The following is a 65,850-nucleotide window of genomic DNA, read 5'->3' as shown; positions in this document are numbered from 1 at the left end:
TGTATAATATTGAGCCATACAGACCAGGAAAATTGCTCATTTGTAAACAAAGACTGACTGCTTGCCTCTTTTTAATTAACCCATTAGGAGACACTGGGTTGCCCCAGTATCATCAACCCAAATAAAAGAAAAAGAAATTGAACAAAAATGCCTGAGGGGCACAACTAATAAGTACCCAAATCGTACAAAAGACAAAGGAAACTTAGCAAATTAAATCATAACATTATTGGCAGTGTCTACTATGCACTCCAGTCCCTGCGATGCCCACCTGTTGACTGCTTGCAGATTACAAATACTAACACACTTGCTGTGATTTTCCAGCATTTTCTATTTTTATTTTGGATCCCTCGTTGTGTTGACCTAGTTGCCTTAGCTTCCCCCCATGGCTCAGCTCATTAAAGGAATGAGTAGCTGAGCTATAGACAGGAAGGCTGTGGGTTCAATCCTCAATCAGCTTATAATAGTCTCAGTGCCTCTCAATTAGCAAGCAGAACATTTCTGAGGATTCCAGCTGGAAGTATGGATATGTGGACATTGGGTGAGGACAAAATCAGATTTAGTATCTTTGAATGAACCCGTAGAATAACACCGGGTTGCGCCAGTGTTATGAACCCTGAAAAACTAACAAAGTGCCACCATAAAAAACATTTTATGACACAAATGATAAACACCCAATCATACTAATTAAATCAGAGTGCAATTATCCTCATCAACTATGTACTCCAGTCCCTGTTGTCGCGGAAAGCCTCAAGCGTACTGGCAGATACCGCGTGCTCCCTCTCCAGGACTATACAGGTGCGGAGAATGCCGCAGACAGACTATCGGAACAACCGCCTTCACAAGCCGAGTCTAGCCTGGATCTGTAGATGGTCACCTTGGCCAGGCCCAGGAGCACAGGTTTAGCTGCGAGGCTCCCCCGCACCTGTTTGAGTAATTTGCCAACACTGTTTAGGTTCACACTTGAATAATGGCTGCCTGTGTTAGGTACTGAGGGCAAAGGAACAATACGTCAGGAAAGAGTCAACACCTTCAGTACAGCAGGAAGGAAGGAAGGAAGGAAGGAAAGAAAGTTAGCAGAAAAAAGGGTTAGTTGATCTCATCATGATGACAGTATGGATGTTACAAGAAGCTTTATTGTCCACAGACTACAGAAGGGAAAAAAACGGTCTTTGTTTTGCTGGTTGTTATGCAATGACTTCTGCTGGGTTTGCCATTTCATTCAACTCCCTTTTGGATTTACCTAAATAACTTTTATAGTCTTTTGTGAGGATTTCACAATATTCAAGCTAATATGTTTTCATGTTTGAACAACAAACCAATATAGTAGTGTCCTCTTTCATAATTGAACTTTATCAATGTGGAAACAGCAATACTATCAAAGTCCATTTAAGACTGGGCTCTTTATAAACAGCAGTAAAAGTACAGGTATGTCTAATACTTTAATTAGAAGTATATATCCTGACATAAAATTTAACTTGTGTCAATTTTAAGTCATTTATACCACAGTAATAGTGCAGCAACCAATGCAGCATTGATTGCATTTTTAACAGTGACCCAATCTGGGAACTACGGTTTCACTTAATATTTGGCCTTTTGTAAAAAAAGATTTAATTTCAGACATGTCTCAATGATGGAATGACCAGTTTGTAAACAGTTTTCGCATGTCTCTCTTCTTAACCAACTCTTTATCAAGCACAGACTTTAAGTACAGCAACATTATCTCTCCATTTCTTAAGTTTTTTTTTATTCAACCAAGCCATTCTTTAGTATCATTTAAATATTTTCCTTACTGTTTGGTATGATTTCTGCCACGTCAAAATGTGAAGCCTTGGTTTCACCTATAGCACTAAGGAAAAATTTCATGTGTCTACACCATAATAACTTCCTGTGTTGAGCTAGATATAGCAGTAAGTTTAGTTTGTACAGAAAATTCAACAGACAAAACGTGTCATAATTTGTCACTTTATTAAATATAATTGTAAACAATTTTACAACACCAAGTTATAGTCCAGCAATTTTATTTTAAATTCACAAGCTTTCGGAGATTTTCTCCTTCCTCAGGCAAAACATTTGCCTGAGGAAGGAGAAAATCTCCGAAAGCTTGTGAATTTAAAATAAAATTGCTGGACTATAACTTGGTGTTGTAAAATTGTTTACAATTGTCAACCCCAGTCCATCACCGGCATCTCCACATCATTATTAAATATAGTTGAACAAAACAGCAATCACTTACAAACTTTTAAACATTTTTATTGGCTTTCATGTTGAAAAGTACATATATTCAATAGAATAAACAATGTGCAAAGAATACATAATACATCAGAGATAACACGCTGAGAATGATTGACTAGATAAAGGGCATGTAAGCTAGCATTGCACCTTTACAGCCAGTTAACCAGCCACTCTGCTTATTCTCTACTTCCTGCTGGTGAGAATACAACATGATTATCGTACTTTTCATTCATGCTGAACCAGAATTGTTGTAGTAAATGATGGGCACTTGGTTGTATTGAATAGTACATATTAGAATATCTCAGGCTTGAATCCGGATATGTTTGGTTAGGTGGTTTAATCAGGACAATATTTGAGACACTATGCGCATGATTTTCACTTGGAGCCGGGTACCCTGAGCGTTCACAGATATTCGCGTGGGGAAGTCGGAAGCTAATTGAGTGCGTCGCAATCTGCGATCCCAACTCAATTGAAGGTGAGTTTTTGAGCTTTTGGGTTTCCCACATGCCAGGCAGCCAGATTGACAGCTAGCAGTCTGTCAGGAGAGAAAGGAGCTGCAAATCAGAGAGAGGGGCGGGAAGGAAAGAGAGATCATAGGGCTTGGAAAAAAAATCAGAGGAAGCGGGGTGGGGGGGGATGTGGATGACATCGGAGTTGGTGGGGGAGGTCAGCCAGCGATGACATTGGGTGGGGTCTAGCTAGCAACGGAGATTATGTTGGGGGGGTCCAGCGTCGGGGAATATCGGCCAATTGTGGGGACCTTGGGCCTGGATGAAGCACTCCTGCTCCTCCTGGCTCACAGACCGTGCAATAAAGGCACTCACCTCATGGATTCGGCCCTTCCCACCTGCTTTCATCTGACATGAATTGGAAGTAATGGGAAACCCGAACATGTAAGGTTAAATTCATTTAAGTTTTCCAATACACAAAATATTAAGTATCTCAATGAGGTGTATTGCCCCTTTAAGTATCAGCCCGCCGGCTTTAAGTGGGGTCAGGACTTCCTGGTGTCTGCTGTCCACACGCAGACGAACCTGCCTGGATTAAACCCAGAAGTGGAAGCCGGGATGTAGTCCCACTCCAAATAATTACTATTTTGACTGCTCACCCACCTGTTCTTTGGGGTTAAAATTACCCTCTACAATTGGCCTACATGTCCCTGGGCTAAGGAGGGGAAAAACAATCCAAAATTACCATTCATTACTCTACAGGTGTCCCTGTCAGAAGGTGTGTGTGTAGACAGCAGGTGAAGCCATCATTGTGCTTGGCTGTGAAACACTTACTGTCGAGGCTCATATAGAAAGAATGATCACTTGGGGGATATACTGGAGAGTTGTTGGTACATATGACACTTTACTCCGTCATGAATTACCACCTTTGGGATTACAGGAGAGGGAAGCAGAGAAAATTAGCAAAAAGGGTAACCGCTGACCTGTAACTACATTTGTTTTAAGTAAACTCATTTTGCAGGCAAAGGGAGCATGATACCTGCTCCAACGACATTGTGTGCCACACTTGATTCAGCTAATATTTTTAGATTGCAGAACAGCTTCAAAAAGTTGGTTCTGCAATATCTTTTTGAGGGCCCTGGTGCTGTAACAAAAACCATTCCATTTAGATTGTTGGGAAAATTCCCCAACAGTTGGGACAATAAAAAAACAATTATGTGTGCACAAGCTCTTGCAGTGTACAGTTGTTTTAAAGTTGCAGTTCAATACATCATTTCTGGCTGAGGCATATAAGTGCAGGGTAATAAGCTGGTAGGATCAGAAAAGATGGTTGCCTGTGCCTTCAACAACATTTTTATTGTCACTGGGGATGTCACTGCCAATAGAGGTGCTGACAAAAACAACTTCTTTGGGTTAATGCTATAAGCTTCCTTAGAGACCAGGTGTTGAAGTCAAGGTTATTGCAGCATAAATCTAAATAAGTAGGGGAGGGATTTTGTATTTAACCCATTCAATGCAATGTTCCAGGTTGGTACCAACATAATACCATTTTTGATGCATCTTTGGAGTCTCTCAGTTTACAATTTCCTTCATTAACTTTTGCAATCTCTTAACTGGGGAAACCAAAGTTTTAACTTCCAATTAGATAGATATTTTAATTATCCACTGAATGTAGCAGTTGGAAAACTATAATTCAGTTTTTTTTGGTCTCATCAAGGTGAGATGTGTCTGTGCTGAGGAACAGAATGCTTTACTAGTGTTGGTGTCAGATAATTCTTCAAAGGTTTCACAGCAGGCATTATTATACAAAATAAACATTAGAAATGGGTTATATATCAACAGTTACAGACTAATTTATAATGGGGAAATAAAAATTCAAACAAATAAAAATATTAAAAAGAGGATGAAAAGGTACAACTCAATTATTCTTGCAGGTGCTGTCTTCAGAAAAGACAAATTAAAAACCCTTTTACATCGCAGCAAAAACAGGCCAGATAGAGCATGGCCAGCTGCAGAGTAATGCTACCTCTGCTTTGTTGTTCAGAATGTGCTCTAACCCTAACATCTCTACTGTAGTGGTGTGAATTTTCCTACTTCATTCACCAGCCATCCTTATGAGTGAGATTGTGAATTTAGTGAAAATTTATGCCAAATTATGGGGTGCTTTGTGCTGTGGAGCTAAATACACCGGGAGCTGGAGTGAGACTACCTCCATTATTTCACATGGGATCTTTACACTCAGCAGAGAGATGAGAAACTTTCATCCCATCTAAATTTTGTCTGTCTTTGTTCTGTCTACTTACATATTTTATCTAACTCATTCTGTAATTTCTGAACTGCCCCCTCCAATTCCACTGCCCATGCTAGGTTGGTATCATCTGTGACTTTGACCACTTAACATTCATTATCTGAATCTAGGTCATTCATGTAAATTAGAAACAGTGGTTGTCCCAGCACTAAGCCAGATGGACCTCACTTGATACTTTCCTCCACCTGAACATAACTTCCCCGACAACTACTTGTTTTCCACCCTTCAGTCAATTTCTCATCCATTCCCAGAGTTTACCCTGAATCCCCTATAGCTTTGAGTTTAACTATTAGTCTTTCCTGTGGAACTTTGTCAAATATCTTTTAGAAGTCCAGATACACCATGTCAAAGGACCTACCATAGTCTGCTTGGACTGTCACTTCCTTGAAGAAGGAGGTTGGTCAGGCAGGATCTTTCCCTTCTGAATCTATGTTGACTGCTGTTTACTAGGTTATTATTGTAGATAATCCTCAAATTTACACCTGATAATTGATTCCATTATTTTATACGGAGTGGAAGTAAGACTAATGGGTCTTCAATTGTCTGTCTCTGTTATGTTCACCTTTTTGAATATGGGCACCATATTAGCCTGTCTCCAATCTTCTGGTACCTCTCCGTGTCCAGTGATTCTCTCGTAGTGATTTTTTTTTCAAAAAATATACTTTATTCATAAAATTTGCAGCAATACAGTTGTCATATCACATTCCAAACGTACACAATATAGATTATGCAATTTTCAGGTTACATCAAGTGCAGTTCAATGAACACATTGGACATAATTACAGTTCATGACACTCTAGGGTGCCTCATTGCATTACACTCAATACAGATTATTGATAACATGTACGTTACAGATTGTTTACAGTTACATTACAGCAATTAGAATTTTACATTCTGCCCGAGGGTTTTTTTCCCTGATTGCAGCCCCTTGGTATACAATGGTGGGAAGGCTCTAAATGGTTGCCTTTCCCCACAGAGCCTTTGCGGCGGCCGCACCCATCCTCAGTGCGTCCCTCAGCACGTAGTCCTGGACCTTGGAATGTGCCAGTCTGCAACACTCGGTCAAGGACAGCTCCTTGCACTGGAAGACCACCAAGTTTCGGGCAGACCAAAGGGCGTCTTTCACCGAGTTGATGGTCTTCCAGCAGCAGTTGATGTCCGTCTCAGTGTGTGTCCCCGGGAACAGCCCGTAGAGCACAGAATCCTGTGTTACGGAACTGCTCAGGATGAACCTGGACAGATACCACTGCATCTCTCTCCAGACCTTCTTTGCAAAGGCACATTCCAGAAGGAGGTGGCTGACAGTCTTGTCTCCAGTGCAGCCTCCTCTAGGACAGCGCGTGGTGGCGCTGAGAGTCCGGGAGTACATGAAGGATCTGACGGGAAGGGCCCTTCTCTCCACCAGCCAAGCTAGATCTTGGTGCTTGTTTGAAAGTTCTGGCGATGAGGCATTCTGCCAAATGACATTGACAGTTTGCTCGGGGAACCAACCGACAGGATCCACCATTTCCTTTTCCCTCAGGGTCTCGAGGACGTTACATGCGGACCACTTGTTGATCGCCTTGTGGTCAAAGGTGTTTTTCTGCACAAACTGTTCCACCAAGGACAGGTGGGGCGGAACGGTCCAACTGGATGGAGCGTTCCGTGGCAGCGTGGCCAGGCCCATCCTTCTCAACACCGGGGACAGGTAGAACCTCAGCACGTAGTGACACTTTGTGTTTGCGTACCGAGGGTCTATGCACAGCTTGATGCAGCCGCACACAAAGGTGGCCATCAGGATGAGGGCCACGTTGGGCACGCCTTTCCCCCCTTTCTCTGGAGATTTGTACATCGTGTCCCTGCGGACACGGTCCATTTTTGATCTCCAGACAAAGCGGTAGATGGCTCAGGTAACTGTCGCGGCGCACGAGCGAGGTATGGGCCAGACCTGCGCCACGTACAGCAACACCGAGAGCACCTCACACCTGATGACCAGGTTCTTTTTTTTTATTCGTTCACGGGATGTGGGCGTCGCTGGCAAGGCCGGCATTTATTGCCCAGCCCTAATTGCCCTCGAGAAGGTGGTGGTGAGCCACCTTCTTGAACCGCTGCAGTCCGTGTGGTGACGGTTCTCCCACAGTGCTGTTAGGAAGGGTGTTCCAGGATTTTGACCCAGCGACAATGAAGGAACGGCGATGTATTTCCAAGTCGGGATGGTGTGTGACTTGGAGGGGAACGTGCAGGTGGTGTTGTTCCCATGCGCCTGCTGCCCTTGTCCTTCTAGGTGGTAGAGGTCGCGGGTTTGGGAGGTGCTGTCGAAGAAGCCTTGGCGAGTTGCTGCAGTGCATCCTGTGGATGGTGCACACTGCAGCCACAGTGCGCCGGTGGTGAAGGGAGTGAATGTTTAGGGTGGTGGATGGGGTGCCAATCAAGCGGGCTGCTTTATCTTGGATGGTGTCGAGCTTCTTGAGTGTTGTTGGAGCTGCACTCATCCAGGCAAGTGGAGAGTATTCCATCACACTCCTGACTTGTGCCTTGTAGATGGTGGAAAGGCTTTGGGGAGTCAGGAGGTGAGTCACTCGCCGCAGAATACCCAGCCTCTGACTTGCTCTCGTAGCCACAGTATTTATACGGCTGGTCCAGTTAAGTTTCTGGTCAATGGTGACCCCCAGGATGTTGTTGGTGGGGGATTCGGCGATGGTAATGCCGTTGAATGTCAAGGGGAGGTGGTTAGACTCTCTCTTGTTGGAGATGGTCATTGCCCGGCACTTATCTGGCGCGAATGTTACTTGCCACTTATCAGCCCAAGCCTGGATGTTGTCCAGGTCTTGCTGCATGCAGGCTCGGACTGCTTCATTATCTGAGGGGTTGCGAATGGAACTGAACACTGTGCAGTCATCAGCGAACATCCCCATTTCTGACCTTATGATGGAGGGAAGGTCATTGATGAAGCAGCTGAAGATGGTTGGGCCTAGGACACTGCCCTGAGGAACTCCTGCAGCAATGCCCTGGGGCTGAGATGATTGGCCTCCAACAAACACTACCATCTTCCTTTGTGCTAGGTATGACTACAGCCACTGGAAAGTTTTCCCCCTGATTCCCATTGACTTCAATTTTACTAGGGCTCCTTGGTGCCACACTCGGTCAAATGCTGCCTTGATGTCAAGGGCAGTCACTCTCACCTCACCTCTGGAATTCAGCTCTTTTGTCCATGTTTGGACCAAGGCTGTAATGAGGTCTGGAGCCGAGTGGTCCTGGCGGAACCCAAACTGAGCATCGGTGAGCAGGTTATTGGTGAGTAAGTGCCGCTTGATAGCACTGTCGACGACACCTTCCATCACTTTGCTGATGATTGAGAGTAGACTGATGGGGCGGTAATTGTCCGGATTGGATTTGTCCTGCTTTTTGTGGACAGGACATACCTGGGCAATTTTCCACATTGTCGGGTGGATGCCAGTGTTGTAGCTGTACTGGAACAGCTTGGCTAGAGGCGCAGCTAGTTCTGGAGCACAAGTCTTCAGCACTACAGCTGGGATGTTGTCAGGGCCCATAGCCTTTGCTGTATCCAGTGCACTCAGCCTTTTCTTGATATCACGTGGAGTGAATTGAATTGGTCGAAGACTGGCTTCCGTGATGGTGGGGATATCGGGAGGAGGCTGAGATGGATTATCCACTCGGCACTTCTGGCTGAAGATGGTTGCAAACGCTTCAGCCTTGTCTTTTGCACTCACGTGCTGGACTCCGCCATCATTGAGAATGGGGATGTTTGCAGAGCCTCCTCCTCCCGTTAGTTGTTTAATTGTCCACCACCATTCACGACTGGATGTGGTAGGACTGCAGAGCTTTGATCTGATCCGTTGGTTGTGGAATCGCTTAGCTCTGTCTATTGCATGTTGCTTCCGCTGTTTAGCATGCATGTAGTCCTGAGTTGTAGCTTCACCAGGTTGGCACCTCATTTTTAGGTACGCCTGGTGCTGCTCCTGGCATGCTCTTCTACACTCCTCATTGAACCAGGGTTGATCCCCTGGCTTGTTGGTAATGGTAGAGTGAGGAATATGCCGGGCCATGAGGTTACAGATTGTGCTGAAATACAATTCTGCTGCTGCTGATGGCCCACAGCGCCTCATGGATGCCCAGTTTTGAGCTGCTAGATCTGTTCTGAATCTATCCCATTTAGCACGGTGGTAGTGCCACACAACACGTTGGATGGTGTCCTCAGTGCGAAGACGGGATTTCATCTCCACGAGGACTGTGCGGTGGTCACTCCTACCAATACTGTCATGGACAGATGCATTTGCGACAGGTAGATTGGTGAGGACGAGGTCAAGTAAGTTTTTCCCTCGTGTTGGTTCGCTCACCACCTGCCGCAGGCCCAGTCTAGCAGCTATGTCCTTCAGGACACGGCCAGCTCGGTCAGTAGTGGTGCTACCAAGCCACTCTTGTTGATGGACATTGAAGTCCCCCACCCAGAGTACATTTTGTGCCCTTGCTACCCTCAGTGCTTCCTCCAAGTGGTGCTCAACATGGAGGAGGACTGATTCATCAGCTGAGGGAGGACGGTAGGTGGTAATCAGCAGGAGGTTTCCTTGCCCATGTTTGACCTGATGCCATGAGATTTCATGGGGTCCAGAGTCAATGTTGAGGACTCCCAGGGCCACTCCCTCCTGACTGTATATCACTGTACCGCCACCTCTGGTGGGTCTGTCCTGCCGGTGGGACAGGACATACCCAGGGATGGTGATGGAAGAGTCTGGGACGTTGGCTGAAAGATATGATTCTGTGAGTATGGCTATGTCAGGCTGTTGCTTGACTAGTCTGTGGGACAGCTCTCCCAATTTTGGCACAAGTCCCCAGATGTTAGTAAGGAGGACCTTGCAGGGTCGACTGGGCTTGGTGTTTTGCCGTTTTCGTGTCCGGTGCCTAGTGGTCCGATGCCGGGTGTTCCGTTCGGTTTTATTCTTATTATGACTTTTCGTAGCGAGATTTTACAACTGAGTGGCTTGCAAGGCCATTTCAGAGGGCAATTAAGAATCAACCACATTGCTGTGGGTCTGGAGTCACATTTAGGCCAGACCGGGTAAGGGCGGCAGGCTTCCTTCCCTAAAGGACATTAGTGAACCAGATGGGTTTTTACAACAATCCGGTAGTTTTATGGCCATCATTACTGATACTAGTATTTTAATTCCAGATTTTTTATTTAATTAATTGAATTTAATTAATTAATTGAATTTAAATTCTCCAGCTGCCGTGGCGGGATTTGAACTCATGACTCTGGATTTTAGTCCAGGCCTCTGGATTACTAGCCCAGTAACATAACCACTATGCTACCGTACCCAACCAATCTTGCCCACGATTGAGAGGGATCGTCGATCCCACAGTCCCAGTTTCTGCTTAACGTTGGAAATACGCTCCTCCCAGTTTTTGGTGCACGCCCCGGCCCCACCGAACCAGATCCCCAGCACCTTCAGGTAATCCGACCTGATGGTGAAGGGGACAAAGGAATCGGTCGGTCCAGTTCCCAAAGAACATGGCCTCGCTCTTGCTACGATTTACCCTGGCCCCCGAGGCCAGTTCAAACTGGTCGCAGATGCTCATCAATCTGCGGACCGACAGCTGATCCGAGCAAAAGACGGCGATGTCGTCCATGTACAGGGAGGCCTTGACCTGAGTGCCTCCGCTGCCTGGGATCGTCACCCCTCTTATGCCCGCATCCCTCCTGATGGACTCGGCAAAGGGCTCGATGCAACACACGAACAAGACGGAGGAGAGAGGACAGCCCTGCCTGACTCCAGATTTGATCAGAAAGCTTTCTGATTCGCACCCGTTGATTGAAACTGCGCTACTGATATTTGTGTAGAGCAGTTGGATCCAATTGCGGATTCCCTCCCCAAACCCTATTTTGGAGAGCATGTCCATCATGTACGTGTGGGATATTCGGTCAAAGGCCTTCTCCTGGTCCAGGCTGATCAGGCAGGTGTTCACCCCCCTATCCTGTACGTAGGCGATTGTATCTCTGAGTAGCGCCAGGCTATCAGAGATCTTCCTGCCGGGTACGGCGCAGGTCTGATCGGGGTGGATCACCACCTCCAGGGCTGACTTGACCCGATTGGCGATGACCTTGAACAGAATTTTGTAGTCCACGTTAAGTAGTGAGATGGGTCGCCAATTTTTGATTTCTTCCCTCTCCCCCTTCCGCTTGTAGATGACGGTGATGATGCCTTTCCTCATGGAGTCTGACATGCTGCCTACCAGGAGCATACCCCCGTACACTTCCAGCAGGTCTGGGCCTATCCAGTCCCACAGAGCCGAGTACAACTCCACCGGTAAGCCGTCGCTTCCAGGAGTCTTACTCTTCTCGAAGGAACGGACGGCCTTTGTCAGTTCGTCCAGAGTTAGCGGGTGATCCAGACTCTCCTGCTTGCTGTCATCTAGAACCTCCGTGATAGACGACAAGAAGGACTGGGAGGCCGCGCTGTCTGTGGGCTTCGCGTCGTACAGTCCGGCATAAAAGGATTCTCTCGTAGTGATTGGCAGTGCTTCGTAAATGTCCCTTCTAGCCCGTCTCAGGACTCTGGGATAAATACCATCTATCCCTAGCTTTGACCCCTTTTAACCGGTTTAGAATTTTCATCTCTATATTGAAATCATTGATTTTGCTTAGGTTATCTCTGGTTGGAGAGGAATGTTGACCATGCCTTCCCTTGTAAATACTTGGAAGAAATAATTATTCAGAATATTTACTATTTTGTGTTCATCCTTAGCTTCAAATCCATTTGCATCTTTTAGGGTTTTCACCTCTTCTCTGACTGCCCTCTTTTTCACATCGTTCACCTGACGAAGGAGGTAGTCTCCGAAAGCTTGTGAATTTAAAATAAAATTGCTGGACTATAACTTGGTGTTGTAAAATTGTTTACAATTGTCAACCCCAGTCCATCACCGGCATCTCCACATCATGCCCTCTTACTGTTATAGCACTGAAATAATTTTTTTTACTGCTGCGTTTGGCCCCTGCTGTTATTACTTTTTCCAAGTTTCCTCTTTACTCTTCTGATCACCCTTTTAACCATGATTCTGCATTCTCTTATATTCATCCGAGTGAACCCCTTCCCCTTTCTCCCTGAAGGATTTGTGGAGGTTATTTTACTTTTAATTTGTTTATTAATCTATTTAGGGTCACTTTCGTTTAGTCTGAACTTGTTGGTTTTAGGAATTTATTTATCCCTCATGTTCAGCATTATTTCTTTAAAGGCATTCCACTTGTCATGTAAGAAAGAAATTGAATTTTATAGTGCCTTTCACAACCTCAGGATATCCCAAAGCACTTATCAGCAATGAATTACTTTTCAAGTATAGTCACTGTTGTGATGTAGGTAAACTGAAGTGTTGCTGAACAACCTACCCGAATCCATTTGCTTTAGTTGTTACATAACTGACTCCTGGGGCCCGATATTAGGAGGAGGGGCGGGTGGGTAACGCGCCCAGTGAAATCGGTGGGTTTGGCACACGATCGTAAGTAAATTGAAGCCACTTACCTTGGCTTCTGGGTTTCACGCTGGAAAGCTGTGCATCGGGCGGGCTGCGCACCCGCATCATAAGCTGTCAGCTGGAGGAGCCCGATTTAAAGGGGCAGTCCTCCACTGACTGATGCTGCAGAAAATAGGCAAAATTACAGCATGGAGCAGCCCAGGGGGAAGGCTGCTCCCAGGTTTAATGATGCCTCACTCCAGGTCTTACTGGATGGGGTGAGGAGGAGGAGGGAGATCTTCCACCCGGCGGACGGGAGGAATTGGCCTGCCTCTGCCACCATGAAGGCCTGGTTCGAGGTGGCAGAGGAGGTCACCTGCACCAACATATCACGCACCTGCATACAGTGCAGGAGGCGCTTCAATGACCTAACGAAGTCAGCCGAAGTGAGTACTCTTACTCATTCCCTTACACTCCATTTGCCACATCACCGCCCCCACCCCACATCTCCTTCTGCACTGCCAACACTACTCTATCACATCACACCTCACACCCAATGAACCCTCATCCTCATCTTACCTGCACTTCCTCACCTCGCCAGTACTCATCCCACCACTACCACTCAACCCAATCCTCATACAATCTCATGGCTCTGTCTCATACTCACCCACTCATGCATCTCTTTCAGTCAGCCTCACCCAACCTGCCACTACTTGTGCTGCAGCCACAGGGCATGCATCACGTATGTGTAGTAGGAAGCCTAAGGCAAACGTGTCGTGAGCATGAAGGGGATGCACAAGGGTGTTTGAGGGTTTGTCATGGCTTTTACTTATATTTGATTTCTGATCAATTCACATTACATATTATATTATCACCACTACTGCCACGTCTTGGCCATTCTTGACTGGCTTGTGCAATAAGGCCCTTTCATGAGGTTCTCCATGAACACCCTTGATGCCATCCATTGGGTCACCCTACAGTGGGTGTATGCGACTACTTTGTGCAGGTGCCCGTTGCGCAGCACTGTGTTGTGTAGCTCCATGTGGCGGAGGTGGACGACATGCCTGGCGAGGCTGGTGATGTTGCTCATCCTCCAATGGAGTGATGAATGCAGCAATGGAACCCCTCCCCACCCATCCTGACAGTGTGAGTGTGAGGAGGTCCGCAAAGTAGGTAAGTGTGTTTGGACAGCAGAGTTTAGAGTATGATGTAATAATTTTGAGTGTGGAGACAATGGTGTCTGAGGTGACAGAGTGCCCTGCTGCAATGAATGAGGTATTCCCCCCAACAGTCAAGGAATCCTCTGCATCTCCCAATGGCTGCTGACTGAAACACGTCTGCAACAACAGGGAGTGTTTCCCACAGCATGGGAAACACGCTGAGGACAGTCCAAAATCACATCCCTGCTAAAATCTCATCCCAATGAGGTCTGTCAACGACCTCAAGTACCTCCCTAACTATCTAAACTGTCATCCCGCCGGCTTTAATTGCCGGTGGGAGTCCCGCTGCGGGGGCTTCGCGCGCACTGATTCGCGTCATTGGGGAACCCGGAAGTGGGTGGGTTGGAGCCGGGCTCCGGACCTGCTCCAGGATTCCCCAATTTTAGGAACCCCCCCCCCCCGCCACGAACGCACCCGCTCCGCCATCCTAAAATTGACCCCCTGATCTTAAATACTTTTGACTCCCAGATCATCTTGAACTTGATCATTCCGTGGTCACTATCCCCCAAGCATGCTATGACCGCCAGTTCCTGTAAGCGGTTTACCAGGCTAAGATCAGTACAGCCTCTTGGGCTTCCTTGATGCTCGGTCATGAAGCGATCATTCATTACACTTACTAATTATGACTCTAAACCACATGGCTTTTTCCAGTTTATATATGGCTGATTTGAAGTTTCCCCTTAAAATAGCCTTCCTATCTCTTCAGAGAAAAAAACTGTCCTTATGCTGCCCCGGAGGTCTGTAGCATACCCCTAGTGTAAGCTTGAGTTTTTGTACATTTGAGATGCTAGCCATAGTCAGTCATTATGTAGCTTTCCCTTGCCATAGGAGCAACTTCATATACTTCCCAGGTGTCTCTAACATATAGGACTACACCACCTCCTTTTCTGTCCGCTCTTTCTTTGTAAAGACTCTATACCCTTAAATGTTAAATTTCTTTCCATCCTCTGGATTTAGCCATGTTTCTGTTATTCCCACTACATTGTAGTTCCCTACTGTCACCATAGCCTCCAGTTCTGGCATCTTATTTTTAATGCTTCTAGCATGTGTGTACATCCTATAGATTTACCATCTTTCATGTCCACCAGTATTTGCCTATTCCTGGTCTCCAGTTCATGTATATCCCTCTGGGTATTATTTTCTATACCCACCTGTTGACTATCTTTTACCCTGCAATTTGTGTTTCCTGGAATTTGGCTGTTTGCTCTCTCCACCACACCCCTACCTAGTTTAAATGATTTTTGATTGCTGTTCCAAAGTTCTTTACAAGTCTCTTTTAGTTCCTACTTGGGTTGGATCACTGAACAGTAATCAGAATGGAAAATCCTAGTCAATTTTTAACCCTACAACAACAACAACTTGCATTTATATAGCACCTTTAGCATAGTAAAATATCCCCAAGGCAATTCACAGGAGCGATTTTAAACTAAATTTGACACCTAGCCAACTCCCCTACCCATATTCACGGCCACCCCTTTGACCTTACCATCTCACGTCTCTCTCCCATTGTTTCTGGAAGTCTCTGATCACTTCCTCGTGTCCCTCTCCACCCACATCTCCCTTCCCCCTCCCAACCTCGCTTCCTTCTGTGTCCGTCCCTGGAAATAACTCTCCCCCAAGTCACTTACAACTGCATTTTCAAATTTCCAACTGTCTAGTCTTTGGCCCTCCATTCACCATGACATTTCTGCAGTTACCGATCTTCTCAATCACACCCTCACCTCCACCTTTAATGCTCTTGTCCCCATTAAAACCATTACTCTCTCTCATCCTGCACGGCCCTCATCTCACTCCCTTAAGTCCAAGGAATGCAGACTTGAATGTTTATGGCAGACAGCTGGTTTAGCCATTCATTGCCAGATCTGGCTGGACTACATAAATCACTATCGGGTCATACTCTCCTCTGCCAAAACTGTTCACTATTCCAGGATCACCTCTGGCTTCTCTTCTCCACTACAAACTGTCTTCTTAAACCCCTCACTTCCAACAAGTGCGAGGAGCTCATGGACTTCTTTATCACTAAGATGCAGACCATCCCTTCAGCTGCCTCTGCTGCTTCCCACCCTTTCTCTAGCCCACTAAGCCAAACTTCCCCTAAGATTCCCCCCTGCCCTAGCCCTGAACTCGCATCTTTCTCAAGTTTCTCTCCTATCTCCCCTCATGCCCTCTCTTAGCTCATCTTGACCTTGAGATCCATCTCTTGCTCCCTCAACCCTATTCCCACCAAACTGCTGACCACCCAACTTCCCTTCCTGGCCCCCATTTTAGCTGATATTGTTAACTGTTCCCTCTCCTCAAGTACTGTCCCTGCCGTTTCAAATCTGCCGTCATCACCCCCTTCTTCAAAAACCCCACCCTTGACCCCTCTGTCCTTGCAAACTACCGCCTCATCTCCAACCTCCCTTTCCTCTCCGAAGTCCTTGAACGCCTCCCAAATCCGTGCCCATCTATCTTGCAACTCCATGTTTGAATCCCTCCAATCAGGTTTCTGCCCCTGCTACAGTACTGAAACGGCCCTTATCAAAGTCACAAATGACATCCTATATGACTGTGACCGCGGTAAACTATCCCTCCTCATTCTTCTTGACCTGTCTGCAGCCTTTGACATGGTTGACCACACCATCCTCCTTCAGCCCCTCTCTGTCGTCGTCCATCTGGGTGGGACTGCGCTCGAATGGTTCCATTCTTATCTATCCAGTCGTAGCCAGAGAATCACCTGCAATGGTTTCTCTTCCCGCTCCTGCATAATTACCTCTGGAGTCCCCCAAGGATCTATCCTTGGCCCCCTCCTATTCCTCATCTACATGCTGCCTCTCAGTGACATCATCCGAAAGCACATCAGGTTCCACATGTACGCAGACGACATCCAGCTCTACTTCCCTCAAACCCTCCACAGTCTCATTTGTCACACAGCTTGTCTGACTGGATGAGCAAAAATTTCCTCCAACTAAATATCGGGAAGACCGAAACTATTGTCTCTGGTCCCCACCACAAACTCTGTTCCATAGCCACCAACTCCAACCCTCTCCCTGGCCACTGTCTTCAGGCTGAAACAGACCCTTCACAACCTTGGCTTCCTATATGACCCTGAGATGAGCTTCCGACCACATATCTGCTCCATCACTAAGACCGCCTATTTCCACCTCCGTAACATCATGCGTCTCCGTCCCTGCCTCAGCTCATCTGCTGCTGAAACCCTTATCCATGTCTTTGTTACCTCTAGGCTTGATTATTCCAATGCTTTCCTGGCCAACCTCCCATCTTCCACCCTCCATAAACTTGAGCTCATCCAAAACTCAGCTGCCCATATCCTAACTCACACCAAGTCCCGTTCACCCATCACCCCTAGCTCGCTGACCTACATTGGCTCCTGATCCGGCAATGCCTTGATTTTAAAATTCTCATCCTTGCTTTCAAATTCCTCTATGGCCTTGCCACTCCCCATATCTGTAAGCTCCTACAGACCGATAACCCTCCGAGATCCCTACGCTCCTCCAATTCTGGCCTCTTGCGCAGCTCCGATTTTAATCGCACCACCATTGGTGGCCATACCTTCAACTGCCTAGGCCATTAGCTCTGGAATTCTCTCTCTAAACCTCTGTACTGCTCTTTCCTTCTTTAGGACACTGCTTAAACCTACCTCTTTGACCAAGCTTTTGGTCACCTGTCCTAATATCTCCTTATGTGGCTTGGTGTCAAATTTTGTCTGATAAGCGCTTCACAGGAGCGTTTGGGACGTTTTACTACGTTAAAGGCACTATATAAATACAAGTTGTTGTTGTCAATCGTCTCTAGTAATCTCCCATATGGAACCTTGTTAAAGGCTTGTCTGAAGTCCATGTACACTACATTCAGTGCATTTCCCCCATCTACCTTGAAGTCAATCTCTTTTTAAATCATGTCTGTGGCCATAAAATAATTACTTGATTATGGATAGTGATCAGGCGTGGTAACAGACTGATTTTCTCCTCCATAACCCAGGCTTGCTGAGGCTAATTGAATCAGCTATTCAACACCAAGCCAGAGTCCTTCCTAGTTTGTATTGGTCAACAATTTCCTGGATTGACCAAATGAGCTTTTAACAAGTTCTTAAATGCAAAATTGTAATACAGGTACTGTAATAATACAAATGGCACTTACAATGTCACTATAATTAACAGGTGTTCCTTGGTGTAGGCAGAATTATTTTACTGTGCTTCTAACTTTCACCCAAAACCATACAGGGTTAACCGTAGTAAAATTAAAGGCTGCATGTTGTAGAAAAATACTTTCTACAACATACATTCTGCAAAATTACAGTCCTACGAAAAAATAAGTGCCTAATCTTATAAAATTAATAATCAACTGAAACAGTAATGACATGCCAAATGTCAAAAACGTGAGCAACAGTACCATTCCTATCAGTTAAATCCAGCACCACTTCTTGAAATCAATAACCCAAAGAAACAAAGCATGCTGAAGAATTTCGCGGAAAAAAAAACAGATTGGTATACTCAGTGCAGTAAGTTTTCCTCGGTGTGTGCAGAGAATACTTTTGTTAAACTGTCATTATAAAATACAAGGCTGTGCAAAAACAGAGTATGTGCTGTTAGCAGCACAGCGCGCGCGCGCGCATGACGTCACAGACACCGCGCGCTCCTGCCGGCTGCCCGCAGGTTGCATTCTGGGAATCGTAGTTCTCTTTCGCTGATTTTCTAACGTCACAAAGGAAGTGCGCGTCGGCCTGTCACTCCTGGGTCGCGTGCACTTCCTGGTGCTGAGTCGAGGGGGAGGGGGGGAGATGACCCTGTTCTTTGGCCTAATGGCACAGCCAGGCACTGGAAGATCTAAGGAGAATACACAAGTCCTCATTTTGAGGCTGCAACCAGAGGATTAGCTCAGATAAACTGTACGTGAGGTCCATCTGCTGCCAACCTATCCGAGGTCTGTAATCCTATCGATTGTTAACACTGGAATAAGTTTTTATCAGCAAGAATTACAATTGCTCTCTTAGTTTTCCAGTAAATAATGTGACGGATCCATCCCCGTAGCACAGTACATGGGGGTTAATATTTTGTGTTGCCATGATTACTGATGGTTTTCCTGATGTTTTACTTCTATTATCGTTCTATACACGGGGCAGCTGTTGGGGGACTACTGTTAACACACGTATAAATGTCATGTATGACTGAAATTACAGCACAGGCCAGTGCAAAATGTTTATGAGTTAAGAAAAATATTGGCACTGGAGGCCAGGCTTTCCAGTAAAGGTCATAGAACATTTTCAGAAAACCCATCAGACCTAGTAGTGCAGTGGAACACTTTTGGCAAAGGCCCAGTCTCTTTGCGAAGGAGTCCTGTTAGATGTTTGAAAGTTCACATGATGCATGGTGGAGTTAGGATTTTAAGAGGAAGGGCAAAATATTTGACTCTGAGAAATTACTTAACGAAGGTGGCTTGATGGCTGAAGTATTGTTTCAGTTTTAACTCTCAAAACAGTTTTTTTCCTGTTCCGTATGTTTCCTGTCATTTGTTAAAAATGTTATAGTTAGTAAATGGTCCGCTTCCTTGCCCACAGCAAAATGGATGGGACTGTAATAAGAGATGTGGTGACATTATAAATTGAGATGGGAAATTTATTAATTAGTAATAACAACAACAGTTTGCATTTATATAGCGCTTTTAACATAGTAAAATGTTCTAAGGCGCTTCACAGGAGCATAATCAGACAAAATTTGACACCGAGCCACATAAGGAGATACCAGGACAGGCAACAAGAGGAAGGTTTTAAGGAGCATCTTAAAAGGAGGAGAGAGGGCTTGAGAGGGAATTCCAGAGCTTAGGGCCCAGGCAGCTGACAGCATAGCTGCCAATGTTGGAGCGATTAAAACCAGGGATGCACAAGAGGCCAGAATTGGAGGAGTGCAGAGATCTCGGAGGGTTGTAGGTCTGGAGGGTGTTAGAGATAGGGAGGGGTGATGCCATGGAGGGATTTGAAAACAAGGATGAGAATTTTAAAGTCGAGGCGTTGCCGGACCGGGAGTTTTGGATGAGCTCAAGTTCATGGAGCGTGGAAGATGGGAAGCCGGCCGGGAGAACTTTGGAATAGTCAAGTCTAGAGGTAACAAAGGCATGGATGAGGGTTTCAGCAGCAGATGAGCTGAGGCTGGGCTGAGATGGGCAATGTTACAGAGGTAACAAAGTAACGGAGAGAGCTGATGAGGGTAGTGCAGTTGATGTGTATATGGACTTTCCAAAGGCATTTGATAAAGTACCACATAGTAGTCTGGTTAGCAAAATTGAAGTCCATGGGATTAAAGGGGCAGTGGCTACATGGATATGGAATTGGTTATGGGACAGAAAGCAGAGAGTAGTGGTGAATGGTTGTTGTTCAGACTGGAGGGAAGTATACAGTGGTGTCCCCCAGGGGTCGGTGTTGGAACCACTGTTTATTTTGATACATAATAATGATTTAGGTACACAGGACATAATTTCAAAGTTTGCAGAAGACACGAAACTCGGAAATGTAGTAAACAATGAGGAGGATAGTAACAGATTTAAGGAGGACATAAACGGATTCGTGAAATGGGCAGACGTGGCAAATAAAATTTAACGCAGAGAATTGTGAAGGATGCATTTTGGTGGGAAGAATGAGGAGAGACAATACAAACTAAATGGTACAATTTTAAAGGGGGTGTAGGAAGAGAGAGACCTGGGAGTGTACGTACACAAGTCTTTGAAGGTGGCAGGACAAGTTGAGAAGGCTGTTAAAAAGGCATTTGGGATCCTTGGCTTTATAAATAGAGGCATAGAGTACAAAAGCAAGAAGTTAATGCTAAATCTTAATAAGACACTGGTTTGGCCCCAGCTGGAGTATTGTGTTCAATTCTGGGCACCATACTTCAGGAAGGATGTCCAGGCCTTAGAGAGGGTGCAGAGGAGATTTACTAGAATGGTGCCAGGGATGAGGGACTTCAGTTACGTGGAGAAACTAGAGAAACTGGGATTGTTTTCCTTAGAGCAGAGAAAGTTAAGGGGAGATTTAATAGAAGTGTTCAAAATCATGAAGGGTCTTGATAGAGTAAATAAGGAGAAACTGTTTCCAGTGGCAGAAAGGTCGGTAACCAGAGGACACAGATTTAAGGTAATTGGTAAGGAACCAGAGGAGACATAAATAGGAGCAGGAGTAGGCCATATGGCCCCTCGACCCTGCTCCGCCATTCAACCAGATCATGGCTGATCTTCAACCTCAACTCTACTTTCCTGCCTGATCCCCATATCCCTTGATTCCCCTAGTGTCTAATAATCTGTCTATAGCAGCCTTGAACATACTCAACGACGCAGCATCCACAGCCCTCTGGGGTAAAGAATTCCAAAGATTCACAACCCTCTGTGAAGAAATTCCTCCTCATCCCAGTCTTAAATGGCTGACCCCTTATCCTGAGACTATGCCCCCTAGTTCTGGACTTTCTAGCCAGGGGAAACAACCTCTCAGCATCTACCCTGTCAAGCCCCCTCTGAATCTTGTATGTTTCAATGAGATCACCTCTCATTCTTCTAAACTCCAGAGGGTATAGGCCCATTCTACTAAATCCCTCCTCATTGGACAATCATAGAGTCATAGAGTCATACAGCACGGATAGAGGCCCTTCGGCCCATCGTGTCCACGCCGGCCATCAGCCCTCAACCCAGGAATCAATCTAGTGAACCTTCATTGCACCACCTCTAAGGCAAGTATATCCTTCCTTAGATAGGAGACCAAAACTGTACACAGTACTCTAGGTGAGGTTTCACCAAAACCCTGTACAATTGTAGTAAGAATTCCTTACTGTTGTAGTCCAACCCCCTTGCAATAAAGGCCAACATGTTAATTGCTTGCTGTACCTGCATGCTAACTTTTTGTGTTTCCAACATTTAATCGTTTCTCACCATTTAAAAAATATTCTGTTTTTCCTACCGAAGTGAATAACCTCACGTTTCCCTACATTATACTCCATCTGCCACCTTCTTGCCCACTCACTTAACCGGTCTATATCCCTTTGCAGACTCTGTCCTCCTCACAGCTTACTTTCCCACCTAGCTTTGTATCTTCAGCAAACTTGGATAGATTACACTCGGTCCCTTCATCTAAGCCATTAATATAGATTGTAAATAGCTGTGGCTCCAGCACTGATCCTTGCAGCACTCCACTCGTTACAGCCTGCCAACCTGAAAATGATCCTTTTATCCCTACTCTCTGCTTTCTGTCCATTAACCAATCCTCTATCCATGCTAATATATTACCCCCAACCCCATGAGCCCTTATCTTGCATAACAACCTTTTATGTGGCACCTTATTGAATGCCTTTTGAAAATCCAAATATACTACATCCACTGGTTCTCCTTTATCTACCCTGCTAGTTACATCCTCAAAAAACTCTAAATAAATTTGTCAAACACTATTTCCCTTTCATAAAACCATGTTGGCTCTGCTTAATCATATTATGATGTTCTAAGTGCCCTGTTACCACTTCCTTAATAATGGATTCCAGCATTTACCCGATGACTGGTGTCGGGCTAACTGGCCTATAATTCCCTGTTTTCTCTCTCCTTTCTTTCTTGAATAGCGGGGTTATATTTGCTACCTACCAATCTGCTGGGACTGTACTAGAATCTAGGGAATTTTGGAAGATCATAACCAATGCATCCACTATCTCTGCAGCCACCTCTTTTAGAACCCTATGATGTAGGCCATCAGGGCCAGGGGATTTATCGGCGTTTAGTCCCATTAGTTTCTCCAGTACTTTTTCTCTGCTGATATTAATTACTTTGAGTTCCTCACTCTCATTAGCCCCTTGGTTCCTCACTATTTCTGGTATGCTTTTTGTGTCGTCTTCTGTGAAGACAGATACAAAATATTTGTTTAACGTCTCTGCTATTTCCTTATTCCCCAGTCTCAGCCTCTAAGGGACCAACGTTTATTTTTGCTACTTTCTTTTTACAATTGGTATGTTGGCCTTTATTACAAGAGGATTTGAGTACAAGAGTAAAGATGTCTTACTGCAATTATATAGGGCCTTGGTGAGACTGCACCTGGAGTATTGTGTACAATTTTGGTCTTCTTACCTAAGAAAGGATATACTTGCCATAGAGGGAGTGCAACAAAGGTTCACCACACTGATTCCTGGAATGGCAGGATTGTTGTATGAGGAGAGATTGAGTAGACTAAGCCTGTATTCTCTAGAGTTTAGAAGAATGAGAGGTGATCTCATTGAAACATACAAAATTCTTACAGGGCTCGACAGTGTAGATGCAGTGAGGATGTTTCCCCTGGCTGGGGAGTCTCAGAATAAGGGGTAGGCCATTTAGGACTGAGAGGAGGAAAAATTTCTTCACTCAGATGGTGGTGAATCTTTGGAATTCTCTACCCCAGAGGGCTGTGGCGGCTCAGTCATTGAGTATATTCAAAACAGAGATCGATAGTTTTCTAGATATTAAAGGCATGAAGGGATATGGGGATAGTGCAGGAAAATGGCGTTGAGGTAGACGATCAGCCATGATCTTGTTGAATGGCGGAGCAGGCTCGAGGGGCCAGATGGCATACTCCTGCTCCTATTTCTTATACTTATAGAAGCTCTTACAATCTGTTTTTAGATTTCTTGCTAGATTACTTTCATATTCTATTTTCTCCCTTTTTATCAATTTTTTGGTCATCCTTTGCTGTTCTCTAAAATTCTCCCAATCCTCAGGCTTACTACTGTTCTTCGCAGCATTGTAGGCCACCTCTTTTAATCTGATACTATCCTTAACTTCTTTAGTTAGCCACGGATGAATCATTTTTTCCGTCGAGTTTTTATTTTTCAATGGAATGTATATTCGTTGAGAATATTGAAATATTTCTTTGCCATTACTTATCTACCTTCATATCTTTTAATCTAATTTCCTAATCTACCTTAGCCAACTTGCCCTCATACCTATGTAATTGGCTTTATTTAAGTTTAAGACTCTAGTTTCGGACTTAAGTATGTCACTCTCAAACTCAATGTGAAATTCTATCTTATTATGATCACTCTTCCCCAGAGGATCCTTTACTGAGAGATTACTAATTAACCCTGTCTCATTACACAATACAAGATCTAAAATAGCTGGTTCCTGGGTTGGTTCCATGACGTATTGTTTTAGGAAACTGTCTCGAATGCATTCCATGAACTCATCCTCCAGACTGCTTTTGCCAATTTGATTTGCCCAGTCAATGTGAAGATTAAAGTCCCCCACGATTATTGCATGAGGACATGAGGAATACATTTTTTACGCAGCGAGTTGTTATAATGTGGAATGCAGTGTCGGAAAAGGTGATGGAAGCAGATTCAATAATAACTTTCGAAAGGGAATTGGATAAATACTTGTAGCAGAAAAATCTGCAGGGCTATGGGGAAAAAGCAGGAGATTGGGACTAATTGGATAGCTCTTTCAAAGAGTTGGCACAGGCACGATGGGCCAAATGGCCTCCTGTGCTGTATCATTCTATGCGGAAGTAAGAGGTCTTGGTGATGAAGCGGATATGGGGTTGGAAGCTTATCTCAGGGTCATATAGAACGCCAAGGTTGTGAACGGTTTGGTTCTCGTATGGTGTTGCTAATGGTAGAAAGGGTCTGGCCGTATTTGGGAGGAGGCAGGCTCTTACAGTATTGGGAGCCTGGGTCTGGCAGTAGTATGGGAGGATGGGTCTGCCTGTGCTTTTATTTGCATGGTTTTAGGTCAGAATTATGGTTGGTGTTTGTTTTTATGTAGATGACCAAACTACATATACAGCAGTAACGTGCATAACCTGTTTTTAGTAATCCAGAAAGTTTCATAATTCAGAAGTGTACAATATCACACCATAATGTAGCTTAGGTGAGTGTTGGGTAAAGGGGTGGAAACTGTGCCCATCTAATTTTATGGATAAAGTTAATGCGAGTACATAATGGGAAATCTCACCCTGTAATCATGCCAACTTTTTTGCTAAAGTTATTGACACAAGGAATTTCAATGCGTGGTTTCTTTGTGATTTTGATTAATTTAATGACCTTCATTTTGGCTACCAGCATGTCTAATAAAATATCCTGCAATTGAAAAATGCAAAGTTAATTGTTCCTTGACCTTTAGTATCACAAGACATTCAACAGAAGAGTATTTTTTACTGCATGAAATGTATTTTAAGAACTGAATTCTGCTGCAGTTTGCCACATCATAAACTTTGAAGAAGGGTTTACCCAGCAGTGAAAACAAAAAACACTGGGTAATGTAATGGATTTTACAGTTCATCATTTTAATCTCTAATCTGTATTTGCAGATATGATTATTTTAAAGAAGATGAATGAAGCAAGATTTGTCTTCCAGAATATTCAGCCGGTGACTTTACATTTGTCAGAAGAGACCACTACATCGAGTTTATGCGTAAGCAATATGGAAGGTATCGAGCGCCAGTTTACAAACTTTGTGGAGATATTCCTTGTCGAAGTTTACAGATGTAAAATCTGTGCATTCACCTGCAGCCTGAAGATCAAAATGAACTCTCACATAGCAGACCTTCACAAATCCAAGGCCAGTGATCAGCTTTCTAAGAAGATGACTGGCACATGTCACACAGAACATGACTCCACATACAACACGGAGGTCGACATGGACACTGAAAGTAAAGTGGCTGAGGATATTATTGTGGATAACCTAGAGAGGATGTCTTTTCTTCTTCCTATGTATAGGATGCTTCACAATATTAGCCCTGTGTCCTGTGAAATGGGACTGGGAGGGCACAATGATAATCTGCATGCTGCTGATACATGTGAGGTCAGCACATTGTTTGAAGGGGAGTCTACACCTTTTCAATTAGATGAACCCCATCCTGTGGCATCAGGGCCACAGCCATCCGCTGTTGGGACAGCTGTGCCTGGTATGTGTGAAGACGACGAGGAAGCTCAGTCAGAGCACCTTATGTCACTAGGCCTCTGTCGGATATCCAATAATAATAATAAAACTCATACTGTGAGCTTAGAAGCCTACTGCCAGAAAGCTGATGTTGGTCATGCAAGTCCTAAGAAGCAAAGGCAGCTCAGTAAGAAAAGGCATAGTGAAAACCTATGTTCTAATAATGCCGAAAACACTCAAACTGTCTTGAGAAATGAACATTATTTTTGCAAGTTGTGCAAACTGGACTTGAAGACAAAAGACATTTACAACCTTCACTTGAACTGTCACGATGGAGACACATGTTTTAAATGCACGTACTGCAGTTCCTGCACGTCTGAGTGGAACCTGATGGAAAAGCACCTCAAGAGCCACAATGCTGAAAGGTGGACCTACAGTTGCTCATTCTGTAAGAAAGTATTCACGAGACAAAACGCTTGGAAACTGCACGAAGTCACACACCGACAAAAGCCAGGCCTCTTCTACTGTTCGAAATGTCCCTCTTTCTATTCCTCTGAGAATGTGAGAGATTTGCATTCTGCCTGCCATTATGAGGATGTTTTTAAGTGTACACAGTGTGATTTTACTGGTAGGTTGATTCATTTTTTTCCCCTCAGCAAATTGGCAAGAACTCCTTGACCAGTTTCTTTTTATTTTTGTTTACCGAATCTGCCCTTATCTTGGTTTTATATATTGACACGGTAACAATGTGGGAAAATTTCCTTTGTTCATTATTTCTGATAAAACTGTACATGTGTTCTAAAAGAATGAGCTTATATCTTTGTAAGTAACAGTGATTGGAGAAAATCCCTCCACAATGTTCCAGCAAGCCAGTGTAATTCAGGTGCTCCATAACTAATCAGTACCTGATTCTGTTAACCACCTTTTGAGCTTTTCTGATGATTCAGTAGGTAAATGGACTATATGATGTGATTCTGAGCCTTATGCTCTCCAGGGAGGAGGAGCAGGAGAAAAAAAGCACTTTTATAGGAAAAGAAATAGTATAGTAGCAGAAGTAATAAAAGACAATAGGAAGCATAATGAGAGAAACAAGGACATATACCTGACACTGATTGTCTGAATGGCGAAATGGATGGTAGATAGTCTGGTGGAAAGGGAAGCATGAAAATCTAGCAAAGCAGAGGAGACTTTAGTGGCCCAGGTAGAAGGAAAAGGCAGGTTGACACCAAGGATTCAGACTACTTCACCAGCAATAATCAAAAGCAGATGCTGGAAATCTGAAATAAAAACAGAAAATGCTGGAAGTACTCAGCAGGTCAGGCAGCATCTGTGGAGAGAGAAACAGAGCTAATGTTTCAGGTCGATGACTTTTCGTCAGCAAGGTGTTCTGACGGGGGAGAAACTGGGAGAAGGGAATGGAGCCCTTACAGGAAGCTGAGTCGGAAGAAATATAATCCAGGTAATTGAGGGAGACAGTGGGCTTGTACAATATTTCCTGGAAAGCCCATCCCCAGTTTGGAGCATGGACTGGTCTTTAATTTCAGTCCTGCTAATTTTTTTTTTAAAAAGCAAACTTTATTTGTACTGTTGCATGTCTTTCCATGTAATTTGTCAGAATGAAAATTCACCCATGGGGATTTCAGTATAATCCTGTAATGGAAACAGAAATAACACTTTTGATAAAGGAGAAGATTATTCGTACTTTAGAAATTCAACTTTTACTCCACAGGCCCTCCCTGCCAGCTATTTTTAGTTTTTTTTCTAAAAGCGCATTTACAATTTCAAGAAAGTAGGTTTTGTCCATTGCCGTATTGCCACAATGTTAACAAATTCCAGTTATCTTATCTGTACTTCTGATAACTTTTATTTTGTTCTGCTACTGACCAATTGATAAACTACTGTTATCTTGTATTTGTTAACTTTGCATTGCATATGATTTCTGTCACTGACAATGTGTTCCCACACTTTTGCTAACATCATTCAATATTTAAAGGTGTATAAAAGTGGTTTGCAGTGGTTCACTTTGCTTGTTTATTTTTCTTAATTGCTGGGATAACGCATCTGGCCTCAGGTCTGTGCCTCCCTGTGTCAAAATATCTTGTAATGTGAACTAGGTGCCATACCATTCTGTGGCACAGTAACATGGGACACTATGCTATGGCACTGCCCAAGTTAAATACTGTATAAGTTAATTTAATATCTAGTGTCGCTGAAGTTATATGTTCAGCTAACCAGTATAATCCATTTTCAATGCAGTCAACTATACGTAAATGTTAACCTTGGCTCAGTGGGTTGCACTTTCATCTCTGAATCAGAAGGTCATGGGTGCAAGCCCACTTCAGAGATTTGAACACAATCTCAAGGCTGACATGTTTGTGCAGGACTCCCTCAGTACTGCACTGTCAGAGATGCCGTCTATCGGATGAGCCGTTAAACCGAGGCCCTGTCTGCTCTTTTTCAGGTGGACGTAAAAGATCTCATGGCACTGTTTGAAGAAGAGCGGGGAGTTCTCCCCAGTGTCCTGGCCAATATTTATCCCTCAGACAACACCACTAAAACAGATTATCTGCTCATTTGTTTCATCACTGTTTGTGGGACTTGTTGCATTTGCCTACATTACAACAGTGACTTCATTGGTTGAGAAGGGCCTGGGGAAATCCTGAGGTCATGAAAGGCACTATATAAATGCATACTCTTATTCTTTCTATAAATGCTACACCACAAAGAATGCTTATTTCTAGTTTGAAAATAATTATAATAGCATAATTTACAGTGAGATGGCCCAGCAACAGTTACAAGTAGTGGTTATTTTACTGGACTAGTAATCCAGAGGTCTAGTAATCCAGCCAACAGGAGTTCAAATCCCACCATGACAGTTTGAGAATTTGAATTCAGTTTTTAAAAATCTGGAAACAAAAAGCTGGTGTCAATAAAAGTGACCATGAAGCTGTCAGATTGTCCTAAAAACCCAACTGGTTCGGTGTTGTCCATCAGCAGGGGTGGGGGGGGGGGGGGGGGGGGAGGGAAATCCTGCCGTCTTTACCCGGTATGTGACTTCAGTCCCACACCAATGTGCTTGACTCTTAACTGCCCTTTGAAGTGGCCTAGCAAGGCACTCAGTTGTATCAAAGTGCTTACCACCTTATTAAGGCAATTAGAGATGGGCAATACATGCTGGCCTTGCCCATATCCCAGGAATTAATTTTAAAAAGTGATGCATATTCCAAGGGAACTTGGGAGAAAATTGAAGGTTTCATTATCATCCCAAAACTTTAACTGGGCAGAGTAATCAGAGATGCATTTACACCTCAGGATCAGTGTTCACACATGTACCTAAACAATGCCTGATTAAAATGTGGTCTGTACAAATTCTAATCATTGTACAATGATAATCCTTTGACTCGGTGTGAGCAGTGCAATGGGTGATCTGCTAGTGTACAGAAATATTTTGAGTCTGTCACATTTCTAAGTGTCGAAAATACATTTTAAAGAGGCACTGTTTTTGTGCTGCTTTTTTTTGACGTGGAAATTTACAAGCGTCTTTCAATATGCAGATTTTCTTTACCAACAGTAATAAACATCCAATTGACCTCAGCTTTGTCATGAATAAGTAACAATTAGACTATGTGGCTTTATAAGCCAGGTTAAACATAGCTGTAGATTTGCAGCAAAATAACACATTGTGCATAACATGGTATAACATTCCTGTTATGAAACAGTGTATCATCTGATTTATCGAAATATGCTGTGCATATGTCATACCCATCTGGTAGTGTGTTTTTTTTTGTTGTGGGGGGGTGGGAATTAGCAGATCCAGACTGGCTCCCAGGCTGGTCTGAAGTTGCAGCCACCATGCAATTAGTGAAGTCGCTCCAGAATGTATGGGACTTATCCCGGTCAGTGACATTTGTGAAGCAGCCTGGCGACAAGGAGAGATGATTTTGCAGATCTCTGTTTGATTAAAAAATCATCACCGTCACCTTTTTCTCACTAGTTTTCTCCCCTCGTCTGCTTTTGTGAAGGCAGTGACTCCTTTCACAGTTGCACAGGCAGTGGTCACCCTGCTGTGTTTTACCCAAGTTACTGTAACTCATTTGTGAGATTTGATAGCAACAGTCAGCCGATTATTTGACTGTGGGTGTCATCACAACCCTGTCCTGACCCAACATTCACAAATCCAGCAGGGGATTGCTGAACAGTGATCAGGAACTGGAACCCTGGATATTTTTCCCCCCTTAACGGTAACACTAATTGTTGCATCCCTAATATTGCCTGCCCTAGCTGAGAACAGCTAACTCAGCACAGATGTTTTGTAAAAATGTAAATGACTATTTGTATACATGGGTATTTTTCCTATATATAGAGGAATACTTTTGAGCGAAAGGGACTCTTTCCTCCACCCAAATAGAGCTTCCTTCCCGTTTAAAGTATTGATCAAAGCCATAAGCACTGTGTTGATTTAAAACAAATTGTATTTTCTTTTTATCAGATAAAGCATGGAGCAAGGTTTATAAACATCTATGCAACCATGACAGCAGTATTAAGCCACACGGGTGCACTGAGTGTGACAAGAGATTCTTCAGAATGTAAGTGCTTTATAGTACTCAGTGGGTAATTAACTGGAATCAGCATGCATAGTGTTAATGGAGAAATGTACAGCCCAGACTTTTCTTACCTCCTGAGTCAGGAACAGAGGACAGGGATTATGAAAGGATAAATCTAAGAATTAATCCACCTGTCTTAGTAAAACCTCAGTAGTTAAAGCTTCCCTAAAAAGCAGGTTTTTATAATAAAAATCATGTGTAGTTCCTGTTTGTTTACCAATATAAAAAAACACTGCTTGAATCGAGATTAGGTTTGAAGGTCATCATAAAGCAATTTCTAAACTTCCTTTTTCTGGCATACAGGATCCTTTATACTATTTAAAGGCACATGATGCCCACATTTTAATTTACAACAGGCAAAAACAACAACACTACCCCCTACCCAAGGCCCATGGTTGGATAGGCACAAAACAACTCATCGGCCTGCAAGTCAGAAGCGCACATCAGAGAAGGCAATATTATCCATAAAATAAACCCTCACTATGGTCCATAAAATGCATGCTCAACACCATCTGTAAAACACAATCCCCCTATTGTCTATAAAATACATCCCCAATATGCTCCTCCTGGCCCCACAAGGAAAGTTTAAAAAAAAAGTTTAAAAGACTTACCACTTTTGATCCTGGCTCTTCCTCCCACTAGGTTGACCTGGTGGGAAAGCCACAATGGTTTCTCTGCTCAGGCACATGGTTAAAATAGCAGTCAGGCCTTAATGATGTCATCAGAGTAGGATCTGCATATTTAAAGAAGGACCCCACTAGTTTCCAGCAGGTGCCCTTCCTGCCTGCTCAGAAGGGCACCTGCTGGAAACTAGTGGGGTCCTTCTGGGTGACTTTAACTGCCTGCCCACCCGTTTCTGCTGGATGGGCAGGGTTAAAGTCACCCCTACAGTGTCTAGGCTCAGACATGAAGAATGGTAGTAAACCCCAGAGAGTAGGGGTTAAGAGTAGCTACTTAGACTAGCAAAAGATGGGATGTGGTATTCCACAGAGATTGGTGCTAGGACCACTGATGATCACAATTTACATCAACGATTTGGACTCTGGAATCAGAAATACAATTGCAAAATTTGCGGTTGACACGAAATTGTTGGGTGTAGTTAATACAAAGGAAGAAAGCGTTAAAAAGACATGAATAATCTTATAGTATGGGCGTGTAATTGGCAAATGAATTTATATATAGATAAGTGTGAGGTGGTGCATTTTGGTAGGAAGAATGAGGAGGCCACATACTAATTGGATAATAAGAGTCTAAACTAGGTTGGGGGCAAAGGGATCTCGGGGTACAGATACATAAATCACTAAAAGTAGTGACGCAGGTTAATAAGGCCATAAAAAAGGCAAGCAAAGCACTGGAGTTCATTTCTAGAGGGATAGAATTGAAAAGCAGAGAAGTTATGTTAAACTTGTATAGAACCTTGGTTAGACCACACTTAGAATACTGTGCATAGTTCTGGTCTCTATAATTATAAAAAGGATATAAAAGCATTGGAGAAGACGCAAAAAAGATTCACAAGGATGATACCAGAACTGAGAGGATATACTTATCAAGAAAGGCTGGGGCTCTCTTCTCTAGAAACGAGGAAGCTGCGGGGTGACCTGATAGAGGCCTTTAAGATAATGAAAGGGTAAACTTAGAGAAAATGTTTCCACTGGTGGGGGAGTCCAAAACTACATGTCATAAATATAAGATAGTCACTAATAAAACCAATAGGGAATTCAGGAGAAATCCCTTTACCCAAAGAGTGGTAAGAATGTGGAACGTGCTACCACATGGAGTAGTTGAGGCGAATAGCATAAATGCTTTTAAGGGGAAGCTAGATAAGCACATGAGGGAGAAAGGAATAGAAGGATATGCCAATAGGGTTAGATGAAGTAGAGAGGGAGGAGGCTTGTGTGGAGTGTAATCGCCGGCATAGACCAGTTGGGCCAAATGACCTGTTTCTGTGCTGTAGACTCAATGTAAATGGTGTCTTCCTATGGAACCATGCCACAACAAGAGTCTGCATCTCTAGAAGGAATGGAGACAAAAATGAAGGGAGAAGAAAAGTTTTAAAAAATGGTGAAAACTCATTTTTCTCAGCTTGAAAATCGATCATTGGGCCTTTTTTTTTCTATTATCTCTAAATCTGTTCAATATACAGCAATTTATGTATGAGCAGGGTGATCTGCTTTTTATTTTGCAGCATGAGATGGAATTATTTTCTGCTTTTGTCAGAGTTGAACTGAAGGAACACATGGCAAAGCATAACGGAGCAAGGCCATTTCTCTGCCAGTTTTGTGGACGGACATTCAAGTACAGGCGGCAGATGAATAAACACCGCAGACAAGTCCATCAGAAGACAAAGGAAAAGAGGAGAGAAAATGAAAATGGTCTGACAAGTAGAAGGCACGAGGAGAAGGAGCCTCGAATTAAGACAAAGAAACCAAACAAGGAATTTGTCTGCAATATTTGTACCAGGTAATAACTCACCAAACCAAGAAATACTAAATAGTGTTTTCAGACAGTGTTTATTGCCTCTTGAAACATAGGGGTATAAGCTAAGGAACTGCTGAAACCCTTTTCTGCATTTTTGTCACCTTGAGCCTCATTTACTCACGTGTCCTCTTTGCTGGCCTCCCATACTCACCCTCCATAGACTCCAACTGGTCCAAAACTCAGCCACCTGTATCCTGTCCTCCACTTAGTCGTACTCACCCCATCCCCATTGACCATCAGCCCACAACGCATTAAATTTAAAATCCTCGTACTCGTCCCACCACAGCCTCACACACCTATCCCTGCAACCTCCTGTGGGCCTGTATTTCCTCCTTTTGTACCTCTGACTCTAACCTGCTATGCATCTCGCCCTTTTGCCCACCATTTATGGCAGAGCCTTCAGCTGCCTTGGCCTTACTCTCTGGAACTCGCTTACTAAACTTCTCTGCTTCTCCTCTCTCTCCTTCGCAAAACTTATCTTTTTGACCAAGCTTTTGGCTACCCCTTCTAATCTCTTCCTCCATGGCTTGGCATCCGTTCCTCTTTTTTTTACTACCCCCTACATAAAGTGCCGTGGGATGTTTTCTATGTTAAAGGTACTATGTAAATGCAAGTTTTTTTTTCAGCCAAGTGTTTTATGTTGTATATATGAATTACAATACATTTCATTAGTTAGATTTCATTGGAAACAAGCGATAGCCACTCCATTAAGAAACATCAGAATTACATTTTGAAAAGGTGGTCACAAACTACTAATTTATGGAGCTATAATTTTAATAACTTTCAAAAAAGTCATTTTATCACAATGTTAAATGTTCAAAATGTCATTTTTTGCTTGGTGTTTATTAACACAGGTTGATACTTTGGGCAGAGCAGAACCTGGGTTGTTTTTGTTTCAGATTTCTAGCATTTGCAGTTTTTTGATTTTTATTAAGATTGTAATTTAGCTTAATTACAAAGTAGACTGTAGTTTCAGAGGTTGCTTTTATAATTTACAGAAAATGTATATTTTAAGAGATTTTGTTAGTAATATATAAAGGATTGTTATTAAGATAACCTTCGATTATATCTAAGTAATCTTCTGACCTAATTTTGCCCATAGTTTTAAGAGACTGAACTGGAACTCTGCAACTGGATATCTGATTTGCTTTGGTTATTATGGTTTTCAGCAGAATATTATCTTTACCAAACCTCTCCTTTGTGCATGTTTGAAGTCATGGCTGAGAAACTGTTTCAGGATTCTTGCTTTGTGGTAAAGGATTGTGATAATTCACGAGAAGCAAAATTACCAGGCTGGAGTGTCTGATTCCCATATTAATAATAAACTATATGACTCTACCAATTAAGAAATGTTTCTACCTACAGTTCTGAAAATATTGTGGCAGTGTTTTGTATTGATTTACTTTTTAAAAAAAAAGCTGTTAAATTTTTCATTGGTTTTAGATACTGATTGAATTGTATGTTTTGTTTGCACAGAATTTGTAGGAGTATACATTAAGCCTGTTGGTACAGTCACAGTGTTTGGAGGAGGGTTGGATTAGAAGTGGGAGGGTGCAGAATAGCTGGTGGGGTTTGAGATTTCTTCCTACTTGTTTTGAGGTGGTGTTGGAAAGGCTCATTGCTCTTTGTGCTCTTTTGTTGTGCTGTCCTTCCCCCTATAGTGTTGTGCTATGATATTTATGAAGTATTGTTGTCTCTGCCTCCTGGCAGAAAGCTTGGACTGCTTGATATTTCTCCATACACATCAGGTCCAGGCTGTACATTATTTACTCATTGATATATGTCACATTAGTACTTTATTCACATCTTCATTGTGGGAAGAAGAACAAACTTCCTGCAAGTGCAGTTCTCCACCATAAATTTACCTTTATACAAAATAAGGCATTTAAATTTTTTCCTATTGACTAACAAAAATGACCATTGAACTGGAAATTTTTAGAATGTAATCCGGATGCCAGAAGTCTATGGAGGTGATTTTGACTTTGTGTGACAGTGTAAAATGGGTGATAACGAATTGGCAGCCCATATTACATTTCTCCTGATGGAAATAGAAATCAGGAGAGATGTAAAATGGGCTACTGATTCGCTATCAGTTTGGAGGAAGCACTGAGGGTAGCAAGGGCACAGAACGTACTCTGGGTGGGGGACTTCAATGTGCATCACCAAGAGTGGCTCAATAGCACCACTACTGACCGAGCTGGCCGAGTCCTGAAGGACATAGCTGCCAGACTGGGCCTGCGGCAGGTGGTGAGCGAACCAACGCGAGGGAAAAGCTTACTTGATCTCGTCCTCACCAATCTACCTGTCGCAGATGCATCTGTCCATGACAGTATTGGTAGGAGTGACCACCGCACAGTCCTCGTGGAGACGAAGTCCCGTCTTCGCACTGAGGACACCATCCAACGTGTTGTGTGGCATTACCACCGTGCTAAATGGGATAGATTCAGAACAGATCTAGCAGCTCAAAACTGGGCATCCATGAGGCACTGTGGGCCATCAGCAGCAGCAGAATTGTATTCCAGCACAATCTGTAACTTCATGGCCCGGCATATTCCTCACTCTACCATTACCAACAAGCCAGGGGATCAACCCTGGTTCAATGAGGAGTGTAGAAGAGCATGCTAGGAGCAGCACCAGGCATACCGAAAAATGAGGTGCCAACCTGGTGAAGGTACAACTCAGGACTACATGCATGCTAAACAGTGGAAGCAACATGCTATAGACAGAGCTAAGCGATTCCACAACCTACGGATCAGATCAAAGCTCTGCAGTCCTGCCACATAGAGTCGTGAATGGTGGTGGACAATTAAACAACTAACGGGAGAAGGAGGCTCTGCAAACATCCCCATCCTCAATGAAGGCGGAGTCCAGCACATGAGTGCAAAAGACAAGGCTGAAGAGTTTGCAACCATCTTCAGCCAGAAGTGCCAAGTGGATGATCCATCTCAGCCTCCTCCTGATATCCCCACCATCACAGAAGCCAGTCTTCAGCCAATTCGATTCACTCCACGTGATATCAAGAAACGGCTGAATGCACTGGATACAGCAAAAGCCATGGGCCCCAACAACATCTGGCTGTAGTGCTGAAGACTTGTGCTCCAGAACTAGCTGGGCCTCTAGCCAAGCTGTTCCAGTACAGCTACAACACTGGCATCTACCCGACAATGTGGAAAATTGCCCAGGTACGTCCTGTCCACAAAAAGCAGGACAAATCCAATCCAGCCAATTACCACCCCATCAGTCTACTCTCAATCATCAGCAAAGTGATGGAAGGTGTCGTCGACAGTGCTATCAAGCGGCACTTACTCACCAATAACCTGCTCACCGATGCTCAGTTTGGGTTCCGCCAGGACCACTCGGCTCCCAACCTCATTACAGCCTTGGTCTAAACATGGACAAAAGAGCTGAATTGCAGAGGTGAGGTGAGAGTGACTGCCCTTGACATCAAGGCAGCATTTGACCGAGTGTGGCACCAAGGAGCCCTAGTAAAATTGACATCAATGGGAATTGGGGAAAACTCTCCAGTGGCTGGAGTCATACCTAGCACAAAGGAAGATGGTGGTGGTTGTTGGAGGCCAATCATCTCAGCCTCAGGGCAGTGTCCTAGGCCCAACCATCTTCAGCTGCTTCATCAATGACCTTCCCTCCATCATAAGGTCAGAAATGGGGATGTTCGCTGATGATTGCACGGTGTTCAGTTCCATTCGCAACCCCTCAAATAATGAAGCAGTCCGAGCCTGCATGCAGCAAGACCTGGACAACATCCAGGCTTGGGCTGATAAGTGGCAAGTAACATTCGCGCCAGACAAGTGCCAGGCAATGATCATCTCTAACAAAAGAGAGTCTAACCACCTCCCCTTGACATTCAACGACATTACCATCGCCGAATCCCCCATCATTAACATCCTGGTGGTCACCATTGACCAGAAACCTAACTGGACCAGCCATATAAATACTGTGGCTACAAGAGCAGGTCAAAGGCTGGGTATTCTGCGGTGAGTGACTCACCTCCTGACTCCCCAAAGCCTTTGCACCATCTACAAGGCACAAGTCAGGAGTGTGATGGAATACTCTCCACTTGCCTGGATGAGTGCAGCTCCAACAACACTCAAGAAGCTCGACACCATCCAGGACAAAGTGGCCCGCTTGATTGGCACCCCATCCACCACCCTAAACATTCACTCCCTTCACCACCAGCACACAGTGGCTGCAGTGTGTACCATCCACAGGATGCACTGCAGCAACTTGCCAAGGCTTCTTCGACAGCACCTCCCAAATCCTCGACCTCTACCACTAGAAGGACAAGAGCAGCAGGCACATGGGAACAACACCACCTGCACGTTCCCCTCCAAGTCACACACCATCCCGACTTGGAAATACATCGCCGTTCCTTCATTGTCGCTGGGTCAAAATCCTGGAACTCCCTTCCTAACAGCACTGTGGGAGAACCTTCACCACATGGACTGCAGTGGTTCAAGAAGGTGGCTCACCACCACCTTCTCGAGGGCAATTAGGGATGGAGAATAAATGCCAGCCTTGCCAGCGATGCCCACATCGCATGAACGAATAAAAAAAAATCACCCATTTTATATCATTGCACAGAGTCAAAATTATCCCCCATATTTTTAAAATTGAAATCCATTTTTCCACTTCTTTTGAAAGTGACCATACTGGGAACATTGCTAATTACAAAATGTTTCAGTTACACTTAAGAATTAATTTTCTTTCGCCAGATCTGGAGTTTGTTTTGTAAATAAAAAAGACTGCATTGTTCTAACTTCCCCTAGCACTTGACTAATTAGTTCCAATAAGTTAGCTTCCAAACATGAAACAGCCCAAACTAGGTCTGTTGTGGCATTCAATTTGAGCAGGTACCAGCAACTACACTGGTAAACTTTGGTTGCCTTATTTCAGCATCTTAGTAAAGGACAATTACTGTAACTCTTGACACAAGACTGTTGCTTGTGTCACTATGTCAAAGATTCTGATTCTGACACAAAGACATAATTTATCACATTAGCACAGCATTACACACTGCACCAATCTAATGATGTACATGCTGCTGGCCTAATAAGTCTATTTTAGTGGACACTGAAAATGTTAATTATTCAAATAATTAGCCTACACTACACTCAGAACTATTGAAATAATTAACATAATAAGCCACTTAACTTTACCTCTAGCATATTACTCATCAAATTATAATACACTCTCTTCCTGCTTCTCTCCACTACCTCAATTTCCAGGGGAAAATAACACATCATAGAGCAGTGTAGTGAATTACAGCAGCAACTTGTGGTGCCTTGAAGTATTGGGATGGAGGTCAATCTCTATCTGAATTCAGCCACGCAACATAAGTGAGGTGGAGAGTGAAAACCCGATGCTTCCCCTTGGTGTGGGGAGCATCTCCTAGCAGCTGCGTCAGAGCAGTATTGGCAAATTCTCTGGATCATGGTGCCTGTTTGCCTTTTCAACTCCTACCTTTTTGGTCACATGCATCCCCAATGAGCTGACTATATACACCTAACGATAACATTTATAACATAACAAACACCCAAAAATCTAAATAACTCAAATGTATTGAAACGTTCCTATAAATTGCCCTTGTCCTTTTGGGAATCTGTCCAGCCAGCTTTGTCATCAAAACCCAACCTTTCTCAGGGGTTTCAGTCTCTCTTGGTCCTTGCTTTGTACAGCTGGAGTTTCAGTTTTTTTTTTCCAGGCTGTTACATATGCTCATCCTTTCAGGGCTCTCTACATTAGAAGTAACAGTTACTCATTTATATTTCCATGATGTTGACAGCTCCATGATCCAATAAGTGAGAGAGAAAGAACCTCGAAGATTCCAGTAAAATTACTGGTACTCATCCAAGATACAGAGCATTTCTGTAAATAAAAACCAGGTCAGGGGAATTTACAAATTACTTTGTACCCTCAAAGGGAACAATTCCACCATGATGATTCTCCTAATTTAGATTTAATTCTGCAAATCAGTCTCTCATGGGTGTGACCACGCCTTGTTGTAAACCTTTCATGATAAATGTTCAATTTAAAGTAACATTAATAAGGTTGATGCTGCCTTTTCCAGGCAGAGCCAGGTGGTGCTGTTTGGCTCAATCTCAGGTTGCAGTTTTACTTCACATACTTCCAGCTGTTCAACCAACCCCCTAAAAACAGTTAAACTGGTCATTCATTTTTGTTTGCTGTTTGTGGGACCTTACAGTCCAGAGGTGCAGGCACCACAAGTATGACTCAATAGGAAGGTATCTTGATGTCTGTTATGGTAAGAGTAAGCACAGTATCTTGCATTCAAAAGGGTTTGGTATGTGTCACTCTTGCTGATCAGAAATGTCATTCCTAATATTCCTCACTGTGTTGACAGCCTAAGGTCGAGCTGAGTTTAAGTAATATGGAAATGTGTGGGAAGATGTGACCCTTCTCAATATACTGCAAAAGAAAATTTTAAATTATATCCTTGTACAAAACCACACAAATAATAGGTTATAATTAGTTTTTCTGAAGTTACTGCTTTTATAAAAGTGTATCCTCCGATTCACCACTACAACATATATAGAAGCTTTAATGTAGAAAAAGGTTCCAAGGCACTTTACAGAGAGAATTCCTCTTTTTAAAAAAAAAAGGATCAGGCCGTGAGTCATGGTGGGAGAGTTAGGAGAGGCAACTGAAAGCCTGGTCGAAAAGATGGGTTTAAGAAAGCATTTAAAGGTGAAGAAAGAAGTAGAGAGGTAGAGGTGTTTCAAAAGCAAGTTCAAGCAATTAGGGCCAATAGGATTGAAGGCTGCCCAGTGGTAGGGCAAAAGGAGGAGGGAGAATGCACAGTAGACCATAGTTGGAGGGATTGAAGTATGCAGGAAGGGGCTGATGGAGGTTGAAAAGATAGTATGGGAACAAGGCCATGGACGAAATTGAAGATGAGGACGATGAGTTTAAATGCAATGTGTTGCGAGACAAGGAGCCAGTGTAGATCAGTGAGGACAGGAATGATGGGAGAGCTGGCCAGGACACGGGCAGCTGTGCATTGTACAAGTTGGAGTTCGCGGAAAAAGGAGGATGGAATACTGGCAAGGAGGATGTTAGAAAAATGAAATCTAGAGTTGACAAAAGCATGGATAATGGGATTGTGCATGGAGAATGGTATAGTCAACTGTGTTCAATATCGGGGCGGGAAAGCACATTGAAGTTACAGTCACAGAGAATGTGATCTGTAATTTTAGCCAGGGTGGTCTCGATGTTAGGAGCAAGGCAGAAGCTGAACTGGGGGGATTTGAACAGCGAGTTTTGGGAGAGCTGAGCATGGAGTTGGGAGGTGACAACGTGTTCAAGCACCTTGGTGAGAAAAGGGAGGTTAGGCATGGGGTGGTGGTTGGAGAGGACAGATGAGTCATGGGTGGGTTTTTCGAACAGCGGAGTGATGATTGCAGTTTTGAAAAAGGAAAGGGCAATGTCTGAGCAAAGTGAGCTACTAACAATATCGGCAGGCACAGGGACCAGGAAATTGAATGAATGGTCAGCATTTAGGAAAGGGAATCAAGGGCACAGGAGGTGAGTTTCGTGGAAGAGATGAGCTTGTAGAGAGCAGGGTGGAGATGGGAGAAACTAAAGGGTACTCTATCCAGCCGTGGCTAAAAACAGTGTAGAATTCAAGAACAGCAACAGAAAGGAAATATAATAAGGCACATGGCTCCACAATAGAACATACAGTAGGCATGCTGAAACAAATATTCTGCTGTCTGGATAGGTCTGTGTGCTGCAGTACACCCCTGAAAAGGTCTCCGTGATAGTGGTGTGCCAGATGCTGCACAATTCTGCTACCAGGAGAGAAGTCACCATGCAGCGGGTGCAAGATGAGAGTCAGGAAAGGCCAGAAGAAGACAGAGATAATGGGCCATAATTTGCTTTGGCACTGCATCTAACGGCATCTGCCATTGGTTAGACTTGCCCGTGCACGTTTAGGTTTTGACATTTTTGGCGTGGCAAGTTGCTTAAAGTGTGAGCTGATAACATTGCAGCGAAGGAAACAGGGCATCTGGGACAGGACAAGCAACTGAGGAGGAAGTGTAAATTAGAGTGGGTGAATTCAATGCCAGATGAGGTACAGAAAGAAAAATAAAGAGTTGGAAAGAAAGATTGGATTGAGAGAGAGAGAGAGAAAAAGAGACAGATAGGAAAAGTAGAAAATAATTTAAAATGTATAATTTTACATTTTTAAAATCTTCAACAACAATTAAAACCTGAAGGATTGAGACTTCACACTTCAGGGAGGTTGACTGGCAGTAATTAACACTTATCATGTTGTTAAAAGGGTACTTAGAATGAAATGGATGACTTAACTTTCTGTGACGAGTTTAGTTTGTATCTACTGCGAGAATACAGGAATTTCACGCCATTCAATGCATTTCAGTGGTGAGGCAGACAGCGAGATGCTGGTTTCATGAAGCTAACGGCAAAGCGGTGCAACTCGGATAGCAACTTTTGGATATTTGAGTTTAACCACGCATCTGCCCCTGGCCTGAAGTTGCTGTACCATTTGCTCATAAATAATGGCGAGCACCATTAGCCTCACCGTTATTTTGATAGCTAATTCTGGCCCAATGAGCCACAGGCTGAAGATTTGCCAGCGGCACTATAGCTGTACACAAAAGATGAATCCAGCAAAATCTAACAGATCAAAAGCAAAATACTGCGAATGCTGGAAATCTGAAATGAAAACAGAAAATGCTGGAGAAGCTCAGCAAGTCAGGCAGCATCTGTGGAGAAAGAAACAGAGTTAACGTTTCAGGTCGAATTCCTTTCATCAGAACTTTTCGTCAAGTGTAATAGATAACCATTTTAATTAAAAATGAAAGAAACACTTATACAAGTGTTCCTGAATACATGTTCCCAAAGAACTGGTGCACCAAATCCCATGCACAACATTATCCTCTATTTGATATCCACCATTATGCATGCAATTCCTTTCATCTGCTACAGAAATGTGCCCAGTGCAAATGAACGCTGCACAAAGTTGAAATCGAATTCCAAGCATTTATTTCTCAGTGTGTTGTCAATGTCTTTTAGCTAACTCTTATTCACTGTGTAGTGAGTGCCTCCTACTACTTAATCAGGTGCTTCTCTTGTGGGAGGAAGCAGTGAAGTGGCTGATTGCTGTATGTCCCCGAGGGCTTCCTGGGATTGTTGGTGGCTCTGTCGGTTGCCTTCTTCTGCAAGGTGATAAGAAGGCACTTCCACCGCAGATGCCACAGCTGATACAGTGATGGATACCTGGGCTTGCCCACTTATTGAGTTATTTAAGTGGGTCTGCTGGGTCCAATGGACAGAGTCACTCTGAGAGACACATCTCATCTGTGCTGACTCTTGCCATGTTTCTGCTGCTGGGCATTCCCTCAGTGTGTCCTGCCATCTGTGTGAGGACAGATTGCAGGAATGGAATTGGCTTCCTGAAGGCCTGTGTCAAGGCACCGTCCAGATGATTCCCTAGCATGCTGAATCCAGACAGAACCAATCCAGACAGAGGAGCCCAAGAATTCTATAGCATATGATGTTCCCTATAGAATCCATAGCTGTGCTGAAGACTTCTGTTAAGGGGTCTCTACTGCAGATGTTGTTGGAGAGGCCACGCTCCAGGGTGGACTGCAGTTCTGCGAAATGGTCATAAACAACTGATGTGACTAGTGGACTCTTCTATATTAGCTGTCGCACCTTACAGGATGCTTTGCATTGTCTCAAACAACACAATTAATTGACAGTTCTCGGAAAGTAGTTTTCTTTTGTAGGCCAACCCCTTCCTGTTCCTCTTCTACCACCTATACCTACTCCTCCTTATTTGTAATGAGTTTCAGCTCATGCTCTCTGCCCATCTGATTTCCCAGAATGAATATTCTTGGTCTCGTGCTTGCTGTATGTGTAGTGACTATATAAATTAAATTTCTATAAATTAAATAATTTTAAAGAGGGTGCTGGAACAGAGAGACCTGGGGGTTCACAAATCTTTGAAGCTGGCAGGACAAGTCGAGAAGACTGTTAAAAAAGCATACGGGATCCTTGGCTTTATAAATAGAGGCATAAAGTATAAAAGCAAGGAAGTTATGCTAAACCTTTATAAATCATTGGTTAGGCTTCAGCTGGAGGATTGTGTCGAATCTGGGCACCATACTTCGGGAAGGATGTCAAGGCCTTGGAGAGGGTGCAGAGGAGATTTAATAAAAAAGTACCAGGGATGAGGGACTTCAGTTATTTGGGGAGATTGAAGAAGCTGGGGTTGTTCTCCTTAGAGCAGAGAAGGTTAAGGGGAGATTTTAATAGAGATGTTTAAAATTATGAGGGGATTTTGATACAGTAGATAGGAAGAAACTGTTTCCACTGGCAGAAGAGTCAGTAACCAGAGAACACAGATTTAAGATAATTGTCAAAAAACTCCAGGGGGGAGATGAGGAGAAATTTTTTTACACTGCGAGTTATGATCTGGAATGCACTACCTGAAAGGATGGTCATGATGTGGAGATGCCGGTGATGGACTGGGGTTGACAATTGTAAACAATTTTACAACACCAAGTTATAGTCCAGCAATTTTATTTTAAATTCACAAGCTTTCGGAGGCTTCCTCCTTCCTCAGATTTCCAACAAACGTTCACCTGAGGAAGGAGGAAGCCTCCAAAAGCTTGTGAATTTAAAATAAAATTGCTGGACTATAACTTGGTGTTGTAAAATTGTTTACAATTGAAAGGATGGTGGAAGCAGATTCAATAATAACTTTCAAAAGGGAATTGGATAAATACTTGAAAAGGATAAATTTGCAGGGCTATGGGGAAAGAGCAGGGGAGTGGGACTAACTGGATAGCTCTTTCAAAGAGCCAGAACAGGCATAATGGGCCGAATGGCCTCCTTCTGTGCTGTGTGGAGTGAGTCTCGGGACTCTGCAAGCTGTGGTAGTCAGCCATCCCTATGAAAATACAATGGAAAGAAGCATTTATTGCTATCAGCAAGACACTCCTTCTAACATTTCACCAGACAAACATGCCATATTGTCATGTGGGGCTTACTGACTTTCCAAATGACAGAATGCCATTCTCTAACGTGCTCAACGGTGTGATGCCCATTAGTTTCCAGGTTAATTCCTTTGAATGGGTTAGGGATTTCCAGGTAGGGTGTGCCCCCACCATTTGCTAGCCTCTCCCCTTGGTTATGCGTTTCTTCCTGCAATGATAAATATATTGTTGAAACCTGAACCCTGCCATTGTTATGGAATTGGCCGCTGTGCCTCCCAAAGCACGAGTGCTTGAACATGCAAGCAGGGTTTGCTGGAGTCTTTTATGGCCCTACCCACCATTATTAAAAGGGTTGCTTGGAGTGTGAAAGGTGTGTCATGTCTAAATGTGGGTTGCTTAGTGATAGTGTTGGATTGGCCAGAGTTCCCTAAAGATAAGCAAGAATTCCATTTGCATATACAACTTATGGAGGTAAAGGTCAGTGTTACTGTCCTGCTGTAGAACAGTGGAAAGAAATACTTCAGCAAACAATTACTGTGGCCAACTTCTTCCAGTTGTGCTTTTCTATTCATCAGGATTACCAATATCCTGATCACAGACAGTATTTTGACCTGCCGGTACAGCCGTCTTCTGGCGAGGCTGCCCCACTAAGCAAAGATAGCAACCCTTCTTTGGCTCACCTCTCTCAGCATTACCTCCAGAGCTGCATCAGAAAAGGGAACAGTTCTCCCTCTTCCTGAACCCTTGCAGATCCTCAAAGGTCCAGCCAAAAAGAATTGCCAGTGAATGTTTCATCACAACAGGAATTGCAGGTGTATATGAGTTAATTAATGACAGCCAGCACGGATTTGTTAAAGGAAAATCCTGTTTGACTAACTTGATTGAGTTCTTTGAGGAAGTAACTGAGAGGGTTAATGAAGGTGGTACGGTTGATATTGTGTATATTGTCTTTCAAAAGGCGTTTGATAAAGTACCACATCATAGACTTGTTAGAAAAATTGAAGCCCATGGGATTAAAGGGGCAGTGACAGAGTGGATACGAAATTGGCTAAGTGTCAGAAAGCAGAGGACACAGAATTAAGGTAATTGGCAAAAAAAAGCAGAGGCGAGGTAGGGAGAATTTTTTTTAACACAATATGTTATGATCTGGAATACATTGCCTGAAAGGGTGGTGGAAGAAGATTCAATAATAACTTTCAAAACGGAATTGGATAAATACTTGAAGGGGAAAAATATGCAAGGCTATGGGGAAGGGGCAGGGGAATGGGTTTAATTGGATAGCTCTTTCAAAGAGCTGGCACAGACACAATGGGCCAAATGGTCTTCTGTGCTATATCATCCTATGTTTCTAGGTGCTCCTTTAAGATGCAGCAGCTGCTGTTCTATAACCGTTGGCCTTGAATATATTGCCGCTTCCAGTACAGAGCCTAATCAAATGTGGGAATGCTCCATAATTATGTAAATAAGGAGATCTTGGAAAATACTGGATGTCCTTTTCTTGATTGATGGTGAGCGCTGCACTAACGCATACTTAAATGCACTGGCGCAACTCCAGGTGTGCCTCCACTGTGGCTGTAATGGAAAATCTCCCCCTTTATGTTCTTTAAAATTTTTTTGCTGTAGAAATGCAAAGGGTTGAAAATCTCCCATAAAATTAACGAAATGACTGTGCTTCTGTAGGAATGCTTCTGTGAAAGACCTACACAGATTGCATTTTATTTGCAAATTGGGGAGGAGAACAGCTGTAGTTATTGGGGAAACTGCTTGTTAATCTCGAAAAATGTCATCTGATGTCGTGAGTTGAGGCCAGCCGCTACTTTTATTGTTTAGTGCGTTCCAGTAGAGGGCAGCAAATGATAGTTATTTCATGCTCTTCTTATATCTCTCTCCCAGCTCTAATATATACACACACACTCTCCCCTCAGAACTTTTGTTTGTGGTAAAATTAAAAGTTGCTGGGTTCCAAGTTAGTGTTGTCTTTAGGCTACTCTAAGTAGAAGAAGGGAATAAGAAATTGTCTTGGGACAATTTGTTTCATGTGACTTTTCAGGAACTGAAGTTACAATCCAGGTTTTGCTGAATCTCACTAAGAAACCAAAACTTGTAAGACCTTTTTACCTATTTTTATGATATGTGCGGTTGTGAAGCTTGTCTGTCCCAGAAAAGTGCCCACTACTGCATCAAAACAAGGTTGTGTTTTTAAATTTTCGTGTAGAACGTTCGCACAAAATACTGATCTTGATACAGTATATATATTGTAGCTAACAGTCAGACTGAAGTTGCCTAGAGCTGAGTTTGTCTCTCTGGAAATGTTTCTGCTCTAACCATTGATATGTGGTAGGATTTTTCTTGGAAGGAAAATAAACGTGTCCCTCAATTGCGAGACAGGACACTTTTATTTCATAATTGTCATCATTAAAGATGTTTTTCATCCCCAATTTCCCCCCCCCCCTCCCCCTCCTCTCTGAAGATGCTTACGTGGCCTGATCTACGGTTTTCTAAGCACCTGCAGCCCTCGGGTACCTTACTCAAGTGGCTATTCTTCATGGGTGAGTGCAGCAGGCTTTCAATTCTGGAAGACAGTGTAGCTGGGCTGTATCCTTTTTTATAATTGTAAACAATTTTACAACACCAAGTTATAGTCCAGCAATTTTATTTTAAATTCACAAGCTTTCGGAGATTTTCTCCTTCCTCAGGCAAATGTTTCAAGAGCTCCTTGAAGCCTACGCATTTATACATATTGAACAATACATGGTGTTTACAGACTGCCCCTGCAACTGCCCGTTGCCAAGGCAATCACCGTGTTCAGACAGAGAGGTGTCACCTGCAGAACCCCCGAATACACATTCAACAAAAAAACAAACAGGGAAAAAAAAACAGAGAAAAAAAACACAGAGAGAGGCAGAAACATCCGGAAGGCAGAGAGAGCCAGCAAATGACCCATTATATTAAAAACAGATAACATTTGTTCGCTGGTGGGGTAACGTGTAGCGTGACATGAACCCAAGATCCCGGTTGAGGCCGTCCTCATGGGTGCGGAACTTGGCTATCAATTTCTGCTCGACGATTTTGCGTTGTCGTGTGTCTCGAAGGCCGCCTTGGAGTACGCTTACCCGAAGGTCGGTGGATGAATGTCCATGACTGCTGAAGTGTTCCCCGACTGGGAGGGAACCCTCCTGTTTGGCGATTGTTGCGCGGTGTCCGTTCATCCGTTGTCGCAGCGTCTGCATGGTCTCGCCAATGTACCATGCTCTGGGGCATCCTTTCCTGCAACGTATGAGGTAGACAACGTTGGCCGAGTCACAGGAGTATGAACCATGCACCTGGTGGGTGGTGTCATCTCGTGTGATGGTGGTATCTGTGTCGATGATCTGGCATGTCTTGCAGAGGTTACCGTGGCAGGGTTGTGTGGCGTCGTGGACGCTGTTCTCTTGAAAGCTCTTGAAGAGAACAGCGTCCACGACGCCACACAACCCTGCCACGGTAACCTCTGCAAGACATGCCAGATCATCGACACAGATACCACCATCACACGAGATGACACCACCCACCAGGTGCATGGTTCATACTCCTGTGACTCGGCCAACGTTGTCTACCTCATATGTTGCAGGAAAGGATGCCCCAGAGCATGGTACATTGGCGAGACCATGCAGACGCTGCGACAACGGATGAACGGACACCGCGCAACAATCGCCAAACAGGAGGGTTCCCTCCCAGTCGGGGAACACTTCAGCAGTCATGGACATTCATCCACCGACCTTCGGGTAAGCGTACTCCAAGGCGGCCTTCGAGACACACGACAACGCAAAATCGTCGAGCAGAAATTGATAGCCAAGTTCCGCACCCATGAGGACGGCCTCAACCGGGATCTTGGGTTCATGTCACGCTACACGTTACCCCACCAGCGAACAAATGTTATCTGTTTTTAATATAATGGGTCATTTGCTGGCTCTCTCTGCCTTCCGGATGTTTCTGCCTCTCTCTGTGTTTTTTTTTCTCTTTTTTTTTCCCTGTTTGTTTTTTTGTTGAATGTGTATTCGGGGGTTCTGCAGGTGACACCTCTCTGTCTGAACACGGTGATTGCCTTGGCAACGGGCAGTTGCAGGGGCAGTCTGTAAACACCATGTATTGTTCAATATGTATAAATGCGTAGGCTTCAAGGAGCTCTTGAAACATTTGCCTGAGGAAGGAGAAAATCTCCGAAAGCTTGTGAATTTAAAATAAAATTGCTGGACTATAACTTGGTGTTGTAAAATTGTTTACAATTGTCAACCCCAGTCCATCACCGGCATCTCCACATCCTTTTTTATACACACTTTACCAGCAGGTGTCACTGGATAGTGATCAAGTGGCACGAGTCCCGACTGATGCCTCCTTCCCTAACTTAGGGGTGCTGAGACCAACTATAGCATCCCTATTGCCGCTCTGATTGAGATCAGTTTACCACACAGATTCGGGATTGGATCTGGTCCATATGGCTTGGTACCACACTGGGTGGTGCCCGCAACCCAGTAGGACATCAAATTATATTTTTAACTAAAACATTGAATAATGTGTACAATTAGCAAAGCAATAGCAGTTTTGGACCATATATTTACACCAAAGTTTGGCTGATAAAGTGGAGGAATATAAAGCTAATATGACTGTACTATCACAAGATTAGCAAGGGAGTTCATCCAGTAATAAAAGATTTTCCATTTCTCTGAAACTCTGTTTCAGTATTTACCCATTAAAGCCTCATTCTTCCCACGTTGGCTTCCTGATAAAGTCTGTATAACACACAGGTTATTTTTAAAAGTGTATAGATTTCTAGTCTGTGCAAACTATGTACACCTGAGCAGTAGACTTAATGCTCCCATTTTAATATGTGCACATGAAATAGCTTCCAAAAATTAAGAGAAACTAAAAAGAAATCTGTACTTGTTGCACATCAGATTTTTGACAAATCAGGTTTGGACTCAAATGTTCAGTGTCCTGAAGAATCTAGCCTGAACTAAATGTCATTTCTGGAGTTCCTGGGTGCATTTCTTTTTGTTGCTATTCTTCTTTACAGTTCCCTCTCAGCACACCATTCCCTATCCACGTGGAAGGCCAGTTGGCCAGTTCACAAGCTCCTGCCAATGCTCCTCTTGACTGACCCGCTGAAACTCGATCTGTTGTGTTTCGGAGAAGTACACAGTTATACAGTTAAAATTAAATGTTGCACCTTAGTGATATCCTGCTTATTGGTAGTTAGTTTATGTTTTAATTGGGGATAGGAACCATCATAGTAAGTGGTTCAAATACTTGTCTGGTCAGAATTTTTGAAGAGTATTTTTTAAATAGAATTAAGTACTGTAGTTAATTCATCTAATTTCATTTACATTACAATCACTGCAACAAAAAAAATGTGCACTTTGAAAAGTCCACATCAATGCAAGTCTTTGCCCTTTCTGCTACCTTTCTGGTGTGTGTCATGTTTGACTCGTATCTTTTTACTTTTTTTCCTTTTGGAACAGAATTTAATTGCTATCTTTTGATCTCACTAATTCACCTGTTGAAGTAGCAATTATGGGGAATAATGCATATGGGTCTTTGCCAGACTTGCATTGCGTATGTATTTTATAAAAACACTGTCATTCCAGCTACATGTTATTCTCTGTAGTCTATAGAAGCTGTGGTGATGTAGTTTGGCTCCTTGAACTTTACCTCCATACTGGTTATGGATCAAACTTCTATTTACTCATGCCCAACAGATCTGATGACAAGAGGTCACTTGACTTGGAGGTCAGTTTGCAGTGCAAAGAGTGTCAGCCTTGGCTCAGTGGCAGCACTCTCGCCTTTGAGTTAGTAGGTTGTGGGTTTAAGCCCCGTTCCAGAGACTTGAGCACATATCTAAGCTAATACTTCAGTGCAATCCTGAGGGAGTGCTGCATTGTCGGAGGTCTTCTGGATGAGACGTTAAACCGCGGGTCCCATGTAACAGATCCTATTCAAAGAAGAGCAGGGGAGTTCTCCCGGTGTCCTGACCAATATTTATCCATCTACCAACACTACTAAAACAGATTATCTGGGACCTTGCTGTGTGCAAATTAGCTACTGCCTTTCCTACATTATAACAGTGACTACACTTCAAAAATACGTCATTGACTATAAAGCGCTTTGGGACGTCCTGAGGTTATGAAAGGTGCTATATAAATGCAAGTACTTTCCCTTTCTCAGAAGATCACAGTATAACATGAAACAGTTGAAGTGAGTCGTGTGTCCTTGTGACAAATGCTTTGCCCATGAGGTTTAGTTGAATCCTTTTTGAGGATGGCTGTAGTGCATCCTATCTTAGCTTACGATATTATCTGGTGTCTAAATTTGATTATGGTAAAACTTCAATCCCAAACACCATGTTTATTTCCATATTATTTATCCAGCTTTTTATATAATAAATGGTCTGCCAGTATATCCTAGATTGAAGAGATCTTATAGTGTAACCAATCTTCTACAGTCAAAATTGTTCAAGCTTCAAACAATAATGTACCTTGTTTTTTTTAAATGCCTGTCACCTGTGAAATCCAACATTGGACCTGCTGTAATATAATGAAGCCAACTTCGGTGGGGGCCTAGAACAGGTGGTAACAGACCAACTGGCCAGTATACACCCTGCCCCTTTTCTGTTCCATTGACCTCCATCCAATGTGTTTATAAATGCAAGTTGCTGTTAATTTAGTGCCTTAAACATCCCAAGGTGCTACACAGAGGCATGATCGGACAAAAAATGGACACTGAACCAAAGAGGACGTATTAAGAGGGGTGATTCAAAGGTGGATTTTAAGGAGGGTCTTAAAGGAGGAGAGGGAGGTGGAGAGACGTTGGGGTTTAGGGAGAGGCATGCCTTCCAAAGATGGGAGCAGGGGATGTACAATTCCTCCAAATGTACAGTTGGAGGAATGGAGAATTTTTTTTGGGGTGGGGGGGTTTGCACTTGTTAATCCTTTGATCTGTCAACATGTATTTTACAACATTACATCAGCCCCGCCTTTCTTCTTTTGTTTATAATATGTAGGCCTCTGCTGACTTTACTAAAGTTCAGCTTCTAATTATGTTCTCAGAACTTGACAGTGTTGCTAATAGTCTGGTTGTGATAATTGGCCTCAACCATGTGTCTGCATTTAATCTAAGGATGTAATGTACATCTTAGATAGGCTTGGCAGTGTCTTTTCATGGATCACCTGTGATTGCAAGATGTCAGCCACGTAGTTTATATATAGGGAGGGGCACCTGAGAGATGGTGGTATAAATATGATTTTAAAAAAAAATCAAAATGTGTATTAAAATATCCACATTTATAATGTTCCACCCTTCCACTTTTCTCCCCATCCTTCCCAAAGACTATGCAGACCCTCAGTTAGGGTGCTGTTTGTCCTCTGATAACTTGCCTAAGTGGTCATCTTTATTTGGGCGATAGATGCTGAATTTTGGCAAGCTGTTTGATCGTGCAGCTGAGCCAATCTTGCGATCACCCGATGTCTAAATGCGCACTTTACATTAGGGATTCTTGGATAACAAGCAGGTACAGGAACCCTAGCTGAGATTTCTTTTCACCCCACTTCCATAAACCGGATGCTGAGGCCAATTGGCTGAGATCAGCTAGTTCAGCACAAGAGTGGGCATCAAACCCGGTGCCTTCTTGCATTGCATGGTTTAGTGCTACATTGGGCAGCATAGGTAACAGTATCATGTTTGAGTCAGAAGATTGTGGGTTTAAGCTCCACTCGGGATTTAAGCACTGAGGGAGTGCTGCATTGTTGCAGATGCTATCATTCAGATGAGATGTTAAACTGAAGCCTTGTTCACCTGTTTAGGTGGATATAAAAGATCCCATGGTACTATTCAAACAAGATCAGGGAGTTCTACTATTTCCTGGACAACATTCCTCCCTCCACCGATAACACCAAAAGAAATCATCAAACTTCTGTAGTAATAGCTAGCTGCTTTTATTTCCAGACCCTCTAGAATATTCAGTCAAAGAATAACAAAAGCAACACAAGAGATACCTTGGAGTGTAATTGCTACAATGGGCATACTCATATCAAAGGGCCATCTAGTGTTCAGTTAACAATGCAAGTACCATACATATCAATTGTTATTAGGAGTAGAAGATCAAAGTCAAACATATTTGGACTGAAAAGCAGATCATCTTAACAAGCTTAAAATAGATTGCAGGTTGGACTGTGGAAAATTTGACGTGACAATGGCCCCGAGTTTAACTGCCCCCATCTGCCAGAAACCGGGCGTGGGGCTGTTAAAATAATGGGTGCCAGTTACCCCCACCGATCCCGCAGGAAGGAATGGGGTGTCCTGTTTTAAATATGCAAATCAGGTCTGATGTCACCAGGACCCGATCTGCAATTTCAGAGGCCTGGGGTGGGGGAAGGTGGTGAGGGGAGAGGAGGCAGTGTCAGCTTCCCTGTCAGGCAAAACCTGCTGGGAGCTGGATCATTAAGTTTTAAGTTTATTTTGGTAAGTTTTAAATTAATTTTTCAGGTTATCTTGAGGGACAGGAGGCCTCCCTTGAACCGGGCTCCCCACCCCCAATCGCAGCAAGAACCACCCCCTGCCCCCGGCTCCGATCGTGGCTCTGTTCACAGCTTTCCCGCCCACCCCCCCCCCACCCCCGCAATCCAACTGCGGGCCCGAGCCCCGAACTCCACTAGCTGCCAGGGACCATGGGGACGGTCCCCGGCTGCGGCCTTCTGCCACCTGCAGGCCAGGCTGTTGACCGGGAGACTGCAGCATTTTATTTAAATGAAGCCCTGCCTTTGAGATCAGCGGCGCCTCCATGTCCCTGGTCTTGCCAGGTTTTTCGACTGATTATCGCCTCCCCTTAAAAGTCGGGGCTAAAATGTCTGTAATAACCACTTTGATGTAATGGTATTTGACTGCACTTGGTATGTTTCAGTACTGTTTAAACGTCATGGGACGTTTTGCTACGTTAAAGGCACTATATAAATGCAAGCACTTGTTGTCCTGCTTATGTTAATGTTAATAATTTAGAGTTCTCAATTTTATCCAGAAGAATAAGGGTTAAATATTCTTTATTACATGGCTGTAAACCATTGTAACCTTGAAGTGTGAATGAAAAGTGCAGCGAAATGTTTTGTGAAGGTGACAAGTCTGTTTCCTCCTGTATAGGAAATGCTCCTCTAAATTGGCACTCCAGAGACATATGGGAACACACACTGGTATAAAACCATTTCATTGTCAGCACTGTGATTATAAGACCCGACTAAAGGCATCACTAATACAGCACATGAGAATTCATACAGGTAAGAATAACGTACCACATATTAGACATATAAAGATTGGAGTCAAATCAGATGAATATTTTCAAATTACCTTAAGTGTGTTTTTCCCTCTTATTAGGGTATATAGTTCCTAAGTTCTCTCTCCTAGTCTCCTGTATGGTTTCTGTGGATCTGGAAGCCCAGGGAGCATCACTAACATGCTCCCAGTCTTTCCTTCATTAACTCTCTTGAGTTGGCCATAGGGAGGTCCACGAGATGACCTAAAAATGACTCTGATTTTCCCTCCCACCTCTTGCCATGAAGAGGGGCCTGACTTGGCACTTAATATTTCCTGCCCCCACCCCTCCCTCCAACCACACACTAAGGAAGAGGGAAGAAAATTAGCCAGGGTTCTTATTCCTGATCACTATCCAATGGTCCCTGCGGAAAAGTGTGTATGTGTGGATATCAGATGAGGTTGTATAATCTATCAACGCTCACTCTCCTGACTCACCTCCTGACTCCTCAAAGCCTTTCCACCATCTACAAGGCACAAGTCAGGAGTGTGATGGAATACTCTCCACTTGCCTGGATGAGTGCAGCTCCAACAACACTCAAGAAGCTCAACGCCATCCAGGACAAAACAGCCTGCTTGATTGGCACCCCATCCACCACCCTGTGCTCGTATGTGGTCACTTGAGTGGCCACTGGAGGGTAACTGATGCTAATGGAACTGCAACCCAAAACAGCACAACTCAGATTAGGCATTCTATGGAACCGGGAGAGTCAAACCCATGTCCTACCACTCTGTGGCACAGTGTCTTGATCCTCAAATACAGTGCACTGTCTAAAGTTTTTTTATAATTTTTTTTAAAAAGGGTGATGTTTGAGGGGGCGGGGTGGGGTTGGGGGAATTGTAGGTCTGGAAGAGGTTACAGAGGTAGGGAAATCCACGGCCACGAAAGGATTTAAACACGAAGATGAGAATTTTAAATTGAGGTGTTGAAGGACTAGGAACCATTGTAGGTCAGCGAGGACAAGGGTGATGAATGAGCAGGACTTGGTGCGAGAAAGGATATGGGCAGTAGAGTTTTCGATAAGTGGAAGTTGATGTAGAATGGGAGGCCAACCAGGAGTGCATTGGAATAGTTAAGTCTAGAGGTGACAAAGATATGGATGAGGGTTTCAATGGCAGATAGGCTGAGGTAGGGACGGAAGCAGGCAATGTTAGAGGTGGAAGTGGGCAATATTCATGGTGAAGGGGATATGAGGTCGGAAGCTCATCTTGGGATTGAATAGGATGTCGAGGTTGCAAACAGCCTGGTTCAACCTGAAATAGTGATTGGGGAGAGAATGGAATCGGTGACAAGGGTATGGACTTTGTGGAGAGGCCGAAGGCTATGGCTTTGGTCATCCCAAGATTATTTGTGTTCATCCAAGACTGGATGTTGGACAAGCAGTCTGACAGTAGAAAGAGTAGAGGGGTTGAGAGAGGTGGTGGAGATGTAGAGCTGGATATCATCTGCGCACATGTGGAAGCCAAATGTGCAAATGATGTTGAAAGGAGGAGGGATAGATCCTTGGAGAATCTGGACATAATGGTGTCGGCGGGCAAAGACACCAATACTAGAGATTCTCTGCCTAGGATTGGATAGGTAAGATTGGAACCAAGTGAGGGGGGGCATTGGAGGAGGACTGAGAGGTTGATGATGTTAAAAGCTGCAGTGAAGTTGGGGAGGACGAGGAGGGACAATACACAATGGTGACAATCACAGAGGATGCTGTTCATGACTTTGATTAGAGCCGTTTTGCTGCTTTCGGAGGGGCAGAAACTTGATTGAAGAGATTCAAACAGGGAGTTGCAGGAGAGATTGTTACAGATTTGGGAGGTGATAACATGTCCAAGGACTTTGGAGAGGACAGGGAGGTTGGAGATGGGGGCAGTGGTTTGCGAGGGTCAAGGATGAGGTTTTTTGAGAAGGGAAGTGAAGATGCCGATTTTGAAAGAGAAGTGGACCGTACCTGAAGAGAGTGATCCTAGAGTAGTGGGCAGTTTTGGTTGGGCTAGTGAGGCCCAATAGAGCTTAATGTGGTCCAGCCAGATCTAGTAATGGATGGCTAAACAAGTTGTGCGCCAGATATGCTCAAGTTTGGACTTAAGGGAGTGAAGATGGGGGCCATACTAAAGGAGCAACCAGGATGGAGACAATGAAGGTTTTACTGGGGACGAGGTTATCTAAGGTAGAGGTGAGGAAGTGGCTAAGCCAATCAACAGCTGCAGAGGCATTGTGGCAAATGGAGGGTCAAAGGAGTTGGCAGTTTGAAAGTGCAGCTGTAAGCGACTTGGAGACCATCCTTTCCGGGGCAGACGCAGAAGGAAGTGGACATAGAAGGGACTGGGGGATCTAGGTGGTGAGGGACACAAAGAAGCGATCAAAAGATGGCCTTGTCATTGACCAAGGCTAAGGGAGGTGGTGGATATGGGTAGGAGAACTTATATGGAAGGAGAAGTTGAGGGAGAACAGGTGGGTAGTAAATTCAAAATAATGCAAAGCTTGAGTACTATTTTCAAAACTTGATCAGTTTTTTTCTTCAATTTAGTCACGCAAATCGACAAAATTGCTTTTAACTGAGATCTTCCTTTTTGTGATTTAATTTGCCTCCATAACAACAGTGATTGCACTTCAGAAAGTAATCTGTTGGTTATAAAGTGCTTTGGGAGGTCAGTGTTTGTGATAGAACACTTAATTTAGGAATCAGAGAAGTATTTTTTCAAGTTTCTTTTTGAGAAGAACACAATGTACTTGTCCCCTTCCCCTTGCATTATCTTGGTTATTTTTATTTGTTTGTGGGATGTGGGCGTCGCTGTCGAGGCCAGCATTTATTGCCCATCCCTAATTGCCCTTGAGAAGGTGGTGGTGAGCTGCCTTCTTGAACCGCTGCAGTCCGTGTGATGAAGTTTCTCCCACAGTGCTGTTAGGTAGGGAGTTCCAGGATTTTGACCCTGCGACGATGAAGGAACGGCGATATATTTCCAAGTCGGGATGGTGTGTGACTTGGAGGGGAACGTGCAGGTGGTGTTGTTCCCATGTGCCTGCTGCCCTTGTCCTTCTAGGTGGTAGGGGTCGCAGGTTTGGGAGGTGCTGTCGAAGAGGCCTTGGCGAGTTGCTGCAGTGCATCCTGTGGATGGTACACACTGCAGCCACTGTGCGCCGGTGGTGAAGGGAGTGAATGTTTAGGGTGGTGGATGGGGTGTCAATGTCCTGGATGGTGTCGAGCTTCTTGAGTGTTGTTGGAGTTGCACTCATCCAGGCAAGTGGAGAATATTCCATCACACTCCTGACTTGTGCCTTGTAGATGGTGGAAAGGCTTTGGGGAATCAGGAGGTGAGTCACTCGCCGCAGAATACCCAGCCTCTGACCTGCTGTTGTAGCCACAGTATTTATATGGCTGATCCAGTTAAGTTTCTGGTCAATGGTGACCCCGATCTTTGATGAATTTGTTTGAAGGATTACTATGTATGCAAATTGTACTTCCATGAACATGACTTCTCTCTTTCAGACAATGAAGATTACCGTGTATGAGCTGCTGAGTTATTGCACAGCTATTTCTTGTATATATTATGGTATGCCATTGTTGGGTCTCTTCAATGCACTGGCTATTCAGGTTCTGAATATTGACTTCTCCAATATGATGTGGGGCCAAGTACAATGTGATGTGTTACAATAATGCTCACATTGAGTTCACTGTGGTCAAGATTCTGGAGTACAAAGGACAATGAAAACTAAGTCAATAGATAGAAAACTCGGGCAGGGTATATAACGGGCGGCCGATCTGATACCACCCATACTGCCCCCCTCCCCCCCGACCCGTCCACCCATAGCATTCTACACAAATACTTGAACACTTTTAAAATAATGCAGTTTGCAGATCTGTGAGAAAAAACAGGGAATTACAGACTAGTTAGCCTAACATCATTAGTGGGGAAAACGCTAGAGTCTGTTATAAAAGATGTGATAACAGAACACTTGGAAGGTATTAACGGGATTGGACAAAGTCAGCATGGGTTTATGAAAGGGAAATCATGCTTAACAAATCTACTGGAGATTTTTGAGGATGTAACTAGTAGAATAGATAGGGGAGAACCCGTGGTGTGGTGTATTTGGATTTTCAGAAGGCTTTTGATAAGGTCCCACACAAGAGGTTAGTGTGCAAAATTAAAGCACATGGGATTTGGAGGAATATACTGGCATGGATTGAGAATTGGTTGACAGACAGGAAACAGAGAGTAGGAATAAACGGGTCTTTTTCCGGGTGGCAGGCAGTGACTAGTGGGGTACCGCAGGGATCAGTGCTTGGGCCCCAGCTATTCACAATATATATCAATGATTTGGATGAGGGAAGTAAATGTAACATTTCCAAGTTTGCAGACGACCCAAAGCTGGGGTGGAATGTGAGCTGTGAGGAGGATGCAAAGAGGCTCCAAAGTGATTTAGACAAGTTGGGTGAGTGGGCAAGAACATGGCAGATACAGTATAATGTGGATAAATGTGAGGTTATCCACTTTGGTTGTAAAAACAGAAAGGCAGATTATTATCTGAATGGTGATAGATTGGTAAAAGGGGAGGTGGAACGAGACCTGGGTGTCCTTGTACACCAGTCGCTGAAAGCGAGCATTCAGGTGCAGCAAGCAGTTAGGAAGGCGAATGGTATGTTGGCCTTCATTGCAAGAGGATTTGAGTACAGGAGCAGGGATGTCTTACTGCAGTTATACAGAGCCTTGGTGAGACCACATTTGGAGTATTGTGTGCAGTTTTGGTCTCCTTATCTGAGGAAGGATGTCCTTGCCATGGAGGGAGTGCAACGAAGGTTTACTAGACTGATTCCTGGGATGGCAGGACTGACGTATGAGGAGAGCTTGGGTCGACTAGGCCTATATTCACTGGAGTTTAGAAGAATGAGAGGTGATCTCATCGAAACATATAAAATCCTAACAGGACTAGATGCAGGGAGGATGTTACCGATGGCTGGGGAGTCCAAAATCAGGGGTCACAGTCTCAGGATACGGGGTATGCCATTTAGAACGGAGATGAGGAGAAATTTCTTCACTCAGAGGGTGGTGAACCTGTGGAATTCTCTACCACACAAGGCAGTGGAGGCCAAGTGATTAGATGTATTCAAGAAGGAGATAGATATATTTCTTAATGCTAAAGGGATCAAGGGATATGGGGAAAAAGTGGGAACAGAGTACTGAGTTAGACGATCAGCCATGATCATTTTGAATCGTGGAGCAGGCCCGAATGGCCTACTCTTGCTCTGATTTTCTATGTTTCTATGTGTTGCAGAGAAGTTAGGGGAGGAGAAATGGAAGTAATTGTTGTATTTTTGAATTGCACATATTCATCTAAATGAGGTGGTTTTACATAGTGTTTTATCTTTGTTCGTCTCCAAAGGTGAGAAGCCCTTCAAGTGTACAATCTGTCAATATGCCTCCATTGATGCCAGCTCCCTGAGACGGCATTCCCGCACACATTCTACTGAGAAGCCTTACAAATGCCAGCTGTGCTCATATAGTTGGTGAGTGGATACGTTATCCATTATTATCCGGAGTACTCTTGTTCCTGACCTTATTTATCTTTCCCATCCTACGCACCCTAGGAACATTCACCATTACCCAACTGAGGGGACAGAAACCCTAACCCTCAATAAGTACTGTGCTGAAACGGCCAGTAAGAATCGTGCGCATTTGCTTTTTGGAAACTCTAAGAACATTTCGTCCCTTAACTTTGCATTTCCTGGGGGAGCCTCAGCTGAAATCAGAAACTTCCTGTGTGGGAAGAGCTCGGCAATCCGTTGTGGGAATGTGCTAAGAAAATGTGCAAATTTTATAAACAGCCCTAACAAATCCTGGCCGTTGGGGTAACAGTTTCTGAAATCAGCTGTATAATTTGTTGTCTTTGTGGATGTCAGCTGCTGTGGGGGGGGGGGGGGGCTTTCTCACCCATTGCAAGATTGTTTTAGTAACCAACCGAAAATGCTGTGTCTCTTCTCCCTCCCTTTTGATTTAAGTTTAAGTATTTTATTTTTCAGTATATTTGCTTTTATTGGCTGTTCCTTCAGCTGAGAATGATTTGCCTTTATGTGGAAAACTTAAAATCTTAAAGAAAAATAAATCGGGCAGTTGCATGATTATCATTAAAGCAGGAAGGAAATGGCAAAGAAATAAGAGGGCACATGAATTCCAAACTCTGCTGATTTTTGCTGTAGTATTGGCATATTGCAGGAAAATGGTTAGATCAACAGCATTTACAAGTGTTTTCCTGCAATATAACTTGTACTTTTGTCTTTGAGAGTTTGTGCCATTTAAACGTAAACACCAGCTCAGTAATTAAATGCATTGTTTGGAGTGGTATTGATGTATGCAAACCAATTGTTAGACCCTGTTCTGTGCCCAGCTAGCTGGATGCAATTGGGGTGTCAGTGGAGGTACTACAGTCAGCGTAACTGTTAGAAAGAAAAAAAATTGGCCAGCATTCATGCTTCTGTTTGTTGTCCAGTCATTAAACTCAACTGTAATGTATCCTCCCACAAACAATTAATATCCTGCTGACACTTTGGCCTAGGCTTTCCAATTGTTACACCAACAGCAACCCATTTAAAATGAATGGGTTACTGTCGGCATTACAAACGGAAAACCTACATCTTGCTATATGAGGCCACACAAAAAAAAAAATCACATTTTTCAATTTCAAAATTTCTATCTCCAGTAACATCTTATTTGCATTTCTGAGGGGACATGCTTCAAATAAATTATTTTTAAAAAATTATATTTAAAGGGAAAAAAATACTTAATGGAAAATAGGACAGGAACGCCTTGGGCACCCAGTGCCAGTTGTTTGATTCCTTATTTACCAATAAGACATTTCTTTTCACACAAAAGGTTGACAAAAGCCTAAGGACTTTTTGTCCCCGATATTTACGGGGAGGTAGAGGAGTGCAGGGAAACCCAGCAAGACCGAGGATGCAGAGGTCCTGCTGAATTTAACCGCAGGACCTCATTATAATGTTTTTCTTCCATTTCCTGCCCGGCAAACGGCCATATTGACAGGCTGGCCAGCAGTCGGGTGGGAAAAGCAGTGGCAGGAGGCCGCAGCCGGGGACCTTTGGGACGGTCCACGGCAATCGGGAGGGATGGAGCTACAGATCGGGCTTGGTGGGGGGGGGGGAAGGATGAGAGTGGCAATTGTTGGGGGGGGGGGTGGGGAGCTGTAGAGCGGAGCTTGGTTGGGGGGTGGGGAGTGGTCGCTGATCGCGGCAGGGGGAAGAGAGAGGCCGTGATCAGCAGGGGGGAGGCCGAAGGCTTCCTTGAGGGGCTGGGGGGAGCACTCCTGCTCCTCCTGACCCGCGAGGAGTGCTGGAAAAGGCACTTACCTCCATTTGACTGCTAGGTGTCCCGAGTCCTGGGAAACCCGGCTGGCACCTGTTAAATTTAAATCAGGCTGCCAATTGCACTGTGGGAGACTGATTTAAATATGTTAATGAATTGTCCCGCCTTTCGAGGGCAGGACACTCGCACGGTTCATTACCCATTGCCGTAAAAACGGCAACGGACACGTACGTGGCGGGTTGGGGATGTGTTCTCCGTTTTAAAATTTTTAACCCTCCCCCTGCCCCCGCCACGATCCTGCCCATCTTGGGGGCAGAGGGTATTAATATCGAGGCCTTTATTTTAAAACATTTTCCCTAACTAGTGGATTACATTTTTGTCTGCCACTGGGGGAAGAAGCTTCAAATTGAAACCAAATTTTCAAATAGCAAATGGGAGGTTAAGTCTGCATCCAAGTGCAGGGTTTCAATCTCATACCCACTATTGAGGATTTATAAGGTAGAGTTTCATGTTTTTGTCTCTTTGCCATCTCTAGTTTTCTTACTCTGTCCTTTGTCATCTTGGACTCAATTTGCATACTTGCTCTTGTGTACATTCTTTCTCTCGTTTTACTCACTGTTTTCTTTACTGTGCTGGTTTCTTTTGCTCTCTCCCTTTTGCTGTCTGTTTTTGTTGTTCTCACACTCCTTTGTTTCTGGTTCTCTTTTTTTTCCCCCTCTGTTTCTGTGTCTCTCTCCTTTGCTGTGACTGGTGCTCTATTTTTCATTTTGTTTGATGTGTTCCCACCATTCTTTGCCATTTTTGAGAGGAGTGTTCTTCTTTTTCTTACGTACTCAAAGCACGCGGCTCTGAATTGGAGAGATAATAAAAGATGAGTATTGCATTAAAATGGTTGCTCATAAAACAAGAATTGTATTGGGGAAACAGCCACATACCTAAAAACGTTAACAAGGGAATGGGAACATGTTGTAGCTTAGCAACCAAAGCATTTCATGACTTTTTTAGTGTTACTTCTGAATCTACTTTAATGACTCTCCTGTGTTTTTTGCACACTGTAGATTATACTGTTCTTGCTCAACTTCACTGACAGAATCTTGACTGAGGGGAGTTAATTTTTATACAGTAATTTAAGTGCTGTTGGGTGAACAATTCTGCCCTCAGACCTTGCTAAAATTAGTTCCCTCAAAAACAATGCACACGTTTTATAGAGCGAATAGTGGATTTGACTGCTTTTGAGGTTTTTTGCAAACTTGCCATTGACTTTTGTTACATGGGGACAACATAAGTGTGTGCAGAGAATTACATGAAAAGAAGATTAATTGACAGCCATAAATTAAAAGCGACTGATCAAATGAAAAACAATTATGGGATACGTGTTGAAAATTACTGGAACTTATGTATAGGTGAGCTGTGTGAATTTAAATGAGAGAGGAGGTATTTAATGCAAAGAAAAATCTTTCCTCTCTCTCTGAAGTTTTGATTTTAAAACCAGTTTGTTGGATTTTCTTTCTATTATATATTTTACATTTTGCAATTCCCTAAATAAGTTCAGAACGTTTTTTTTTTAAAGTACCAGGTGGAAATGACTCCAAAATAATTTTTCCAACTAATTAATGAACTACTAAGCCAGAGATATCAATGAATAGGTGTGACAGTTTAGATTTTCTGCATAAGCAAAAGAAATATTTTAGCATCAGTGTTTCTGCTTTGTAGGAAGGATTAAAGGAGAGATAATAATTGTATTGTGTTGATTAAAGGAGAGATGATAATTGTATTGTATTGCAATTAAAGCAATAAGACTGGCTGGACTATACTGGTCTGTCACTATTTGAAGTTGTAGCACTTTCTTCCTAATTGCCGTGAGCTAACTAACTGGTTAATTAAAGGAAATGGAACTTCTATAAAGCCTAATCTTATTATCTGCAAAGCAGTTGTGTCACAGGCTGCCATTTTTCTGGCTGCTGGTGGGCTGAGCATTCAGCCCACCGATGCTGTTTTTGCATTGTCAGCCTGCAGAGATCTTTGCAGCCAGCAGTAAACCTTAACAATCAGATAGCCAAAGTCACAATCGGATCTTTTATTGAATTGGGCACGCATAAGTTCACAAGCACACAGTTATTTTTGTACTGCCTCCTGCACTGTTAGCGGGAGATTTCAGAGACCAGGTAAAATGGAACTGCTTCTATCCAAAGTAGTTCTGCATAATATAAATGATACAGTACAAAGATGCATTGAAATCACAAGTTTAATGGTCCTTGATTATTCTTCTGTATTGCAGCATTCAGAAGAAGAGCCTGGACCTTCATGTGCGCAGGCATCACACGGGTGAGACATTTGGGTGTCACTTATGTGTCTATTCCTCTCCTGACAAGCAGCTCTTGCAAAAGCATCTGAAGAAACACCAGAAGGAGATGGAAGAATCATTACGGAGCATACAAACAGCCCCATAGAGTGGAGCCATTCACAGCAGAGCATTTTGTGGCAGCCCCCGACATCCTGCAAACTGGCGAATCGCAAGGATCTGTGAGATAGCACTTCTGCAAATTAGGGACTCTTTTCCTGTTTTTAAAGTGGGTCAGCTGGGCCAGCTGCTATTATCTCAGCACTGAAGGAGCTGGCAGCAATTACTAAACTCACTGATGGCTACGTGTACCTTCCAAGATTGTTAACATTCTGAAAGGAGCTTTGGTATGTCAAAGTTAGAATGTGCCAGTGAGCAGTGAGAAAGTTAACTGTACAACCCCTTGTGCTTACAGAAAATAGTATCTCTGTATTCCAGCCATTTAGACCTTTCACAACTGAGCATGCTCAACCCCAATGTTACCCCCTGCTTATTTATTATTCAAGGGAGAGTTTAATTTAATAAGGACAGTGTTTGCAGCATGGCTGACCAGAGAAACTAAAAATCCTTACAAACCAGAGAATGAAAATGACTCTCTTAATAAAAAAAAAAGCCACTGCTGTATACTTTTAGTATACTGTTAATAGACAGTGTTCCATTACTGTAACACTTGCATCTAAAAACAGAGCTGAAAAAAGCAAAAATGGCTTTTCTGCAGCTCTGTGCCATGTTTGGTTCTCGTCACACATTCTTATGGTCCAACTGTTGTTTAAGTATCCACTATTGCATCACCCAGAGGTTTGAAATGTTTCCATTACCACACAGCCTGCAGTTGAATAACAGCTAGTTGCTTGCAATAGAAAAACTTAATTGATTTTAGATTTTGATTATTTCATTCTTATCTGAAGTTCTCAACAAATGCAATGAAGCTGCTAATTAAAAATAAACTAATACCGACATTTAAACAAAGTTACAAAGTAACAGACGATGAGGTACTAGTAATGCATTTTTCCTGAAGAAACGATAGCCTAAGAATTACATTTGACAATATTAGTGGGGGAACACTTAATGCATTGGTATAATATTCCTCTTTGGGTGTCTACCTTGACTCAATGGTAGCACTTTACCAATGCTGCACTGTTGGAGGTATAGTCTTTCAAATGAGACATTAAACCGAGGCCCTGTCTGCCCCCTCTGGTGGATGTAGAAGGACCTATGGCACTTTTCAAAGAAGAGCAGTTATGCTGGTGTCCTGGCCGACGTTTATCCCTCAATCAGCATCAGTAAAACTGATTGTCTGGTCATTAATCTCACTGCTGTTTGTGGGACCTTGTGCGCAAATTGGTTGCTGTGTTTCCCTACACTACAACAGTGACTACACTTCAAAAGAACTTCATTGCCTGTGAAGCGTTTTGGGAGTCCTGCAGTTGTGAAAGGTGCTATATAAATGCTAGTTTGTTCTTCTTTTTCTTTCTCTGTTAATTTAACAAAGGCATTAACCCATGTAAAATAAATGGGTTGACGCCGTAGTTAAAATAGCAGATAGAGGAAAGTCATACCAAAGTGTCAAGTGTTCCCCTGTTAATATTGTCAAAAGTAACTTCTAGACTAATTTCTCAATTTTGTAAGAAAAATATGTATCGGTTTGGCCATTCTATTGATTAGCATGGATTAACTGAAGAGTCAGTCCCTTTAAATTTCTTGGAATACCATGCATATAGCTAAAGATTGAAATAGGATTGCAAGCAGATACAAAACTTAATTGTGGAAGTGATGTTGAAATATTTGAGCTAAATAAGGTGGTATTGCCAAAGAGAAACAACCTATAGTACAGTTGATCATTAATACTTCACTTGCAATCTAGAGATGCACAGAGTGACATGGTAACACAAGAAATGTGGGGCCAGTATATTCTAGAGCTGCAGATCAGGGTGTGAATTGTTGTTTGTGCTGCGTTCAGGTGCCTCAATCCAGGCAAAGAAATGTAAAATTCCAATGCCAAATTAAGCACAGCTGTCATGTTAAAATTATTAACTCTCAAGATGTGACCATGAGAACTTCCCTGCTAAACCATTACATTTTCTCCTTGGCCTTTTAAATTTTTTGGAACTGTTTCTTGTGTTTGTGTCGGTTTGTTTTGTTGAAGCCTGGCTTTCAGCAATTCTGTACGGCTGCTTTCAGTATTCTGAAGGGAAGTTACATTTGCATACTAATTTGCTGATTCCAATGTCTTTTTTGGAATACTAAAAGACTCAAACCCCTAGTGTGCATGGATTTTGAGTTGGCCGAGACCCAGCTCCTTTGTTGTTTCTAATTTCTGAAACAACTCAAGAGCCTCTCGCATTACGTTAGTTCTCTCTGCTGTCAACGTACAATAGACAGCACTAAGAAAATAAATATATGGTGGCCTCCGTATGACCGACTAGAACCTCTCCTGATGACCTTCTGAACGTGCTGAATTGGCTTAATGTGCCTGTATCATCAGATAACGTTCCCTGCGACCTTTCTGGTTTGTGAAGCTAGATACCATACCATAAGAACATAAATAGGAGCAGGAGTAGGCCATACAGCCCCTCGAGGCTCAAGGAGCCGAAAGGCCTACTCCTGCTCCTATCTCTTATTGTCTCTTATGGTCTTATGGCCTGCTCCGCCATTCAATAAGATCATAGCTGATCTTCTACCTCAGCTCCACTTTCCCACCCGATCCCCATAATTCCTTGGTTCCCTTAGCATCCTAATATCCATCGATCTCAGCCTTGCATATTCTCGACGACTGAGAATCCACAGCCCTCTGGGATAGAGAATTCCAAAGATTCACAACCCTCTGAGTGAAGAAATTCCTCCTCATCTCAGTCCTAAATGGCCGACCCCTTGTCCTGAGCTTATGCCTCCTAGTTCTAGACTCTCCAGCCAAGGGAAACAGCCTCTCAGCATCTATCCTGTCGAGCCCTCTCAGAATCTTATATATTTCAATTAGATCACCTCTCATTCTTCTAAACTCCAGAGAGTATAGGCCCATTATACTCAATCTCTCCTCATAGGACAACCCTCTCATCCCAGGAATCAATCTGATGAACCTTTGTTGCACTGCCTCTAAGGCAAGTATAGCCTTCCTTAACTAAGGAGACCAAAACTGTACACAGTACTCCAGGTGTGGTTTCACCAAAGCCCTGTACAATTGCAGCAAAACTTCCTTACTCTTATACTCCAACCCTTTGCAATAAAGGCCAACATTCCATTTGCCTTCCTAATTGCTTGCT

The 65,850-nt window shown here is 43.5% G+C and overlaps 1 protein-coding gene across 1 annotated transcript; it reads left to right on the top strand.

Moving 5' to 3' along the window:
• Positions 1-18,398: 18,398 nt before the first annotated feature.
• si:dkey-154p10.3 (oocyte zinc finger protein XlCOF6) lies at positions 18,399-64,689 on the top strand. The gene is made up of 7 exons (XM_068001773.1): positions 18,399-18,575; positions 24,946-26,145; positions 30,007-30,103; positions 32,339-32,581; positions 52,771-52,904; positions 58,316-58,439; positions 62,528-64,689. The coding sequence occupies exons 2-7, from the start codon at positions 24,948-24,950 to the stop codon at positions 62,697-62,699; spliced, it is 1,968 nt and encodes a 655-aa protein (XP_067857874.1). The 5' UTR covers positions 18,399-18,575; positions 24,946-24,947; the 3' UTR covers positions 62,700-64,689.
• Positions 64,690-65,850: the final 1,161 nt, after the last annotated feature.

Source organism: Heptranchias perlo, chromosome 2, assembly GCF_035084215.1.
Source record: "Heptranchias perlo isolate sHepPer1 chromosome 2, sHepPer1.hap1, whole genome shotgun sequence".
Taxonomy (NCBI): Eukaryota; Metazoa; Chordata; class Chondrichthyes; order Hexanchiformes; family Hexanchidae; genus Heptranchias; species Heptranchias perlo.
The sequence above is the reverse complement of the archived record's forward strand: the minus strand, read 5'-3'. Positions and strand labels throughout refer to the sequence as shown.

What these genes read in the sequence shown, in the direction of transcription:
- si:dkey-154p10.3 (XM_068001773.1), top strand. Translation starts at nt 24,948, where the DNA reads ATGATTATTTTAAAGAAGATGAATGAAGCAAGATTTGTCTTCCAGAAT. An exon ending in GTCTGCAATATTTGTACCAG is followed by an intron (nt 32,582 to 52,770) that starts GTAATAACTCAC and finishes CCTCCTGTATAG; the next exon opens with GAAATGCTCCTCTAAATTGG. An exon ending in GCACATGAGAATTCATACAG is followed by an intron (nt 52,905 to 58,315) that starts GTAAGAATAACG and finishes TCGTCTCCAAAG; the next exon opens with GTGAGAAGCCCTTCAAGTGT.